The following is a 72,089-nucleotide window of genomic DNA, read 5'->3' on the forward strand; positions in this document are numbered from 1 at the left end:
CTATGCTTCCCATTGCTCATAAGCATCTTTTCTTATATGTATAGAAAGTCGTAATATAGAAGCTATTAACCTGTGTGTATCCTTCTTTACTTATTTTTTATTTGTTTATTTGTTTAGTAACCCTTTGATTGCTATTTAGATGGAGATATCAGAAACATCACTACACATTTACAATCACAGCTACAGTGTAAATTGCGATTTGAGAGCATATATTATTATTTTACAATAGACTTATACAGGTATGTGAAATAAATAATTATTGATTGTTGAAGAGTCAGATATATTTACAATTCCACCTACAGGGTACATTACAATTTGAGCACATATATTATAATTTTATAATAGATAGGTAAGCATCATTTAGCAGAACTATCCCCTATGCTACTGCAACAGTTTAATACATTTTGTTAGACTGTGCTATCAACATAGTCTAGCAAATACAGTCGTAATGGTCACTGGTGTGAAAATTGTTACTGACTGACAGTCAGAACGCTAGCGCCCCTAGCAGTGAGAAAGCATCTGTAAGATTAACGTTTGTTTTTAATTATTTTTCTACTTACTTAACAAAATAATTATTATATTTTTCCATTTCAAGCATTAGTAAATTATCGATAGACATGAATGATCGTGAAATAAATGTAAAAACAGACGATTCTCTCTGATTCAGTGCCATGAATTACAATTTATTTGTGAAGAAATACATTCGAATATGTTTGGATTTGCGTCACTGAAATCAGGAGAATGTAAACGCATATTTCATGAATGAGAAGCTTATATTTCTTTTGTTGGGTGTTCTTATAATAATAGACACTTTTCTTGGCACATGACAATTTGGTATGGAGTCTAATGACTCGCACATGCTTACACTTCATTCGACGTTTCAATTCACGAATATTTTTGTAAATGTAACTACTTTTGCTTCAAAAGCGAACGTGTTACAGATATTTGTCGTTTGTGACTTACATGTAGCAACAGTAATTGAATTGGTTTCTCTTGTGCTGGTAAACAGTTTTATTGCATCTGACGTTTTATTATTTTGTCTATTGTTTTCCCTTCGTCTACAGAAGTGGTGTCTTATTTTGTACATGAAATAATGTAAGTATTCAATTCCATAGGTACAAGTTTTCTGCGTTCCACATTCACTGATTTGGGTGGGAGTGTAGAAAGCAGGATTCACGTCCCTGAGTAGGCATTCAACATTTTTCTTCAAAGGTCAGGTCTTCTGCTGTTTACTAGCCATTTATTTTATCTTAAAAGAAAACGAAATCCTTCAATAAACGTCTGTAGGTTACAATAGAATCGTAAATAAGCTGTTCTGTAGTGTACCATTTTATACCTCCCTGGATCCTTAGGACACTAAATAAGACAAATGTGGTGTCATTTTTAGTTATCGTCGATTTTTATGGCACTACATACACTCTCTATTCAAAAAACTATGTTACAGGTCAATATAGACGATAAATTTCGCATTCGTCTGATATCGTATTCAGAAGTATGGCTTGTTGATCGCCTGAACCGCTGTTGCCGCTGAGTCTAACAAAAATGACTGGGAGTGTTGTGACTGTGTATACGTCAGACCGTGGTACAAATTTTTATGCAGAATAACTGCGCGCTGTGAATGGAGAAGTAAGCTCTCTGTGTGCTCAAACTCTTTGACATGCATCGTTTGTGAGATGTAGAACTCACTGTGTAGAGTATATTATTTGATGATAGTCTTTGGTTTGTGTACGACAAGCATGCATCCAATCTGTGTGTGCAATGGCAACAGAAACTCCATATGATGACTCGAGTGACGCCGAATCAGGTGCGCAGTGTTGTTGAACTCTTTTTGAATAATTTTTGTCGTTCTTATTTTTACTATTCTAATGGGAGGCAAGAGTAGATAGTGTATATATTTCTGTAGAAATATAGTTCAGTAAGAATTTATAAATTGAAGACTTTGCATTGACTTAATTTTCTGCTGTTGACAGCTCGAGATTCTGGTTCGGATTCCGAAAGTGATGGAGGATCGAACCGAAGCAGTAGCAGAAGTGGTAGTCCTGCTAGTCAGCACGGAACAGCACCGACACCCGGCAGAAGTTCAGGTGCAGAAGATAGAAGTGATAGTGAAAGTGAGAAGGGCACTGATGCTGCTTCACCATCCAGGACTGGTACCGCAGGACAGTATTCACCGCGATCTGTGGCTTCTGGAGGTGATGCTTCTCCCCGGTCTGATGAAGGTTCCCAGAGCCCACAATCAAATGCAAGCAGTCGAAGATCTGTAGGTTCTGTAAGCCAACATTCAACACATTCGCAGCGTACACAGCGCTCAGCAGTTAGTAATCAGTCTCCACGCCAGTCCCATGCCAGTAATCAATCTCCACATTCCAATGCTAGTCAACATTCCCCCTATGCAAGCGACCACAGCCGTTCACAAAGTCCACAGTCTGCTGTGTCTCAAAGTCCACGTTCTCAGAGATCACAGAGTGCTCATTCGCAACGATCACAAAGCCCAGAGTCAAGAAGGTCACTGAGTCCACAGTCCAGAAAGTCACGAAGTCCTCAGTCCCACCGTTCTCCAAGCCCACAGTCTCACCGTTCTCCAAGCCCTCAGTCTCACCGATCTCCAAGCCCACAGTCACAACGATCTCAGAGCCCACAATCTCAGCACTCACAAAGCCCTCAATCCCAGCGATCACAAAGTCCAGCTTCCCAGAGATCTCACAGCCCTCAATCACAGGGATCACCTGCTGCAAGACGCTCACGAAGTCCACAGTCGCAGAGATCCCATAGCCCACAGTCACAAGGTTCTCGGACTCCTCAGTCACGTAGATCACAAAGTGCTCAATCTAATCGTTCTGAAAGTCCACAGTCAAGACCACAAAGTGCACAGTCACAACATACCCAAAGTTCAAGGAGTCGAAGTGGATCACCTGCTGCATCTCCTCGTTCAAATGCAAGTGGTCATTCACGAAAGTCACAAGCAGAATCTGTTCAAAGTAACAGATCCAGATCTAGAAGCCGTCCAAAGAGTGTGGTGGAAAATGGTGAGAAAAGTGATGATGAGAAAAGCAATTCAGCATCCAACCATTCAGGTGCTGTAGACCACAATGACAAGGAATCAGTGAGAAGCGGAGCTCCTGCCTCAGATGAAGAAAAGTCTGGTAATTTTTTTGCGCTACTTTATAGTTAGTGCATGCTGCATATATCGTTCCTGTTTCCCTTCTTGTGTAAGAATTGTATGTTGTTGCTGTTTTATTTATTCTTTTACCTAACATAGGCTTGTAGACTATGATCCCATCCTTCAGTATTTACTGGAATATCAGAAATTGATGTTTTTTTGTCATTTGTGTGCATCTGCTTGAAGTAGGTGCTGGAGGTTTGTCAGTTTTAATCTTCATTTGTTATTTTTTATTTAAAAATGCAGATTCAGTTAGCGTAGACCTGCGTTGAAAACTTGTCAGAGAATATTCTTCTGCTGAAATCTTTTACTAAAATTTTTATGCATGCGATATGTAATTGCTTCTCTTTTGACTTTCTTAGAGCTTTCGGCCTGTGCAGACAGGTTATTTTTATATATTCTGCATAGCAGTACACACTGACATGAGTGTATAAACCTTGAAGCAATCTCATCTCAGAGAGGTCAACATTATGATTCAGTGTTCCACATTATATTGATAGTGCGAAGTTTATGATATTTTGAGTATCCTGTGGCGACAGCGTAAGTGTTATTATAAACATTATTAAATGCAAAAGTTGTGGCTCTTTGCTACCATTTATTTGTTTTGTTCATGTAAGTATTGTCTCACGATATAATATAATTGTATTCAAAGCACAATGAAAACATCTGGTTCAGATGTACTTAAACATAGAATATAGGCCTATGTGGGTGTTTTTATGAGAATGGGACAGAAGATCAGTTGCAGCCTTGCTAAAGGAACCATCGCAGCATTTATGTGAAATTATGTAGAAAAATCACGCAGAAATCATACATCAGAATGTGCAGACAAAGCAAACTCCAGTCTTTCAAATATGAAGTCAGTGTCTTAACAACTGCACTGCTTCATTTACTTGGTCCCTATTTACAACATTCTTTTGATCGCATCCAGTCAGTAGAAGGTAGCTTATAGCATAAAAAATGCTTTTACATTCGTTCTTTGCATCTCTGTATGCTAATACTACGCACGCTATGAACACCTGCTGGTGACCCCAGGACCATTAAAATATTGCTGTGCCGCTTGCACTGTTTTCGGCCTGTTTGGAGAACTAACTCCAGAGCCATAAACATGTTACTATGCCCTATGCACATCTCCACAGGCACCCTTCAGTGTATCCGGAAAACTGAACCAGCATCCCCCCACGAAGAATGAGATGTTTAGAGATCAGAAGAATGACATGGCATTAATATCATGCAGTATTAATCATGGCACATGATTTTGTTGTAAAAGCATTTCTGTGTGATCATTGTAATGTGACAGGGTGTTGTGGTTGTTCCTTCTTGTTATTGATCCCAAGCTCTATTAGTTCTTAGGCAGTTTATTATAAAATCCCAAGTAGAAAATGCTGTTTTAGAGTTGTTGCTTGTTTTTTCGTGGTAAATGTAAGTCCGAACTTGCTCTTTTTTCACAACTAGGCCTAAGTGTAGTGCTGTTAGTGAAATACTTAGTACAAATGTTTTCCTTGATGTACACAACAGATTGGTAGTTGTACCCATTTGTTGCAGTGATGATACCTAGTTAAATAATTCTATACAATGAGCCTGATTACTTCTTTTAGTTATTATTCTTAACGACGTTTTCTGCAGTTTGCGGGAGAGGCTAGTAGTACTGGTATTTCTGTTGCAGGTTTTACTATATAGCCTATGCATTTACATAACCTTTAAAATGGAGAAATTTGTTGGCTGTGAGAAGTTATGTAGAGTCGTAACTGTTTTGTTTGTTTAGTATGTTTAAAATGTTTCTTAACCAACATCAAATACAAATAATCATGATATTCTAGCTAGCTCAAAGCTGAAATATAACGAAACATCTTGACTATTATCTCTGTCTTCATCTTTAAGAGTCAGAAGGCAGCAAGGTGCTTCTGATCAGATAGTGTGTGAAGCAAAGCTTACTTGCTTAGCAGTCATTTTGTTGCGCCTGTCTGCAACACATCTGCACTGTGTGGTGGCTAGCAATCTACCATTTACATAATATCATTATTCCTACCTGGATTTTCCATTTTTGTTTATCAGAAGAGGAGCTTCAGAACTGATACAACCTGACAGTTTTTACCATTAAGACATGTCTATATCATACGAGGGTCAGTCAAAAAGTAATGCCTCCTATTTTTTTTTCTACGTTTAATTGTCAGGAAATTTAAATGCAATTACATAGGTTGAAAACCACAACATTGAGGATCATTTTGTCATTTTTCAATGTAATCTCCGCCCATCTCTACAGTTTTGGTCCATCTTTGAACAAGGGCATGTATCCCAGCACGGTAAAAATCACAGCTCTGCTTCCTAAGCCATTGACGCACGGATGTTTTGACGGCCTCCTCATCTTCAAAATGAATCCCACGATGAGCTTCTTTTAGTGGCCCGAACAGATGGAAGTCTGATGGTGCCAGGTCAGGGCTGTATGGGGGATGAGGCAAAACTTCCCATCCAATTTTGACAATCTCGTCAGAGGTGTGACGACTGGTGTGTGGTCTTGCATTGTCATGCAAAAGAAGAACATCTGCCATTGATTTTGTTGGGCGAACTCGCTGAAGACGTGCTTTAAGTTTGTTGAGGGTTGTGACGTATTGAACAGAATTTATTGTGCATCCCTGCTCCAAAAAATCAACCAGAATCACACCCTCTGTGTCCCAGAAAACTGTTGCCATAACTTTCCCTGCCGATCGCACAGTTTTGAATTTTTTCTTCCTCGGCGAGCTTGTGTGACGCCACTCCATTGACTGCCTCTTTGATTCGGGTTCAAAAAAATGCACCCATGTTTCGTCCCCGGTCACAATTTTTTTCAGAAACTCATCTCCCTCCAAACGGAAGCGCTGCAAGTGTTGGGAGGCTATTGTTTTCCTTGCCTCTTTATTCTGATCGGTTAACATTCTTGGAACCCACCGTGCACAAACTTTTGAGTACCCCAATTGTTTAATAATCGTGATCACACTGCCTTTACTAAGAGAAATAATGCAACACACTTCATCTGCAGTCACCCGACGGTCACCACGAATGATGTCATCAACTTGCTGAATGTTGTGTGGAGTCACTGCACTCACCGGCCTGCCGCTCCGCTTTTCGTCAGTCAACGGTGTTTGCCCTTCAGCTTCCTTACAACGACGAACCCATCGTCTAACAGTGCTGACATCCACTGTCACAACACCATACACCTTCTTCAGTCTTTCATGAATGCGTATGGGCGTTTCACCTTCTGCATTCAAGAATTCAATCACACAACGCTGTCTCAAACGAACATCGATGTCGGCCATCTTACAAACTTCTGCTGTGCTGCCACCTGTTGACACAGAAAGTTACTACTGCAGTGGATTGCAGAAGAAGGTTTGAGGAATGGCGCCAAATTCAAATTTTTCACTTAACTTAATTTCTTTAAGTAGAAAAAAAATGGGAGGCATTACTTTTTGACCGACCCTCGTATAAATACATTTAGAGCTCTCATACCTCCCTGAAAAAGATATTCTGGAAGTAATGAATGTGAGAAGAGCAGTTGTGAACACCTTTCAAGAATACTGTGTAAAGTGTACTTCATTTCAGGAATGATTCAAGAACAAACAAGCACAGCACTGTCAGAGCCCCACATCGTACAAATATGTGTTGAAATCATGTTGTAGCATACCCTCATCGGGTGCTACCAGTTTTTTGTGTGAATATATTCCATATATTAAATGCTGTTGTCCACATCACATATTTGGTGTTATGCTGAATGAGCTGAAATGTCATGTACATATGTATCCACACAAATAGTGTAATTGAAAACTTCTTGTGCCTGATGATGGTTAATAACAGTTGAAACTGGTACCAATAATAATACATTGCAGCTAATAGTGGGTCAAGAGGAATGTTAGATAAGAGTCAGCAGCTTTAGCCAGTGACATAATGTTAATGGCTGATGCCACATCACCTTTTGGTGCATATAATCATAGTTTTGTTGTTTGTTGGCAAAGCCAACGAATGTGAAAGCAAAAAGAAAAGAAACTGTTTGTGGTGACACATTGATGTGGAGCTCTGTCCAAGGTATAGGTTAGGTTGGAAGGTGACAGTTCGATTGTGAGTTGGTGAGGCCAACAAACATAGTATTTTTAAAAACATAAAAATTTTAAAAAAACCGCGCGGTCTCTGGTGACAGAGCTTAGCCCATAGGCTACACAAAAATTGCTAGTAACATCTCCCGTTACAGTCACCATATTATTTACAGAATTTGTCGCTTGCTTCCAAAGCTAACTACTCTTATTGAACATTTCTCAATATCCCTGATGGTGTTACAAAATGATTTTTGAGACTGACTATGTAGATCATAAAATTCTAATGGTGATACTGAAATTCTATAGTGCTAAAGGCATTTCCTTTGGATGAATGGAGTGATATCTCAACAATAGAAAACAAAGGCACTGAGTGACAATTGACACCACAGTAGTAAAAATGTGGTATCAGTTGTTACTGAGAGCCTTTGTGTAATATGTGAGCATAATTGAAAAAGCCATTGGAATAAAAAATCACCGATAGCACCCCAAGTAGAGATCATGGCCTGAAACTCAGCACGACTTGGCATCCAGCAATTGCGCAGTTGAAGCAGGCACATCAAATGCCAAGTCAACGTACACCAATGTATGGCACTGCCACGAGCACCAGTGATGTCGCAGCCAGCAGCTAGTGTGTATTAGGGTCATACCAGCAGCCCACTGGCAGTCATATCATTTGACAGTGGCCAAGGAATGCTTGGTCAAAAGTTTGTGTGATTTTATCCCCTTGACATAGCTGGAAACCTGAGAAATTTGTTTTTAGTTTTCACTGATTTTACAAAAGGTGTATTAAAATGTCACAAATATAAAAATTGGGATATGCAACAGATCAATCTCCCACTACAACCTATATTTCACATTCATATTTGTAGCCTTTGCCAACTCTCACCCAAACTAGTCTTGTTATATTTGCAACAGTCAGAATATTGTTTCTTCTTTCAAAGTTATCTTCAGGAGTTAAGACTTCCTTTTGCAGGCCTTTGTAAGATTTTTTATAACAAAGATGTCAAAAAGCAGTGGTGTGGAAATAGAGCACACATTTCCAGAACAAGAATTCTTTAACAAAAGTCAGACAGTCTACTCACTTTATCTAGCTGAAAACAGTTTGCATATGAAACAACATATTCATTTCACTCACTAGTACACATGCTTTTCTAAACATTACCATGCATTGTGAAATATCTTACGTAAGTTACAGATTTTCAGTGCATAGTGCTGGATGAGTTTAAAAAGGAACAGAGGTCAAAATTCTGTCCAGCCATCCAGATTTTGGTTACCCTAAACCACTTAATATGGTCCCCATGACAAAGTAATGCTTCACTTCAAACCATGATTTAGTCCATCGTAGCTTGTGCTCCATACCTAATGGCTTTGGTGTAGAGTAAATGTTAAACTATATTTTGATAATTGAAAATGGGAAAATTTAGTGACAGTGAATATTTATGAAGGCATCAAGGTGTGCTCAGATATGTAGCATAATGGTTAAGGCAACTGTTTGCAAAAAGCAGGAAATCTGGGTTTAATTCACTGTTCAGCATAAATTTTCTAATCATCCCAACATGCACATTACATTTCAGGTGTAGAATTTTGACTGGTTTGCACTTACATGATTTCATGTTATTGCATCGTCACTTATTTCATCCCCACCAATTCATTAATTTCATTTCAGTAGGCTACATTTAATTCAATTCACAACTGTCAAAAAGTATCAGTTTTATGGGAAGGAGTTGCAACACATCCAATTGTGAGATGTGCTGCTGTATTTTGCGACATACCTATCTTTTTCGGTATCATCATGAATTCGTAATTTGCTGTCTAGGAAGCATGTTGATGGTCATCTCTCTTGCCCAACGTGATGAATTTCCAGCTAGTCCTCATACTGTGTGTGTACGTTGCAGTCTAGCAAGAAAATTTTGAGATTTATTTATTGAAAACTGTGTATGTGGCTTTTATAAACTTGAGACTTTCATTCTGCAGTACACTATGGTCTAACCTAGGGCTGAGATCCAATCCAGCTAACACATACTGCTGTGTGTGTATGCATTTTCAATTAGCAGTGACTTTCCATTTGTGAGATTGATGAAGCTCTAATATTCTGAGATTTTACAATACACCATATAAGGGTTCACAGAAGTTCCAAGTAGTTCTGTATTTTTGTGTGTTCCCTGTACTCAGAAAAATAAAATTAACAAAAAATGGGAGAGAAACATCTTGAGATGTAACACCATTATGTGCAGGCATAACACTTGTTCATAATTTCATAGTGGAAACATGTAAGAAGAGACTGACGAATCAAAAAGCCTATGTTTATTTCAAAGCTAGTGAAAAAGTTTATTAAACCTTGGGTAGTTGTCGTGCGCAAAGTCAGTTTTCCATTGCCGAACTGATCGAAAAGTTGATGGTTTGCCTGATGTCTGCTACAATATCAGTAACACCTATGTGAACAAGTTTTGTGCATCTCTCTTAGGGAAATAGCATCACAAGAGGGAAAAGAATCAAATGCATACACAGATGTATTTCCACAATTGTGAATTGCCACACTAGGAGCAGTCAAAATCATGGTTAGTAGACAGTTTCAGATTGTCACTTAATTCAGCAGTAAGAGTATATGTTGACTAGGGTCTGACATTATTTTCAGTTTTTGCTGTAGATTATAGAAAGTGGGGAGGACATTTAGCTTCACTCACATGTCTCTACATGTCTGTCTGTCAATTTGGAATACCTTTTCTGAAGACTGATTAAAGTCTTCTTATTAACTGGAATGTAGCATCTAAACCTTAGGATTTCTTGGCTGTGAGTAGTTCAGATGCAGATTTCTCAGGCTGCTATATACCATAGGGTGTTATTACAGGATGGGGGCTTGCAATGTTGCCAGAGCACTCAACTGTCTGAATACTTGTGAAATACACGAGTTCCCCCCCCCCCCCCCCCCCCCTCCTCACAGTTCAAGCAAAACTGTGACACATCCAGATGAAAAGCCACCTCAAAAACTATTTATTATGTACTAAAACAGACATGAGATCAACTAAGGAGAGTGAGAGTTCTAGGCAAAGCATTCACACCAGAGACTCAACTTAACTTGCTTTACAAAATCAGTCTCCTTCATCTAAAATGGAAAAAAAAGAAAAAGAAAACTAACCATTGGTATAAACGCAAATTAGATAGTACATAAATTTTCGACCACACATGAAACATGTAATCGAAAGACAAGCAGCCTATGAGATGTAGTATTTATAGCAACAAGCAAGTAAAATGAATCTGACTGCAAACTTATGTCAACAAGATTAAACCACTTAGGTAACTTCAAATAAGTATGGGATGAATTGGAACATTTTATTTAAATCTGACAAAGATAGACTACATTTGTCAAAGTTAAATACATCAGTCAAACTTGTGATAAACAAGCACATACAGTAATAAAAGATTGTTTTTAAATGTAACATTCAGAGAATGCTACAGTTACAGAGATTATTAGTCTCTCTCTGCAAAAGTGTGTATGGGCACGTAGTCATAAATCCTCAGTAAGCACTGTGTGTGGTGCTTACAACAAATTTCACAGTAACATCTTGGCAAAAGATTCAAAACATTCAGAAAATCCTATGAAGTTCTGCTCCTATGTAAAGTCAATGGTCAGATTGAAACCTTCATCCAGTAGATCTGTTTAACAAACCTGAGTAAAGCAGACAGTAAGCCAAAACATTAAATTCTCCATTCACACATGAGGATCCTCCCACAATATCGCTGTACAACCTTTACACAAACTCTCTGTATTGAAAAGAAATTGCAGCTACTCAAACCAAGAGCAGATGACTATTGTCATTCAGCAGTTCCCCATCCATGCTCAGCAATTGTCCATCAGTAGGGTTGTAGGCTTGAAGCAGCATCCATGCTCAGCCTTTGTCCATCAGTAGGGTTGTAGGCCTGAAACAGTTGACTAGCGCCATTCAGGGATTCCTCCTCCATGCACAGCCATTGTCCATCAGTATGGCTGAAGTTCTGAAGGTGACAGGGGAAGGTATAGTTCCAGGGACTGTCAGACCAGTACCACCTTTCCACTTCTTTTGCAGGATCCTAGGGAATATTGTAAGCTCAAATGCTATGACATTCCTGCTTCTATCAGTGGGTCAAAATGGATTTGGTGAAAACAATTTGCATCAAACACAGCTCCTTTTTTTCCCCATTATCATATAAATATTACATGTAGACAAACAGATAAAAACCATCTACCTGGGTTTCCAAAAGATGTTCTGCACTGGACTACATTAGCAACTGACAAACGAATGTACAGTGACACAGTGTGTCCTTGCAAATATACAATTTGATCAGAGATTTTTAATTGGTGGGACCTAATATGTTAAAGTAGATGGCAAATGTTGGTTAGAATAGGATGATTGGGGTCAGTTTTGAGTAGCAGAAGGGGTGAAATGAAAGAATAATTTGAGAGTACCTAGCAATCAAACTTACTGCATAGGAAAATGTACTTTGGGAGTGAGACACTCTTGGTGCTACCAGCAATGTGGGTAGAAAGCAACTGTCATGTAAAACTAATGAAAGTAACGTGTTCTTTGGCTGTTTGGTGAAAGCTCTCCAGAAAGCTGAAAGGAAATGACTATCTCATGGCAGGAGCTATGGTACTCCTCAGTAGGGTCATAGTCTACCCATAACCCCAAAGTGGATTGGATTCATACATGTGTTAAACATTCATTTTCACAGACACATTTATGAGAAATAACTAAAGCAAATCATAAGAGTTAATTGTTGTCATAGTGGCCAAGTGTCTGTACCATGACTACTATGAAGACAATAATTTGTTTTTTACTGCTGTCAGTTAAATTATTGAGTTCCTTTTTTTAATTTAGTACACTTCAATGGTGTTAACTAAAAGACATAATGTGATTGACAGCAGTACAGAGCAAATAATTTAAAATTTACATCTTATGGAGAAAAAAAAAATTACTTCCCGGTTTTTGTTATCTAGTGACATCCATTATGCCTTAATATATACATTTTAGCCAAAACATCACAATTAGAACTTATTGTAGGGGAGGGCCATTCTTGCATTTAAAAATAAACATGTCCATGATATAAATAATCATATATTTACCATGTTATTTGGTGGAATTGCTGAATATAAGTGCATCGAAAACGTATTAGATCCCAATGAAGGCATCAGTTACCTGGCAGAATTCCTAACTGACTTGATCCAGCTGAAATTCCACCGCATAACTTTAAGTAATTTACAATAGAAGCAGGACCCACTTCACAGTTGTACAAGATTGTGTGTAAAGATGTTGAGCAATCTAACTTCAGTGTCAATCTCCACTAATATATCCTACTCAGATGTAGGTGGAAACAAAGTTCAAGGTCATTGACATAGTGACATAAAGATCAGTGGAACACACCAGGCAGTTCCATTTTTTTTAGTAACAGCAGAGTTTTGTAGTGAATGGCTAACCAGAAGGAAATGCCAGAAGACAGTACAGGTTGCCTAAAGTGTGATAAATCCATCCAGGGATTTTCCAGATCAATAAATGTAAACAGGCAAGGTCAGTCTCAGAATAATTATATGATGCATAGGCAAAGGTTACATAGACTGACAAGCAGCTGGCTGCTGTATTTGTCAGCGGTACTCCATCAGTGGCCACGTCTAGCTCACTGCACCCTCACAGAACTGTGCAGCCCCTCTACGGCTACAAAGCCTAAGGATCTTTGACTGGATGTCTTTATCTACTCGGGCTGGGTGGGGAAACGAATCACTATTAGATACAAAAAGTGTACACAGTCTGATGTACCTCCTTTTAGCTGTAACAGTTTGCAGTTTCCAGTGTAACTTACGTTCTCGATTACATTCAGTAAATTAGAGGAGCAGTATGTTGAGTACCATGGAGTGAATTTAATGCTGTTTTTCCAACAGGCAACTGTATGTATCCTGCTCAAAATTGCATTTATTTGAGAATTTACTATTCTTACAGTGAAGGAGAAACTAAAAATATTGTATAGAATCAAGCTTTGTTAAATTAATATTACTGTGATTTTATAAAATGTTTTACAGTATTATTCTCTAAAAAAAAGGATGTAAGTAAACTGTGTTTGTTCATTCATTCATCATGTTCAGTAGAAACCATCAAGGAGGGGATCTTTCACTGATGTGGAACAATTCAAGGTGCACTTTAACTAAAGGCGGGTGTCCTAGAAACCTAATCTTTATACTGTACTAACAAAAAATTATCTCTGTACCGTGTAATGCTGTTCTTGCTTATGCTATCTAAATTTATTTGAGGAAATTGGCAAGATTAGAACATTCATTGTCACATGACAAGTTATAACAATCATTTCATTGGAACATTGATGACACATCAATGAATGTAGTTCGCTGCCTGCATAGTCATATATCATTATATATTATACATTAAAAGAAGGTGTATGCAAGCACACAAGAGCACATTACAACAAAAAGAAGGCTGTTGCTTTGAATAAAGTTTCTGTCTCTTCTGTTGTAGTATAGAGTTACTATTCATGTGCTATTATTAGCTTGATGTTTACGTGATTACAGTGATATTTTTCAAAGAAATGATGCAACTACATCTGCAAATACCAAGTCTCATGTACACTAAATGACTACTTGTAAAGCTACTTTACAATGAATGCTGCTATTTGTCTTGTAGCCAACAGAACTTTTAAATCCCTGAGTCTAGCCATTCAGCTAATTTGTAGCCAACAGAACTTTTAAATCCCTGAGTCTAGCCATTCAGCTAATTTGTAGAAATAGTGGCTAATGTAGTATGTTTTTAATTTTCCTTGAAATTAGTAGGGATTCCCTATTTCTTGTTTTATGTTAGGTGGGAGTGTGTTGAATATTTTTCCACCCAAATAAATTACTTCTTTCTGAACTCAAGGCAAGGAGGGGAGTCGACATGAAATTTATTTTTGTGTCTTGTATTGCAGACTATGCAAATCATACTTCAACTGAAGCTGTTTTTTATCATCAGCAACAAAAACCAGTAAGGAGAAAAGTGTTGAAAAATGAGTGTAGGAATCCCAAGATCCATGAAAAGTATTTTACGAGAGATACAGTTATTTGTTTTTACACTACAAGCAGATTTCATACATCTTCCTATTTGATATAAGATAGATATACAAACAAGTAACTGAGCAATGCTGGGTAATCAACTAGTATTGGTATGAAGTATGCAGTGACATCCTATATGATGTGGAGATGTAGATGTACACTTAAAAAAAAGTCCAGAAGTATGTGCTGGCAAGTAAAGTCATTTGTCACAGCTAGTTCTTAAAACATCAAATCCGAAATGTGTGTCGGGATGTGTGGATAGTGTAAAGATAGAATAGAGGTATATCAATTTAGTATCAGTATTTTCTAATAATAGGTACATTTTTACTAGAAAGAAAAAGAAATTACATTTCTTTTATAATTTTCAGTTAAAGACAAAAGTGAAGATGAAGATGCTGCAAGGGCATCAAGAAAAGATGACAGCAGTGATGATGAAAGGAAATCACACAGTGAGAATGAAAGTACTATGGAAAAAGACAGGTAACAACCATCACTGTAATCATTAGCAGCAAAACTTTAAGGAGCCCACAGATAGTCCTTTCAGTTATAAGTAAATGTAGTTCAGAATGTTGATATTTTCCCCTGTGTTAATATTTTGTATAAAATGTCCATCTAGTTTGCTTAAAATACCAAGTTATATTTACAGTTATTTTTTGTATTGAATTGTTACTCCATGTCTTAGTAAAATAAATTTTGATTGATAAAGTGATCAGAGAGATTCCGTATGTGGATATTACATAACTTACGTTGAAAATAAGTGTGTGATTCCAATTTTAAAGAATACTTAAATGAACAGCTTAAATATTGGGACAGATAAAGTGGACCATTTTCAAGATTACCAGAGTTTAAACAAAAGAGGTGGAACAGTTGATGTGTTGTGTGTGTTCAAAGGTCCGGTTTTAAATGATAGCTCTAGGAATATGCTGCAACCACATACATACTTCTCCCATAGGGATTGCGAGGATAAGGGTAGATTAATTACAGCATTCACAGAGGCATTTAAACAGTTATTTTTTCCTATGCTCCAAACTTGAATGGAACAAGAAAAAGCCATAATAACTAATACAGTGGGACACATCTGCTACTATGCTTTCACAGTGGTTTGCGGAGCATGGACGTCGATAAATTAACATTCCATAGTTTTATATATGTGTCACATAGGTTTTCAAAAATATCTTCAGGTGATGTATTTGACATTATTGTGAGGTCTCCAGCACGCAGATCTGAATGAGTTCAGATCAATAATTGGCTAAGGCAACATTATAGATTTGCAAGATATCTTTAGATTGTTTTGCATATCTAGTACACATTATACTGCATATGTACAGGGTCTCTCATTTAGCATGACATCCAAAATAACTTCTCATCCAGAAGCAAAATAAAAAGTGTATCACACAAATGTTTAACTACGAGTGGGATATTAACCAGCAGAATTTCTTTTTTTTAAAAATAGCACCTTATATTTTTTTATTCGATAGTGTTGTTTGTTCATTCCTCTCTAGTAGCTACCGAACTTTTGCTGGCTATGTCTTTTATATTGCTTGTGGACAAAAATTATTTGGCAATATCAAGAGAAATGTTAAACCCTGTATATTTTACTAACCAACAGTGTTATTGGCTTAATTAAATCTTTTATTTGCTGTGAAGAAGCAACATGAAAAGAAACACCTCCCACAGATGAGAGTATTAAAATCCTAATGGTTAACTGTCGAAGCATTCGCGACAAAGTGCCAGAATTTGAAGCTCTCCTGAAAAGCAGTGAAGCTCGCATAATGCTAGGAACAGAAAGCTGGTAGAAACCTGAAATTGATAGCAGTGAGATTTTTGGGGAAAATTTAAGTATATATCAAAAGGATAGGCAAATGGGAAATGGAGGTGGTGTATTTGTCACAGTAGACAAGAATCTCAAATCCACCAAGACAGAAATTGAAGCTGTTTGTGAAATTGTTTGGACTAGACAAAGTATCAGGGATGGGCATAAAATGGTAATTGGATCCTTTCATCACCCACCAGATTCATCTCCTGATGTAACTGGAAACTTTAGAGAAAGCCTCAGTTCACTTGTACATAAGTTCCCCAATCATACTGTAATCATCAGTGGAGACTTTAATCATCAAGAAAATTACAGTCTTGGTTGTGGTGGTTGTGATAAGACACCTTGTCAAACACTAGTAAATGCCTTTTCTGAAAACTACCGAGAACAGATCATTCAGAACCCAGTCATGTTGGAAATATATTGGATCTAATTGCAACAAATAAACCTGACCTCACCGAGCGAGGTGGCGCAGTGGTTAGCACACTGGACTCGCATTCAGGAGGACGACGGTTCAATCCCGCGTCCGGCCATCCTGATTTAGGTTTTCCGTGATTTCCCTAAATCGCTCCAGGCAAATGCCGGGATGGTTCCTCTGAAAGGGCACGGCCGACTTCCTTCCCTAATCCGATGAGACCGATGACCTCGCTGTTTGGTCTCTTTCCCCACAACCAACCAACCAAACCTGACCTCTTTGAGGATGTCCACATCGAAAATGGTATGCTGTTGCATACCATGTTGCAGTTGTGGTAATATTGATTACCAAAGTACAAAAGATAACTAAAACAAGTAGAAAGATATATATAAGTTCAGCAAACTAGATAAAGGATTGGTAGTGTCATATCTCACAGAGGAATTTGAAACTTTTAGCAGAGGCCAAGAGCATGTAGAGGAACTATGACTGAAATTTAAGATTAATTACCATCCACTAAATATGCAGTAGAACAGTCACTGTCACTGTCAACAAACTTCTAAAGAAACAGAGTACTGCATAATAGGTGTGAAACAAAGTATAGGGCTATAGACAGAGAGGTGCTGAAGGAAATGCGTTTGACTTTCAAGAGAGTTAAAGTGCAGCCTTCAGTGACTATGATAGCAGAGCATTGTTGCATTGTATTTCATAAAACCCACAGAATAAAGGCTGCTTATTTAGTAAATACAGTCGTAGTCAGATTTAAGTTTTAGTTATGCAGTAATTTCCACTCCAGTATGGACGGGCCTGCTCCACACCAGCAATTCCTTCTGTCATCAAGGAATGTAGATTTGATGTGATCTCTTTAGAAGATCAAAACAGGTCATCTAGAAATAAAAATTAACAACTTAAATGAGACTTTGTCTGTGTTTACTAAATAAGATATATTAATAGATAGCTGTTTGCCTGGAACAATGTTCCAAAAATTTTTTTTGTATGTTATGGCTGTTAGTGGCACCAACATTAGTATTCAGCCCCAAGCGAATGAGACAGGAAATAAAATTGAGGGTAGCAAAGCAAAAGCAGAAATGCTTAACTTCATTTTCAGATATTCGTTTACAGAGAAAACCCAGGAGAACTGCCTCAATTTAATACCCGTACCAATGAAAAGATGAGCAAAATAAGTATTAGTGTCAGTGTTGTCGAGAAACAGCTGAAATCATTAGAAATGAACAAAGCTCTAGGGCCTGATTAGAGTCTATACTGAATTTGTGGCTGAGTTAGCCCCTCTTCTAACTATAATCTGTTGTAGATCTCTCTAACAAAAAACTGTGCTCAGTTCTTGGAAAGAAGCACAGATCGCACCTGTCCACAGGGAGGGTAGGAGAAGTGACCCACAAAACTACCCTCTAGTACCCTTGACATTGATTTGTTGTAAAATCTTAAAACATCTTCTGAGCTAAATCATCATGAGGCAAGACCCAGCTCACACTTTTCTCGTATAGATGATGGTGTAAGGTGTATACATTATAACTGGCCATGCTTTCCAACCCGCGTTTTGTGATAATTAAGCCAGTCGGAACTTGAACTCACTTAGTGAGCCGCCGCCTCTGCTACCTGACATGGGACCCTACCAATCATTCCTTACTCCATATGTACTGCAGTGCTGATACATTCACTTCACGTTTGTGAAATGGTGAAACTAGAAATAAAGCAAAATGTACTCTTACCTGCAAATAAGTGGTACCATACACATCCCGTTCGGTAACTACTTTTCAAAATAGTGATCCTTTTTTTTTTTTTTTCAGATAAAATAAGAATTTTGGAAACATTAGAAACATGGTATCTCAGTTCTTAGGAGCAGCCTTTATACCATAGTTCATTTTATTTTATGCCAGTTACTTAAATATTCTTGACCTCTTCAAGTATGATTTAAGTAGTTTGCCAGAACTCTTTACAATGCAAAATCTACTGGTTTATGAAATCTTACTACATTTGCACCTACTAAAACAGCTTTCCTAGCTTCTGGTTATTAGCATTTGCATAATCTTTGAGTTTTGACTACCTTGCTCTCCTAAATTTTAACTACAAAAATCTTTCAAAATATCACATTAATGTATATCAACAAAACATATTATACAAAATACTTCAAGTATGATCACAAAGGCAAATTAACATTAGCTTGACACACTTATTTAGTGAGAAGCGCTATTAGTCACGAGCCAAAATTGTTTCTCCTGGACGACGCGTTTACATTGCTTGATGATTCCAGCCATAATTTGCGAACAGCATCTCTGGTTGCTGACTTGTCGTCAGGCTTGGTTATCAGTGCACTTCATCTAGGGAGGTGTGCTCAGAATTCCCTATGTTCTCATCATCAAGACATCAAGTATGAATACATGAAACAAAGACACAGATTTTAGAGCCAAAGTAATAATAATAAATTACATTTCCCAGACATTAGATTATTTGTTCTAACTAACTCTACTGGTTCTGCCCATGTGGCCTAAATTCAAAAATTTAATTTACTACCACCTTCATGAGTTAGTGACTTCTTTTCAAATAATTATTATGTAATAAACAATTTGAAAGTTACATGACAGCCTATTAATTTGATTAATTCTTGAAAAATTATCATCTTTTTAATTACTTTATTGTTTGCGTAATTGAATCTTTAATAATAACTGTTAACTGTTGGTATTAAATTATTTAGGTTTATATTGTTCGTTTGTCTATACTTCATAAAGGGTCACTATGTTTACCAATGTTGCAGTTGTGACGTATCTCTGTTTACATCATGTGAGCCACATCACATAATCATCTGGCTTGGCTATTTCATAATCTGTCTGTGCTCTGCACACATCGTAGCCTCTCTCCACCTATGCGATCCCTTTAATGTCCTTGCTGATGTCACAATACGCCAGCACACCACGTCCTCTCGAGGTTCAGTCAATCCCTGCCTTTTTTATACAGACACATAAACTGAACATATGTGATTTCAAAATACTTAGAACTACTTTCTCTCTCAACAATTTAATAGAACTATTATTTACAATGCATTTCATGGTCATGTCTGTGTATTTCACAGTGTATATTCATTGTTATCTTACTAGAGAGATATTCTGTCTTATAATAGATATTCAGACACTTCAGAGTGTGGAGGCTTCCCTTCAGTTATCACAGAATCTCTTAACGTCAACTATATTGTATATGCCTCTTACCACACTGTGGGACTCTGGGTGTGCAACTTCCACTACATTAGGATGTGGCATCCTACAATGGTCCTTCAAACATTTCATAAAATTTCTTTATTTCATCTACTATCCCTGAACCAACCTCACTCTGATTCTGATTCACTTTTCTCAGAGAAATACCTTCCTCTTTATCTACTTCCCACTGAAAATACTTGTGCGTTCTTTTTATGTGGTGCTTATCATACACTTTTCCTTTGGGACTACTTCATTTTGTCAAATTTAATTTCTCTCTGAGAACCGTTTACCATTAGGGTCATACTGCCATTTCCTAAACCGATAATTACTTCATGGTCCACCAAACAAATCTGTCCCTATTATTGACTCAGTACAAAGATTTGAGACCACCATAGCACTAACCTCCGATAAAATTCCTTGAACGTTTATCTCTAATAACACTTGATTCTTTATTTTCTGAAATTCTCCTCCTCCTGCACCTATAACTGTAACTCATTGTAACGGCAATACTGGTACCTCACTTCTACCTCTTATTTGGTCATAAAGCACCTCTGCTACAGCACATAATTCGCTTCCTGTATCAGTAACAGCAATTGCATTAATTCCATTAATTTCCAGATTACAACTGGTTGGTATTCCTCTTTCCTATGTATTTCATCTTCTTCAAAAAGAACTTCTCCATTACCCCCAAGACTTTCCCGTATGAACCTCTTCATAGTTAGTGCCATATTACTTATATGAGCTTGTGTTCGGACCACTCGCAAACTGCTCTCTAGTTTTCCCTTTGCTGGAGTCGCCTTTCTTAGTTTCTGTCTGCCCTGTCATCATTGTGTCTTGTTTTTCCCTTGATATTGCCTGTTACTGTGATTGGTTCCACCCTCCTCTACCATGTCTGTTAAAGCCATTGCCATGCTTCTCTTTTCCTCTCATTATATTTTCTGTTACGTTCCCTATGCCCATTATAGTTTCTGTTTTGTTCCTCCAATTACCACTTTCTCTCAATCTCCAATTTACTCCTCCTTAGCCATTACTGGATCTTTTCTCCCATGAAATTGCATCTAGGTGGTCTAAAGTTTGTAAAATATCTTGTTATCTTTTTTGATATCCCTATTAATTTTTCCTGAACACTGACTGGTAATTTGACCAAAACTACAGCAATAAAGTCTTCTCACTAAGTGGGTTATTTAAACACAAGGTCTTCTCGCAGAAGCTTTGAAAATAATCTTTATACCTATTGTACCCAATGCCTAAGAAATTTCTCCCCTGGAAGATGCAGTTTCTAACATTGCGTAGAGTTCTGTTAGCTTAGTATGTGTCTAAGAATTTTTTTAATAAATTCATTATACATTTGACATGATTCACCAGCTCTCGTTCCCCATAAAAATTCGTCTCCTTCCATTCCACTTTTAATACATCCTATTTTCCTCCTCTCATCCCAGTCTTCTGGTTTCTCGAAAGCTTTAGGATGAAGTTTCCCTTTTGGCGAAAAATTATGTAAAGTTTGAACTTTTAAATAGTGGTCTTCATTTGTATTGTTTACACTATTATTTACAGCAATAATGTCTTTTAATTGTGAACCTAATTTCTTTTCAATCCTTCCCTCAAAGATATCAGTGCCTCTGTTAGTAAAATCACTGACCTCTTTCTGAATACTAGCTACATTTGTGAATATATCTTTAATATTTGTTTCTACTGAAGATATTGTATTAGATAAAGCTGTTTCTGTTTCATCTACTTTTTTATTTACATTGGAGATTGACACATATAATTTTTCAATGTCCTTACCAAAATTGTGATGTTGTTGTTGTTGTTGTTGTGGTCTTCAGTCCTGAGACTGGTTTGATGCAGCTCTCCATGCTACTCTATCCTGTGCAAGCTTCTTCATCTCCCAGTACCTACTGCAGCCTACATCCTTCTGAATCTGCTTAGTGTATTCATCTCTTGGTCTCCCTCTACGATTTTTACCCTCCACGCTGCCCTCCAATACTAAATTGGTGATCCCTTGATGCCTCAGAACATGTCCTAACAACCGATCCCTTCTTCTAGTCAAGTTGTGCCACAAACTCTTCTTCTTCCCAATTCTATTCAATACCTTCTCATTAGTTATGTGATCTACCCATCTAATCTTCAGCATTCTTCTGTAGCACCACATTTCGAAAGCTTCTATTCTCTTCTTGTCTAAACTATTTATTGTCCATGTTTCACTTCCATACGTGGCTACACTCCATACAAATACTTTCAGAAATGACTTCCTCACGCTTAAATCAATACTCGATGTTAACAAATTTCTCTTCTTCAGAAACGCTTTCCTTGCCATTGCCAGTCTACATTTTATATCCTATCTTCTTTGACCATCATCAGTTATATTGCTCCCCAAATAGCAAAACTCCTTTACTACTTTAAGTGTCTCTTTTTCCTTATCTAATTCCCTCAGCATCATCTGACTTAATTCGACTACATTCCATTATCCTCGTTTTGCTTTTGTTGATGTTCATCTTATACCCTCCTTTCAAGACACTGTCCATTCCGTTCAACTGCTCTTCCAAGTCCTTTGCTGTCTCTGACAGAATTACAATGTCATCAGTGAACCTCAAAGTTTTAATTTCTTCTCCATGGATTTTAATACCTAGTCCGAACTTTTCTTTTGTTTCCTTTACTGCTTGCTCAATATACAGAGTGAATAGCATCGGGGAGAGGCTACAACCCTGTCTCACTCCCTTCCTAACCACTGCTTCCCTTTCATGTCCCTCGACTCTCATAACTGCCATCTGCTTTCTGTACAAATTGTAAATAGCCTTTCGCTCCTTGTATTTTACCCCTGCCACCTTTCGAATTTGAAAGAGAGTATTCCAGTCAACATTGTCAAAAGCTTTCTCTAAGTCTACAAATGCTAGAAACGTAGGTTTGCATTTCCTTAATCTTTCTTCTAAGATAAGTCGTAGGGTCAGTATTGCCTCACATGTTCCAACATTTCTACGGAATCCAAACTGATCTTCCCTGAGGTCGGCTTCTACCAGTTTTTCCATTTGTCTGTAAAGAATTCACATTAGTATTTTGCAGCTGTGACTTATTAAACTGATAGTTCGGTAATTTTCATATCTGTCAACACCTGCTTTCTTTGGGATTTGAATTATTATATTCTTCTTGAAGTCTGAGGGAATTTCGCCAGTCTCATACATCTTGCTCACCAGATAGTAGAGTTTTGCCAGGGCTAGCTCTCCCAAGGCTGTCACTAGTTCTAATGGAATGTTGTCTACTCCCGGGGCCTTGTTTTGACTTAGGTCTTTCAGTGCTCTGTCAAACTCTTCACGCAGTATCGTATCTCCCATTTCATCTGCATCTTCGTCCATTTCCATAATATTGTCCTCAAGAACATCGCCCCTGTATAGACCCTCTATATACTCCTTCCATCTTTCTGCTTTCCTTTCTTTGCTTAAAACTGGGTTTCCATATGAGCTCTTGATATTCATGCAAGTGGTTCTCTTTTCTCCAAAGGTCTCTTTAATTTTCCTGTAGGCAGTATCTATCTTACCCCTTGTGAGATAATCCTCTACATCCTTATATTTGTCCTCTAACCATCCCTGCTTAGCCATTTTGCACTTCCCGTCAATCTCATTTTTGAGATGTTTGTATTCCTTTTTGCCTGCTTCACTTGCTGCATTTTTGTATTTTCTCCTTTCATCAATTAAATTCAGTATCTCTTCTGTTACCCAAGGATTTCTACTAGCCCTCGTCTTTTTACCTACTTGATCCTCTGCTGTCTTCACTATTTCATTCCTCAAAGCTACCCATTCTTCTTCTACTGTATTTCTTTCCCCCATTCCTGTCAATTGTTCCCTTATGCTCTCCCTGAAACTCTGTACAACCTCTGGTTTAGTCAGTTTATCCAGGTCCCATCTCCTAAAATTCCCACCTTTTTACAGTTTCTTCAGTTTTAATCTACAGTTCATAACCAATAGATTGTGGTCAGAGTTCACATCTGCCCCTGGAAATGTCTTAAAATTTAAAACCTGGTTCCTAAATCTCTGTCTTACCATTATATAATCTGTCTGAAACCTTCTAGTATCTCCAGGGTTCTTCCATGTATACAACCTTCTTTCATGATTCTTGAACCAAGTGTTAGCTATGATTAAGTTATGCTCTGTGCAAAATTCTACCAGGCGGCTTCCTCTTTCATTCCTTATTCCCATTCCATATTCACCTACTACGTTTCCTTCTCTTTCTTTTCCTACTGTCGAATTCCAGTCACCCATGACTATTAAATTTTTGTCTCCCTTCACTATCTGAATAATTTCTTTTATCTCATCATACATTTCATCAATTTCTTCATCATCCGCAGAGCTAGTTGGCATATAAACTTGTACTACTGTAGTAGGCGTGGGCTTCGTGTCTATCTTGGCCACAATAATGCGTTAACTATGCTGTTTGTAGTAGCTTACCCGCACTCCTATTTTGTTATTCATTATTAAACCTACTCCTGCATTACCCCTATTTGATTTTGTATTTATAACCCTGTATTCACCTGACCAAAAGTCTTGTTCCTCCTGCCACCAAACTTCACTAATTCCCACTATATCTAACTTTAACCTATCCATTTCCCTTTTTAAATTTTCTAACCTACCTGCCTGATTAAGGGATCTGAAATTCCACGCTCCGATCCGTAGAACGCCAGTTTTCTTTCTCCTGATAACGACGTCCTCCTGAGTAGTCTCCGCCCGGAGATCCGAATGGGGGACTATTTTACCTCCGGAACATTTTACCCAAGAGGACGCTATCATCATTTAATCATAAAATTTTAACATTATGTCATAATTCTTTAATAAATTTACTGTGATTTATTACGGTTACTTCCCCAGTGGTGACTCTCTTTCTCTAAATTTTGAGCAACTGCCCACTGTTCCTTCATAACATTCTCCGTTTTTTTCATCTGTCACTTTGAAATGTTGGTTAGTATTCCTATTATCCAACCTATCAGCTGAGTTCTTGCTAATTTCTTTCATAATTTTTATCAACTGTTCTGTAGTAGCTCTAGCACTTTCCTGCATATTCTGTTATTAGTAGCTTCGAGTTTTTGGTTATTTTCTTCTAATTTCTTGTTAGTTACTCTAGAAGTTTCTTCTGTTTTGTTGTTAGTCATTTTCAGTTCTGTTATTTAGTTTCCCTTGCACTTTCCTCTAGTTGTAAAACATAGCTGAAAACATGGTTTCACTTTCAGTCATCATTCTTTCCTTAGCCACTGTGTGAGTGTCTGAGTCTGCAGCATTTTCTGTGGTATCTAAAGTCTTTAATGGGACTTCCTGCCCCTTGTTACTTACAATATCATTCATCGTGACAACAGGGCCTTCTTTTGATTTTACAAGTGGAAATACATCATGCTTCTCTGACAAGTAAGAGGTCTCCTGTGCCATATTCTTGATAATATTTGGTTTGCTCATTTTACTTTTAGTTGTCATGCCACTTCTAAGTAACATTAATTACATACAGCACTGTTCTGTCAGTTTAACTTACTTTGAAAATTGTATATTTTAGTGGGTGCAGTAATATTCTGCTTCCTCATTGTGCATCAAACTCCATGCCTCAGCTAGAGTGCTTCCAGTGCACCACTTCTCTACTGGCTGTGCTGAGTTGCTATCCATGCAGTGCCATTGCATCCCATTGTTTCCTCTGATTACGCAGCTTGTTTTGCCACGTAGGACATCACTGTCTTCTTTCTTCTGCTATGATCTCTTCTTGACCATCGTCCACTATTCTTCACTAGCAGGATATTTTTATTCCAGTGATGCGAAATGTATTTATCACTATGCAAAACTTATCACTTTATGTGACACACTTCGTGCAGTGCCAACTCGCACAGTTGTAATGTTACACATTCCAATCAGTTCTAATGATTATTGTTCACTTAAGGAAAGGCAAACCTACGTTTCCAGCATTTGTAGACTTAGAAAAAGCTTTTGACCATGTTGACTGGAATACTCTCTTTCAAATTCTGAAGTTGGCAGGTGTAAAATACAGGGAGCAAAACGCTATTTACAATTTGTACAGAATCCAGAAGGCAGTTACAAGAGTCGAGGGGCATGAAAGGGAAGCAGTGGTTGAGGAGGGAGTGAGACAGGTTTGTAGCCTATCCTGATGTTATTCAGTCTGTGTATTGAGCAATCAGTAAAGGAAAAAAAAAGAAAAATTGAAATTAAAATCCATGGGGAAGAAATAAAAACTTCGAGGTTTGCCGATAACATTGTAATTTTGTCAGAGACAGCAAAGCAGCTGGACGGAATGGACAGTGTCTTGAAAGGAGGGAAGTAGTAGATGAGTTTTGCTATTTGGGGAGCAAAATAATAATGATGGTTGAAGTAGAGAGGATATAAAAAGTAGACTGGCTATGTCAAGGAAAATATTTCTGAAGAAGAGAAATTTGTAAACATAGAGTATAGATTTAAGTGTCAGGAAGTCTCTTCTGGGAGTATTTGTATGAAGTGTAGCCATTTATGGAAGTGAAACATGAACGATAAACAGTGTAAACAAGAAGAGAATAGAAGCTTTCAAAATGTGGTGCTACAGAAGAATGCTGAAGATTAGGTGGGTAGATCATGTAATTAATGAGTAAGTACTGAATAGAATTGGGGAGAGGAGGAATTTCTGGCACAATATGACTAGAAGAAGAGAGCTGTTGGTAGGACTTGTGCTGAGGCGTCAAAGGATCACCAACTTAGTATTGGAGGGAAGCGTGGAGGATAAAAATCGTAGAGGCAGACCAAGAGATGAATACAGTAAGCAGATTCAGAAGATGTACATTGCAATAATTATTTGGAGATGAAGAGGCTTGCACAGGATAGAGTAGCATGGAGAGCTGCATCAAACCAGTCTATGGACTGGAAACCACAACAACAGATGTAGATGTAGATTGACGTGGGGTTGGCTGGCTACTACTCCTCAAAGAAATGAAACTTTCCATGTGAATATAGGTATGTCATTGTTTTAATTGGTATGTCCACCAGAATGCAAAATAATAAGTTCTCAAAAGCCAAAATTGTACTAACAGCTATTATGAGTAGTCATTTTTTAAGAGCTCCATTATGAAATGGGATCTTAAAGGGGGGGGGGGGGGGGGGGGTGAGATTGATTGTCCTTGGAAAACAATGAATTACTGTCTTAATTTGCTACTTCATAGTCACATTTGTTTTCCAGTGGAAACATATCCTCAATGATGGCACATAGAAAAAGGATAAATTAGAAGCCCTTGAAAGTGAAGAGGTTAAGCTGAAAGACACTCTCCTTCCAAATTGTTTCAAAAATTGTAAAAGAGAGGCAGGGTCAAGATGGTACACAAGATACAGTTTGTTTCCGCATATTGCATCTACACAGACAAATCATACCAAATATTTGGGAATAGGTCAAATCTGCGCAGGCAGATTATAGCATGTGGACCAGAAATCACCACAAATCTGGCCTAAAAAAGTGTATGTTAGTTCAGTCTAATGTTTACCATCTTTCTATCTACATTTAATTCTTAAAAGGCTGATACATGTCTTTGATCAAGGGAGTTGATCGAATTTATAGAAATACAAGGCATATTCAAAAAGTAAGTGTACTAGAGTTTTACATTTTTTTAGAAAAAGTATATTTGAAAACAAAATACAGGATATTGTTGATACACGTGTTGACTATTTTTCCACATAATCACCGTCCTGTTCAACACATATAGTGAGCCATGGCACAAGCTTCTTTATGCCCTCCTTCAAGAGCTCCTTCCCCAATTCGGAACCTCTTTCTGCATCTGCTTGTCAGTTGAAAATTGAATTAGTCATATGTACTTCCAGGGAGGTGGAAAGATAATGTGAAGCCACCAAGTCAGGAGAATACAGGAGGTGTTTCAAAACATCTCAACCAAATGAGTCCAACAGCATTATGGTAGCTAAAGGCTGTATGAAGATGAGTGTTGTCTTATAACAGGCACACCCCTCTCATCAGCATTCTCTTCCTTTTGCTTTGGATGCTCCTTAGGAATATTTTTAGAGTCTCACAATATAGTTAAGCATTGATAGTTCATCCGAGGCAGAAATTCAACCAAATTATGATTTTTGTAACGAAAATTGTGGTTTTGAATTTTTTGGCCGACAGGAAAATGCTGTACATCACTGTGATGATTCTTTTCTTGTCAGGCATGTAATAAGCCACCAACATTTCATCTCCAGCCACAGTAGAGCTCAGAAAGTCCTCATCTTCCAATTGAAGTCGCTCAAGGACGTGCAGGTGCTATTGACCATATTTTTCCCGTGCTGCTCTGTTAGCTGTTTTGGGACGCATCTTGCACTAGCATCCCAGTGTTGCTGTGAGTGTCTCCTATAAGAGAGTTCTGGAGAGTTGTGGAAACATGTTAGAAATTTTCATCCACTGTCAGTCAGCAGTCTTCACTAGCAGTTTCCCCAGTTTTTTGCACCAACTCATCAGCAGCCTTCACAGCAGCTTCCTCAATGTTTTGCACCAACTCATCAGTCAACATGGAAGTTCTTCCACTTCCCTGTTCATCATTAATATTTGTCCTGCTGCCTCTAAACTCCCTACACTACTTAAACACACTTGTTCTGTTCATAACACCTGTGCTGCAACTCATTATGTTTCATGAAAATATTTCTGTAGGTGTTATTCCTTCTGCAAGTAGGAAGTTGATCACAGCACATAACTCGCACTTTGCAGGATTTCTTACTAACATCTTTCATGCATCTGGACACTACAACATGAGTTTACACACCATTGTGTTCTTGCAATGCTAGCTCTGGTCAGGGGATTGCCCCTCGCCCCCCTTTCCTCTACCAGTCAGTATTGCCAACTCTCAAAAACAAAAAAAACGTATCCTGTTATGGTCACAGTACACTTATTTTCTAAACATGCTTCATATGAAGGAATCGCACATGTTCATGTATGTAAAGAGCAAGGAATATAGCTGTCAGGATAAGAAGGCAGTTCTTCAATAGACAAAATGAGAGCAGTTGACTCTTTAGCAAACAGGCATCAGTAATAAAAAAAACATTTTGTACTGTTTGTCACAAAGAGTTAAGCAAAGTAGCTAAATCTGTAACTTTGCAAGTGATTAGTATTTAATTCAGCAGTGGCTTTGGAGAGGCTAGATTGGACTGTGTAAAAAATTGAGACCCTGTACGGACGCTGATGACCACACAGTTGAGCGCCCCACAAACCAATCATCATCATCATCATCATCATCATCACTGGCTTTGGACAGTGCAATGGAAAATTCCAAATCCTTACAACTTTTTCCAGTTGCCATGAATTATAACATCATTGTCAACGTCTCATGAGTTGAGATTGCTTTTCTCATTTTAGTATTACACCATATTATGTGAGGAGTTACAAGCTTTAATAAATAATTGTATATTTCCATGTCTGTTCACAAGTAATTTCACCAGTCTTTGAGTTCACTGGGTAAATCACAAAGTAAATTAATGCAGGAAAACTTGCTTTTTATAAAAAGCCTTTGTATTGACCATTTGGACCATTCTTCACATGTCTGACTTCCCGCACCCTACCATCTCCCACTCCCACAACGACAGTCAAGGTACGAGTGCTGACCGTAGAAAAAAACTGTCCTTTACAAGTTGTTGTCTGTCCCGAGTTGAGTATAAAATACACTTTGCAAGAGAATAGTCATATGCTGCTTAAAGTTCTTTCCCATACCAACAGCTGGCTGGCCAGCAGTAGATTGAAGCTGTATCATTTGCACATACAAGATATGAGATAGTTTATTATATGCCCAATATCTGTGCAACAAAATCATAGCATGTAGTTGTGGACCATCGTTTAGCCTTTATAAATTAATACTTGGAAGAAACTGAACGGATGTATCTGCGACTGCTAGTGTTTAGTATATTGAGCTTAACACTGCCCATGTTGATGATTCATTACACAAACTCATTGGTTGAGAATTGTAGCAAGTGAAAATCACTCTTCAGTAACTAGGGTAACCACTCACTGAAAAAGTATTTTAAAAAATTAATTAAAGTTAATGTAACACAATTACCATCAGTCTTGAATTAGCCGTTTATGTAGTGAAGAATCAGAATGATCTGCAAGAAATGAATACCCAGTATCATAGTTTGCACAAACTACAGATACTGTCCAGAATTGATTTAGATATATGAAGTGACTAAGTGCATCTTGAAGTGTAGTTGGTAGCTTCGAGAATACACCATGTAGCAAGATAGAAGGATACCACTTCAGATTGCTAGATTTGTTCAGGTGTGGTTTGAAAATCAGAGATGAACATTCACAGGTGCCTTATTTCAGCCAATTAACTGCCTTGAATATCATGTGGTCTGTGTGCTTGTAAGTGCAGCAATACATAACAAATGTTTTGGTATTCTTCGAAGCCATTCGTAGATTGTATCCACTTATGGGGAAAGATACTGTTATAGGAAATATTGAAAGTAATTTCAAGGAACTGAACCTAAAAAGGTGCTAACCTAGGATTGTGGTCTCCCCAGAATAAGAAGGAAAGAGAAAGGTGGGAAGCAGAATACTTCAGAATCTTTATGATGAAGAGGAGCTACCCACAGTGTAAAAGAGGAGGAGGATTTTGACACAGGGGACACAGATAATCCAGTGATATAGCCAGAATTTTACATTATGTACTAACTGAGAAAGATATGTTTTGTGCTTGGAAATGTAGCAGAAGCTACAGAAACCAAAAGACAATTTTATTTAATGTCCAGTATGTGTAAAACAGACACCTAGAAAATTATTTTTATGCATGATAGAAAACTGCACCAGTCTATAAATATAAATTCATAATTAAAATAATATATTGTAATCTCTCTCTCTCTCTCTCTCTCTCTCTCTCTCTCTCTCTCTCTCTCTCTCTCTCTCTCTCTCTGCACCAAAAACCTCTACACTCTGATAAGTTCTCATCCTCGTTGGCTTACCATCTTGGAGCTGATCATTGATTCAGTTTGCATGTATTGTGTGTGCGTATGTGCATGTGCGCGTGCCTGCGCGCATACGCGCGAGAGAAAGAGAGAGAGGGGGGGGGAGGGAAGTTGCATTTTTGTTAATGCCATAGATTTTGTGTTAGAGTTTTTCATTGATGCTTTACAGAAGAGTTTAATATTTATTAATGAAAACACATGCTCCGGGAGTTCTATTATATAAATAAAAACGTCAGAAAATTCACGTGATATTTTTTCCACAAAAGAGAGATTTAAACATCTTTAAATGATATAATTGAGAATGCATTTTGAGAAATTACTTACACTTCCATCTGTTTGGTTGAAAACTTAGTTCCTGTATCGTAAAAGAGTAAGCTGTAGACACTTATGTATGTTGGTATTTAGTGCTGTGTTACAACCTGGAAGAATTATATTTAGGAATACATCTAGACCACCAAATTCATTTGTTGAGTACTCTCGTGGTCTAAAAGACAATTATCACACCCAGATGTTAGCGAAACAGATATTATTTGAACAGTGTGTCTTTTGTTGATCTTCTTTTGTAGGAAACGAAAACGGGCAGTCATTAGTGATGAAAGCGGCTCTGATGCAGAAATAAAGAAAAAACCAAAAAAGAAAATAGCAACAGTAGCCTCTGGGAGTGATGCAAGTGATGCAGAAGGTGAAAGAAGAAAAGCAGCAAGTGAAGGAGATGATAGTGATGCAGAACCAGGAGGTATAACTGAAGATGACAGAAATAATATATTTGCCATGTTTGTACTTGACTTCTTTTCTTCTTCTTCTTCTTCTTCTTGTTAATGGTGTCAATCAGTATGGTAGTTTGAATGCTACAAAACCATACTTACAAGACCCAGATGACATTGCATTCAATAGTGTCACAGAAACCTTCCTATATTTTGATGGAGGGGAAGGGGTCCGGTGTTAACTGTTGTGGTGAAACACGGGGTACCAAGTTACTAGTTGCCAAGCAATAATCTTAAGCACTGCAGCTTGACAACAGATTGGGAGCATTGATTAATATGCCTAGCGTAAAATATTGTTCTTCTAAGTTTCTTCTTGCTCAGGTGACCTAAAGATCATTTTCAAAAGTTTGAGGTGGAGTGTAGGAGAGTGCTTGAATGGCTGCATGATTAGTTCTGTAGTGAGAGAGAGAGAGCGAGAGAGAGAGAGAGAGAAAGAGAGAGAGAAAGAATACTGAGGAATGTTGCCAATTTAGTACCTATCCATATTACTCTTTTAAGCCCACAGGACAAGGTTCATCTTTTCTCCCAGCACAATAGACATATTGGGAATACCCTCCATGTAGCTAAACCTATGTTTCTGATCCCACCCTCAAAAATTTATGTATATGAAACACTGCTTCTCATATGTTTTTGTAGTACTTAGCATATTTCCTTTCTGTTACCCAAATAGCTTTCACCAAACATGCACTAATATAAAAATCTTAAGTAAATATTTCAGGTACACTTCAAACTTCTCTTTGCAGATAACCAAGGCTAAATGTTGTGTTGACTAACTTGACACATGGTACTCATCCTCTTAATACTCCATGTCTCACCTCCTCTTCATATGTGTGCTCCACCATTGTATCTCAGTTCCTGTATAGATAATACTTTGTAAAATTTTTGAAATCAGCACCTCCTAAAGCCATCATTCATTTTTATGAAATATATCAGTCAATATTTAGCAATAAAAATCTAATAAGAGCACCCGAAGTTGGCTGTACCAGTTATATGACTAGATCACATAGCAGTGAGGAAACCATCTGTATGGTTAGGAATTGATTTGAGGAAGAGATGCTATATTTACCATGCTGACTAATTCTCCGGTGTTGCTTGATGTAATTCTCCGTAAGTTCATAATCTTTCAACTGATTCGTGAGTTTGTTCAAAGTTCGTTAGTAAATATCTGTAGTGACTTTCTCCAGACTTTTGCCCATCCAAATAATTGCCAGTGTTGTGGCAGTTGACATACAATACAAGTGAATTATGCCTCATCTGTGAACCATGTCATTTCCAGTGTCATATACCTTTTAATGCACAGGATAAGTTAGGCTAGGGAGCTGTAACTAGACTGTAAGCAGAAAAAACTTTCACCATGGTTCTGTGCAAAAGGGCCATTGAAATAATTTTCACTTGTTACTGCAGGGGAACTAGCGTATTGAACAGGTCTCATTCCTGGAGGTGATTGTAGCCCTTGTAGAGATGATCAGTAAGGCCAAGTACTATTTGTTTGATAGCAGGCTGGAAACTAGAAGTTCATGATCTTCCATTATTTGTGTCATCCTAGAAGTTAATTAATCTGCTATTGTTAGATAAGTATAGCCACCCCCATTATAAGATCTGCAAATGAAAGACAGCAACAGTAGGAAAGTTTAAGTGTACAACCATGTAGAAAACATTACGGGTGAAATTAGGAAAATGTGCCCATATTCTTTGGGCATGTCCAACAAATTAGTCCTGGCAGATTGACAAGAAAAATTGTATGGCATTTTGAAAAATTAAAAGGCAGACCCAACTGTTGAAGTAAAGCTATATGAAATGCAGCAAATGCTTAATTATGGTTTTGGAAACTCGAACAATCGACTTAAGTTTATTGAGAGAATTTTAGGAAAGTGTAGATCACGTAGAAGAAAGAGTGCTATAAAACACTTGTTTGATCCATTTTTGAGTTCTGCTCAAGTGTTTGGGTCCCCACCAGGTTGGATTAAAGGAAGACATTAAATCAGCTGCTAGATTTGTTGGCAGTAGGTTCGGTCAATACGAGACTAGTATGCAGATGCTTCATGAACTCAAATGGGAATACTGGCAAAGAGGATGATTTTTTTTTCCCCCCATGGAACACTGTTGTGAAAGTCTAGAGAACTTGCTTTTGCAGCTGATTGCAGAGCGATTCTATTGCTGCCAACATACATTTCATGCAAGGAGCACAAAGACTAGATAAGTGGGGCTCATGTAGAGACATATGGACAGTTGTTTTTCCCTCACTCCATTTGGAAGTGGAATAGGGAAGCAAATGACTGATAGTGAACTTGGTGCCATACACCATACAGTGCCTTGCAGAGTATGTATGTATGTAAGTACGTGTCAATTACACACACTATATGATACATCACGGGAGACGTTGCCTGGCCATTTCTTATCTATAGGAAAGTTACTTTCAAGTTACTTAAATGTAAATCCAGTATTTCAAATGTGTTTCATTATGTTTGTGAGCAACTATGTATCCTAGCCCCTAGACAATGAAACCAGCCAAAACTTTTAACATTTCATCTCTGAGTCTGTGGGTACGTAGTTGAGGGCCATCACCACATCATATTTTTCTATTTGAAAGCCCGTAAGAGTTTGCTAAAGGCAACATGGCCATAACTGTATTTGACTTTTGGAAGCAGTTACAGAAGAGAGAGACTATGGTGCAATACACATTTTCTTTCAAATCTCACATGGAAATGAGTTTCAGTAATACTGTGTCAACCTACATATTTAGCATAGGAAAATAAAGTTAATAAAGAAATTGTGAAGAAACTGTTCTAAGGCATTTTTACTTAGCTCAAAGGTTCCATCTTTTTCTTGTCAAAAAATCGGTCAAACGCATAAAAAAAGAAATAGTGTTTGTAACAGGTCTGTTCAATGTAGTGAATAGGGAGAGTCCCTTAGTGCAAGATGTGTGGATAGTGAAGCACTTTAAACTACATCTGTGTTAATCAATGTATAAGGGGCATTCAGAAAGAAATGAGCCGAAGGCATAATTAGAGAAAACAGTAGCTGTATGTTAGAAGTATTGACCCTGGCTGCTGAGACACAAAGACAACCAAGACAAGACACCACCTTGTGTCCCACTGTAACATAAGGCTGTCTCATAAAATTCCCGGGGCTGTGATGTTAACCAGTTCTGCACACACAGCTGGATGACAACGTCCATACAAGTACACGAAAGGTTATGCTGACGTTCTTCTTTGAGCAAAGTGACCCCCTTCTGATTCACTTCCTGCAGCATGGGACAACATTACTCATAAACCTTGACCACCCTTTGCCAAGTGATCAAAACAAAACGACTACGCAATCTTACCTGTGGGGTCGTTCCGCTCCACAACAATGCAAAGCCTCATACGGCCAACACAGTCACGGCACTCCTGCAGAAACTCAAATGGGAGGTTCTTGGTCACCCTCCACACAGTTTGGACGTCTCTCCCTGTGATTACGACATTTTTGGTCTCTGCAAAAAGGCTCTGATGGGCAAACGATTCACCTCGGGTGATGACATCCAGCTGTAAGTGCGGAACTGGTTAACATCACATCCATGGGTATTTTATGAGACAGCCATTCACCGCCTTGTGTCACAATGGGACAAGTGTATCAACAGCCAGGGTCAATACTTCTAACACACAGGTACTGGTTTCTGTATCGTCGGCTCGTTTCTTTTTGAACGGCCCTTATAGGTTTTCTGAACCATTATTTCTGATGTAGCAAAATGAGAATCCACAAGAGAAAAGTGTCAAATTACATAGTGACAGAAAACAAAATTCCAGTTCGGCTAATACATGCATCTGAAGTCTAATAATCATAATAATAATAACAATAATAACAACCCCTTTCCACTTTATTCTAATTAACATTATTTTATTTTTCACTGACAGTACTTCAATATTTACTCTAGTTTTTTTTATCTCCCATCTTCGTCCATCTTTGGTTTTATCCTTCCGTCTATTGCTTTACTTTCCCCTTAGTTCTTAACTGAACCATTCATTCCTTATTTCTCATTCTGTCCTATCATTTCTAGACTGACTTTCCTATGTTCCTATGGCTGAACCATAAACATGCTCTAACACACATTATTAAATACATAAACAAATCAAATAAACGTATATCAGAGGAACAGAAACAAAAGGTGGGCCAGTAGCCTAATGCCTCTGTGCTTTCTAAAACACAGTAAATATTTAACCAATTTCTTCATGAATAGGATATGTTGGATATAAACAAAGACATAGACAAATCAATATATTTATAAGCATGCTGCCACTGTTTTTTCGTGTAACTGTGGAGTACTTATGGCCTGACACGATCGATAGTAATCGGCCACTTTGAACTCTTGCACTATTCAAGTTACATGCCTGTAATTTATACCAATAGCTTTCTAAAGACACTGTTTACATTTTGGAAATTAATTGCTGGGTGTTACTTGTATAATTTATTGTCACATACTAAACTTAAAACTAATAAAGATACTGAAAATCTGATTACACCATCAGAATGGTTGTGCAAATAATGGTAAGGTACATGTTCTTTTTTTGAGGTTTCATGATTCATCTGGCTACTATTAATTTCTATACGAACTGTGAAATGGCTGCCATTAAGGTTTCACAAAGTCCGCCATCTTTGGTATTCCTGGCATGTCTCCTTCATCGACACGGCGTCACCACGGAATTCCCAGCCACGTGGTCCCTGGACACCGGATAACGTTCAGCACCATGTGGCCGCTGATGAGCCGCGGCCCACCGAGAGGCCCCAGCGCAACCACGCCAACTCCGAACTAAGAATATTTTCAGGCCACCACAACTTGCCTGTTACCTCACACTCTATATATTGCTCATATGAAGTGCTTACTTCACCCAAACCAAATAAGACAGATTTCTCTATCATTGCAGTTACTTAATATTAAGTATAGTTCATATCTGAGTTTATGTTATGAACAAAATGTAGCTTGTAACGTAAGTCTCAGACATGCCTAACAACTTTTTCAGTGTTGTCTTTGTATCTGTTGGCTGCTCGGTGCCTCAACTACATGGTGAGTTTTCTCCTTATCTCTCTCTCTCTCTCTCTCTCTCTCTCTCTCTCTCTCTCTCTCTCTCCCCCCCCCCCCCCTCCTCCTCTGCCCCCTCCTTCTCCGCTGTACACCCCTTCCTCCCTCTACTTCTCCCCCCCCCCCCCCCCATATACGATGCAAAAAACTTTTAAAATCTAAATTCAAGTCCTATTGTATTTCAGCCACTGCTGAGGCACTATTTGGAGATGCCGATGATATTAGCACAGATGAAGAAGCTGCAGCTGAAAAAGCAAAGAAGTCTGATGAGGACGAAGAGGAGCAGGAAGAAAGACGAAGTCGTGATGCAGGAAGTGACCAGGAACGAAGAGTAGATGATGATGATGAAGCGGCTGCTGAAGAAGGAGGTTTACCTGTCATAGAAGATGTAATTATTTCACATTTTTGTCTAATAACTCAGCAGCTACAGATTAACACATTGGGGCTGACAAGCATACTATATGTTTGAAGAAATTTTAGGCTTGCTGGCAGTCGTCGTCACCTATACTGCATGATATTTCAACTGGACACTACTAGTCATCCTTATGTGAGCTATCAAAGATTGACGAAGGTGTCCTCCATTCCGCAATATGTAGTACACTGTCAGTAATCCACACATTCTTCAAGATCATGGTTGCAGACTGACCACACTCCTTGGTTGCAGTGCCCTCGCTGGCAGAACTGCGGACTCGATTATCCTCAGTGTCCATGGCCATGAGCATAGCGTGTTGCCTTCAATTACAGCAAGTCATGAAAATAACAGGATATTCAATGTCACAATGCATCTGATTTTTTGTGATGTGTATTTCCATGGATTCTTTAATAATTGAGTCCCAAAAAGATGTTACTGTGTCCAAAATTATTGTTTCATCAAATTTCACTGAATATTTGGTGGAGATACAATGTTTGGAAACTGTAGACTAACTTGGTTCCAAAATACAATTGTAGCATTGATGCTCGGTGCAGTGTTCTTCCACAGTGTGAGAGGTCTGGCCTGTATAAGCCATACAATACTGACAAGGTATTCTGTAAATTTCTGTCTTCTGCAATAACAAATTGTCCTTCATTGATTCTGGTAGATTGGCAGTCTTCAGTGGAGATGGAAAACCATTTTCACCTGAAAAATTATAGAGAATTCTTGCTATTCTAAAGGAAATGTTGCCAACAAGTGGAAGAAAAGCTAGAGATTTTGCTAGGTGCTCTACTTTTGATCCACTTCCTGGTTCTTGGTTTTAACTGGTAGAATGTGCAGTTTCTCAGAACCCTGTATTTAGGTGGGTAAGCTCTGTAGGCAAACTATCTACATCTGAGACTGTATGAGCTCTGTATACCTGTCCTCCTGGTGTGCTCATAGTTGCAACTAAATGTTCCAGAGAGCTATTATTCTTCTGTCTAACCAAAACACCCAGGAAAGGTGAACTACCATCTTCCTCTAATTCCATAGTGAAGTGGACATTCTTATGAATGGATGTGAAAACCCCATTAATGTATCTTCTTTTTGTGACCACACCCACATATCTCCAAAATAGAGTTGCTTTGAAGGGTCACTGATGCTAGTGCTCTCTCAGCAAAGTCCTCCGTAAAAAGGTTGGCCACCAGGGGAGATAAGAGGGCAACCCATGACAACATCGTCACTCTGCTGAAAAGATTCATGGTGAACAAAACCTACGTTGAGGGGAGATTTTGTCAAAACAAAATAATGATGTCCACCTGAAACAGATTACCAATTAATGCCAAAGAATCTGTGAGAGGACCTGTGTAAAAAGAGACATGTCATCGAAGCTAACTAAATGGTCCAAACTACTAAACAGAATGCCCCCAGAATGTTGACAAAATCAGCCAAGGTTCATAAAAGATGTGAACATTTGCCCACCTATGGTGTCAAAGCAAGATGTTTGGCTAAGTCATATGTGGAGTTGCTGTTGGTCATAATGGTAGACCTTCTTTATATATTTTAGGAAGCCCAAAAACTCTTGATGATATGCAGACATGTGTTCTTAACCCCTTTATAATCTCTTGAGGCAATGAGAATTAATTCAGGAGTGAGGAGTCTCCTGCAGCACACATCCTGTAGGATTGAAACTTCCTGGCAGATTAAAACTGTGTGAAGGTAGGAGACGAGGTACTGGCGGAATTAAAGCTGTGAGGATGGGGCGTGAGTCGTGCTTGGGTAGCTCAGTTGGTAGAGCACTTGCCCGCGAAAGGCAAAGGTCCCGAGTTCGAGTCAGTCCGGCACAGTTTTGATCTCCCAGGAAGTTTCATATCAGCGCACACTCCGCTGTAGAGTGAAAATTTCATTCTATCCTGTAGGATTGTAATCATCTTCCCGTAGTCAGAATCAGTTAGTAGACCATACATCTTATGACCATAAGAACTATGACACAACAGTGCTGTTGCATTACCTTTATTGACTTCCAGTACCAAAATTTCGGAATCCTCTCAGTGATTAATAGCGCAGCCTTTTACACATAGATTAAGTTATTGCTTTGAGATGTAGCTTTCAAGAGAGCACAGCAAGTTGTCCTTTGGGTGTTGCACAAAACGTAAGAAGAAAAATGTGCTCTTTCCAAAGTTCTTCCTCAGTGCAGTGTTGCACTACAAAATCGGTGAGAGGATCACAACATGGTGGTACTGAGTGTGAATAAAGGTAGTGCAAAAGTACTGTTGTCTCGTAGTTTGTATGTTGGTAATTGTACGGTCTACTAAGTGACTCTGCTTATGATTGTACAGGACATACACAACAGGAGACTTCTGAATTCCTGAATTCTTCCTCATTACCTCAAGAGATTAAGACCACGTAGTTGCATACCACCAAGACTCTTTGGCTTTCCCAAAACTCATAAAAGAGGTCTACCTTCATTGCCAATACTAAGCAAGATTAGGAGCCTCACACATGACGTAGGGAAACATCATACTTCTTTGCTGGAGGTGACATCACTGGTTTGTTTTGGTACTCTCCCCTCAAACTATTTTATGTTCAGCCATGAATATTTTGAGCAGGCTGATGGCAATGCTGTGGGTCCTCCTTCTCTGGTTACCAACCTTTTGAGGAGAGAACACAAGGATCAGCAGCCCTTCAGCTAACTGTATTTTGGAGGTATGTGGATGGTACTTTCATAGTGTGGCCTCATGTAAAAGATAAATTAACAGAGTTTTTACCATCACCTCAACTCTACTCATAAGAACATCCGGTTCACTATGGAAGTAGAGAAAGATGGTTGTCTGCTTTTCCTGGATGCCTGGATAGTTTGGTTGGATGGAAAAATGACGGCTCTCTGTTGCACTCAGCTTATCATAAACCCACTCATACCAGTTTTTATTCACAATTGTAATATTGTTACCCAATGTCACAAACAATGAGTGAGCTTGAAACACTTGTACATAGAACTCTTTCAACTTCAGATGCAGAAACTTTGCCTAAAGAGCTTGCTTTTCCTGTCAGATTAACAGGGCACTATCGGTTAAAACCAAGAAACAAGGATTGGATAAAGAGCTGAGTATGCCAGCAAAATCTCTAGCATTTTTTCCCTTTGTTCACAATATTTAGTTTAAAATAGCAAGAATCCTCCATAATTTTCAGTCCGACACCATGATCTTGACATGTGCGCAGAATACTCACAATATACAGGGTGAGTCACTGGCCAACGAGCTGGCCAGGACACATCTCCTTCGCGTCCAGTCCAACGATTTGGGAATTTCCTCTGCAACTCATTTCTAGCCCTTAGCGAAAAATGTGCTGGACGCACATCATGTTGATACCACATTCTGTTTCTTTCTCCTAAAGGTATTTCTTCCAATAACAGACTTAATGTTTCTTGCAGGAATGTGGTGTCCTTCACACCATTAAGATTTCCTTCGATGAAATAGGGGCCTATAATTCTGTCCTCCAGAATCCCACACCATACATTCACCAACCATGGTTTTTGGTGTACAACTTGCTGCAGCCAACATGGATTTTCAGTTGCCCAATAATGCATGTTATGCAAATTAACATTGCCATGGTTTGTGAATGTAGCCTCGTTAGTAAATGAAATCAATTTAATAAACTTGTTATCCATCTGAATCTGAAGTTGATCCCATCAGTAGAATTCAATGCTATGCATACAATCCAAACCAGTTAATTCTTGGTGGAAACTTGTATGGTAAGGATGATATTTATGGCAATGCAGAATGCGAACAACACTACTCTGGCTCATGCCAGATTCCCTTGCGATTTGGCGCGATCTAGCACAAGGATCTCGAACCACAGTGGGAAAAGTACCAGTTTCCGTTTCCTCATTACTAACTGTCTTTTGCCCGGTATGTTTCCAACACGTTAAAGATCCAGTTGTTCTCAATTTATCATACACATATTTAAACGTATGACATGTAGGGTGAGTATGTTGAGGATATCTTTCAGCATATAAGTCTCTAGCTCTCACTGAATTTCGTTGGCATTTTCAGTAAATGAGAAGCATATCAACTTATTCTTGGAAGGAATACATCATTCACATTCGCTTGATTCGACAATACTAGTGTTGTAGTGCAAAACCGTCGAATCTTCTTTGCATATCAGTGGCACATTAGATGGCTAAATCTTATTCAGCGAATATTTACTATTTGCATGATATACGAGAGAGAATTGTCAGAGAATGTGCTTCGATAAGTGCCGAAGTGATAAAGAATACCACTCAATCCATGATAAGAAGATTACCAATGGTAATCACTTCGAACATTAACACAATTGCCTGAACCTTTAGCCCAGACACATACAGATTCAAATTCACTGATTTTACGATGATTTCTAGTTCTTGAAGTAAGAGGCATTGTAGACAAAAAATATGAAGCTTCAATGTCTCTGTTATACACTTCAGCTATATGATATGTACGATAGGCAATAATGTCTCTAGCATAAAATGTCTCAAGTCAACCTCTGTGACCTTCATTGACTTTCAAAGACCTTACTGTTACACACCATTGGATTCCTCTTGATAGCCGCTATCAAAAAATAAGTACCAAACTATAGCATCCCATTTAAAAAGCAAAGTTGACCTTCATATCTCTGAAGTAACCCCACCTAGCAACAAAAAACCAACATCATATTATGGCCCCTGTTGTTCCATGCAACATTTGTCCCACAAACTTTTCAGTTACTATCATACTTTTGGAGTTATTCTAGGTGGCAGTAGTCCGTAACTCACCCTATATATTTCTAAACAGAGGATGTCTTCATAAGTTTTCGATGGGTCACCTTAGGGTGAATGGCAAGTGGCCAGTTGAAATATCGTGGAGTGTAGTTGACGACAAGCCACTGCAAGCCTAGCATTCCTTCAAAAATTCAATTTACCAGGGAAACTTTAAAATTTGCATATTTTTTCTGCGATTTAACCTTTATTCTTAATGATATGTGTTCTTCACTTTCAACTTTTTTTAGATATCTAAATGTACGTTTTATGTTATATGTTATGAGAGTACTTTCTTGGCTTTTTCTAATTGCACCGATGATTGCTAGGAGAAAGTACAAGTTCTTTATTCCCTCTCGTGCCTTCAAATGAAAATCATATTGGATTTAAACTACCTCTGTTGGAATGTTGTTAGGTACCGATTCAATGTTTACTGGAAAAAATTGAAGAAAACAAAGAAATTCATCTTCCAAAACTGCAAACAGTGTTCAGATTCACTTCTCGGGCTTACTATTTATGCACGTATTGGATACAATATAGTTTCAGTTAAACTCAAACTGCTCTTCTTAAAGAATATACTTGAATGCATTAATTTGGTTGCGCATGTTCATAATTATCTGATCTTTCCTTACAGTTTTAGGTTTAAATTTTGTAAGTGTTCTGTTAACATCACCCATGCAAGAATATAACTTGCAACCAAGTCACATCAAAAAATTGTTCATGTATCATGGGCTATAGTTATTAAGAAATTAAAATATTTATTGTGTTGTCCTCCAGGGCTATTTAAGAATCATTGTAGCCAATATCTCTCAGTATAATTGAACGAACTGGAATATTCACTTAAGCAAGCAGAGAGCTGTTGCTGATGTAAGCCTCAAGATTAATGAAATTAATTGTTTTTGCGAAATTTTCCATGTTCATTAGTTTGGCGCATAATACCTCTTGGTGTATAATGCAGTGTGTATGAATCCTTGACCCATCGTAAATTTCTCTTTGCTTCTTTTACTGTAATGATACAAAGGAGTGCCTTCTGTAAGTATAGAATTTGTGACAGTGGTTGACTTTTTTAAGTTCAAAAAGCATAGTTAATTATATCTTGTCCTATAGTAATGTTATACAGTGATAGTAGTTCCAATAATTCCTCAAAAGTATTTAAATCTGTGCTACAAGCAGAAAGAAACACAGCTAATTTACATATCCCCAAAATGTTCTTACTCTTGTCACAGTCACCAGAATAGCTTTGAGATTAAATGAGTTTGCTTTGATTTAAATAGGAAAATTTCTGCCAGATTACCCATTCTTTTTGCAAGTGTATTTTGAAACAGAGATGGTCACTTGACACCTGTTGTATATATAAAGCAGTGTGTACATGTGTATGTCTGGATCTCCTCTTAAACCCCTCAACTGATATCAGCCAAATTTGACACAGAAACACCAGCCCTGCCAAGTATCAGCACTGTGGAGTTTATAACCTCCTAGCTCCAGTAGGAGCTGAGATACAGGCCAAAACATGTTTTTCCAGACCGTGGTACTGCCCTGCATGATAGACATGTTGTGTCATTACAGTATCGGTCTGCCAAATCGACCTGCTCTGCCGGACAGTCTACATGTCAGAGGCAAGAAATGATTTTTCTGAGCCCTGACGTGTAGGCTGCGCTGGATGACAGGTGTGTTGCGTTTTTTAGTAGTATCGACCTGCTTTACATTGCAACCTGTATATCAGGGTCGATTAATAATTTTCAAGCCCCCAGTATTTAGCCTGTCCTGCATGACGTGTGTTGTGGTACTAGTATCAATGTGCTTTATTGATCTGTATTGTAGGGGCTGCACATGCTCGTAAGCATGGCTGGGGAAGATTGAGATGGATAGAGGGGGGAGGAGGGGGGGGGGGGGGGATACATGAGCCAAGTGGAAGGTGTAGAGGGGTAGTGGGCTGGTGGAAAAGGAAGAAGTGGAGGTGGAGGTGGGAAGAGAGATTGGGAGGAGGAGATGTGTTCAGTATACGTGGCAAACTTGTACGCAGGCAAAGCTGCAGGATGCAGGGAATAGGCTAATAAAGCAATGGAATCTTTAAATGAAAGAAACTATTCCAGTAACTTACCACACACTAACTAACTTAACAAACTAATATGTGTAACAAATTCATTCAGTTTCTCATTAAAAGTGAAATATTTCATGTTAATGCACATCAGACATATCACTTCAAATAAAGTGCTGTTGTTTCTTGGCAGCTCGTTACATTATTGCTAGGGTTGCTAGATAGTGAACCTTTTTTTGTTTGTACAAAGCAAAATGTTTTCTATCAAAGTGCATCAAATAAATCAATTTATACAACATACTGTTTTCTGGCAGCTGTTTGTACGTTCATTAGCTGTGCTAGACAATAAACTTGGAAGTGAAAGCTTCAGTATGCCTTTTTCTGCTTTTTGTGCTGAAGCAGTGATGGAAGATGCTGAAAGTAAGTGTTCGTTAAACCCACTCGTTAATCAACAAATACTGATGGACCAATTCTTCATAGTACATTGAGATCATTGGATGTATACCAAAACAAAATTGTTTAGCAATTCAGTGGCTGGAGCATAAAAACATGTATTGTGGGCCGTGGGTCTGATACCCATGTTGTAAATGATACTGACATAGTTACACATGCTACTGTGAATATATACTGGGGGAAGGAATTGCTGATTCTGACAATGTTGTATCTGGATGATCTTCTTTATTGACATGCTCTTCAGGTTAGCTAAATCAATAGTTTAGACAGTGCTGAGCATCTCACACACATTGATTTCTCCATACCAGTCAGCAAAGATTCCCTAAACATCAGTCGTGTGAAACCCAACTCATTCTTTTTTCACATGACATCTTGAAATTAATAAATCGAGGCAGTCAGAGGGATGCATTTAGAAAATCGTTTGACTCAGTGCCACATTAACATTTACTACCAAAAGTATAATCGTATGCATCGTAAGCAGAAGAAAAAGAAGAGCTCTAAAACCAGAACAAGAACACATCTAGAGCAGCATCTATGAAATATGCCAGTGATGATGCCTTTTGGATAATAAAGGCAAAATGTATATGACATGACAAATTAATTTTATTCAGTTATAATTAGACAAATCCAAAGTGATAATTTTCAGTACACTATCCAGTCAGATCTTGATAGGATTTCAAAGGCTTGCAACTTTCTTTAAATGTGCATAAACATAAAATCATGCACTTCCAAGACGCACAAATGTAGTATCCTTGACTTCTTTACAAATAATTCACAATTGCAGTCAGTCAACTCATACAAAAATCTGTGTGTAAAAATTTTTAGGGATATGAGATCAGTGCATTGGTAGGATACTGGAGAAGTGCAGTATAAAGAAATTTCTTTACAAAACATTCTTTGCCTGTCATAGAAAATTGTTCAACTTTGTGCAACCCATACCAAGTTGAAAAAGAACAAAGAAGGGCAGCACAAATGCTCACAGGTTTGTTTAACTTGCAGGATAACAAAACAGAAATATTCAAAAACCTGAAATGGCAAATTTCAAGGACCATTATATTAAGCGAGCTGTGCACATAAGTCTTGTGACTGTATACATAGACTGGAAAACCCTGTGCCTTTTTCCAATCCCAAGGCATGCTGCGTTGATCCAGCAGTCTTTTGTGGGCAGTATGTTGCCAATTGCTCTTTAGATGTGTGATTCATGTACCAGCTGAAAATTTTGACTTGTCATACCTTTTCCCTCCATACCTTCCAACTGTTTGGCTTAATTACTAAGTGGCTAATTGCCAGACTACAGATCCAAAGGTTCGACATTCAATCCTCCATTGATCCTAGAACTTTTCCTGTTTTATCGCTACGTTCACTGCTGGCAATAATTGCATGAATCTTTGGGTCAGTTTGTAAGGAGTGCATGGAAAGTGCAGTAAATAGTGCATTGTCCACCAAACAAAACAAAAAAAAAACAGAGACTAATGTTGGAGTGCCGTTCTAGAATGCAATTCTAACTTGTTACATGTCACATGAAAGGAAAAGAAGAAGAAGAAATCATAACAAGATCATCGGATTTTTAATGGTCCCTACTTCTCTTAAAGAATGGTATAGCAGTAGGTGGAAAGAAAGCTAGCACTTTATTTGTGTGTATGGTGTCCAAAACTTTAGGTCGAAAGTAATTTTCACATGATGTGTCATTGCCACATAACATAGCTGGATGAAATGTGGTCCATTCATAGAAAAAACTGCTGCAGTCTGAAAGAGATACGTGATGAGATGAACAGAAATGACACTTATTCAAAGACAGTGAATAAAAGGAAGTGACCATGGTGTGTGATGGTCCTCTGGATATTACAAAAGGGAGGACATGGTTCTTACAAGGATCGCCATGTATGGAATTCATGCTCTGCAACATACCGTATTTTTTCGAATGTAAGCCGCACTTTTTTTCTCGTTTTTGTAATCCAAAAGACCACCTGCTGCTTAGAATCGAGTGCAAAGCAAGCGGAAGTTCTGAAAAATGTTGGTAGGTGCCACCACAACTAACTTCTGCCGTCGAATATATGTAGTGCTACACAGGCATGCTTTTCATGCACAAAGATAAATACTGGCGCCAAAACCTCTGTGTCAGTAAATAAATTTAAAAAGAAAAGTGGAAGACAAGCTTTTTTCTCCGCCCTGAGTTTCGACCACTGCATTTTCATACATTATCCAAAGAAGTAACTACAAATTCTGTATTGTTCATCTTCGAATGTAGCAGCATTTCAGTGTACTACGAAAATCCGACTGGCAAGACTGTTTGGGATGTTTGTTAATATGGCCAACTCTACATTCTGAATTTTTTCCTACCTCTGAGAAGAGATGGTTGCTAATAGGAACTTTTATGAATCGTGAATCACATGCAGTATTATCTTCACCATAAGAATAATACGAATATAAACAGTTTGCCATATATTGTTTGATGTTTGCTGCTATCTCATTTGAATCCTGTCTGCCTAATAAACTACGAAACTATAGTGAGACAACAGCAAACGTGGAAGAATATACATATCATGTCATGTTTATATTCATATTATTCTTATGCCTAATAGTGATACAGTCAGAAATGAATCACGGCAATTGACTAGATTTTTAAATCTAAGATGACTCTTAATTTCTGTGCAGAATGTAATGTACTAAAGAGGCACCTGCAAAGATTTTCAAACTGAGAAAAATTTTCACTAAACTCTCGTTCAGAACATCTTCTATTATATGCAGTCTATTATTTAGTTCTTGTTGATCGTTATCAAAGAAAGCAGCGGTGTAAGTAACAACAAATAGGACTCTCTTGCCATTGTTTTGCTAATGAGTCGATTCCTCTCTCTCTCTCTCTCTCTCTCTCTCTCTCTCTCTCTCTCTCTCTCTCTCTCCCCCTCCCTCTCCCTCTCCCTCTCCCTCTCTCTGTTGTTTTTTTTTTTTTAGTTGTAAGTGGCAGTAGCGTGCACAAAAGCAAAAAGCATGCCATGCCGCGAGTGGCGACAGGTCCTAAACACTCATTATCCGAATGTGACAAACAATGCATGACACAGTACAGTAATGCATTTTCAGCTTAGAGTGACATAAACACCTATAACAGAGAGAACGGCACTTATCAGATCAATGAAAAATAAGCAATCAATTCAAACCAGACGAAGCACGTGAAAAAGGAAGGGTACCCATATAAATACGTGCGGAGCGCCTGATGCATAGCAATGGCTACCTGGTAAAGTTTAACTGGTAAGCTTACGACTCAAACCAAACTACTGTGGCTGTCTCGTCATTCATTCAACCTAAATTGTCTCTCATATTACAATGGATCAACTTTGTTTCGATTTGGAGGTGCGGCCTAAAACTTTTCTCTCCCCTTGACTTTCGAGTCTCAAATTTCAGGTGCGGCTTAGATTCGGGAAATTTTTTTTTCCTTGATTTTGAGTCTCATTTTTCAGGTGCAGCTTAGATTCGAGTGTGGCTTAGATTTGTGTAAATGCGGTATCAATGTGGTTCACAAATGCTGGAAAGTCATTGGTGCATGTGGACATAGTGCAGAATGTCTCCCAACACGTTCCACAAGCTGCTCAATATGATTTAATTCTGTGGAACAGGCAGGACTGTCCATCCACCAAATATCTTTTCTTTCCAGTAGTTTCTCCATCTGCACAATTCGATGCGGTCACACATTGTCATCCATAAGAATGAAATTAGGGCCAAATGCACTCCTGGAAAGCTGTACTTGGGGAAAGAGTACAGTGTTACAATAATACTGATTGGTGAGTGTACAGTGTTCAGATATTTGGTGGTAGGTATGCCCATGCAACATTTTGGCTCCCCACACCATAACACCTGGACTCCCGAAATGATAGTGTTCCAATTATGGAACATGATCCTAGCTGTATTATGTGGTATGGTGACAGGAGGTGCAACATTGCATGGGCATACCAATCTCCAAATCTCTGAACACAGTACATTAGTCAAGTATGTTATTGTGACACTTCACTCTTTCCACATGTGATTGTGTTCAGGTGTGGATACCAGTTACACATAAGCAACAGTGTTCATATCATTTCCAGTTCTAAAATCCACTGACCACAGTTCACATGTCAAGGTAGCAAATCAATTATTGCTGTTTAAGTAGGACTTCCTTGAGTAAATTATCACAAGTGATGTAACAACATTTCATTTTAATATAAGGGTTAACAGCCATATTTAGATTTCAAGAAATCTTGGTGACATTATGCAGTGAGTTTGATACTCCTTCCCTTTTTTCCTAACATCCCAAAGGCATGTTTATTCTTTACAGAAATAAGTGTGGCTGGAATTGCTTATCTTGACATGCTACCACTGTTATTCATTTGTCACATGAAAGATGGACCAGGGAACTTCATTAGGCAACTAGTTAGTGCAACTCTTCTCTGGCATAATTTTGTGCATGAGAATCTAAATAATGTTGTTTCTAGTTACCAGATTGGTCTCAAGAGCCCTGATGACAGGACATTTTTACCTTGCCCTCCACATTTATTCAGTCTGATATGCCACATCATTTTCACCCTTGAGAATATGTAGAGATTTACATGAATGCGCCTAACTATGACCACCTACCTTATTTAAAAAAGAGGATGCAAGTATTTACTGGTCAATCATTGCAGAAAAACTGAAGTTTTTCCCCATTGTGTATGTCATTTTCAGCGTTAAGTCAAAATTAGTAACTGAATTACCTCAGAAACTTCAATATTGTTTCTGGAACAAAACTGATACCATACTTTTTTTTCTCTGCTGAATTCTGCAGTTTTATTTCTGGTTTTTGTAAATTTAATCTGTGTTTTTTATAACAGTAGTTGATATGTTCACAGGATGAAGGTGAAAAAGAAGAAGAACCACCACCAGAAACAAGAATAGATGTTGAAATACCAAAAATTTCGTGTGACTTGGGCCGAGAAATTCATTTTGTGAAATTACCCAACTTCTTGTCTGTAGAGACAAGGCCATTTGACAGGGAAACATATGAAGATGAAATTGATGAAGAAGAGACTTTGGATGAAGAAGGGCGAGCAAGGTCAGATATTGATATTGTCATGTCATATAATAGCTGAAGGCTGTAAAATGACAATATTGTTAGAACATGAGCAATTTTAAACTTTAATACTGATTCTACATGTGTAATTACTGTCACCAGATTAAAACTTAAGGTGGAGAACACCATCCGCTGGAGGCAAACTTTCGATAAAGAAGGTAATCTTACTAAGGAAAGTAATGCAAGATTCATTCGATGGTCTGATGGCAGTATGTCACTACATCTGGGATCTGAAATATTTGATGTATACAAGCAACCATTGCAGGTAATAATATTTTACAAATGCTTATATACCCTTTTAAAAGGCCCTCTTTTAATGAACCACTGTGTTTTGCAAGGAAAAAGTACTTGTTTTTATTTACTCAAACATACATTACCTGGTCAAATAATGTGTCTTTAGGTGGGTTCTACAAAGAACAGAAATGGATTGTAATATTAGAAACATACTTGTACATATATTCCATTGCTGAGTTGTTAATGTGCAAGTATTTGTTTGATCTTCTTCCATGTGTTCCACTGGTGTTGTAAATTTGTTTGTTGTCATTTTTAGGGTGATCACAATCATCTCTTTATCCGCCAAGGGACAGGTCTTCAGGGCCAGGCGGTATTTAGAACAAAACTGACATTTAGACCTCACTCAACAGAGTCATTCACTCATCGTAAGATGACATTGTCTCTAGCTGATCGCTCACAGAAGACATCAGGAATTAAAGTGTTGTCTCAAGTAGGCTGGGATCCAGAGCAGAACAAAGGACAGCTCATAAAGGTAAAGATACTAGCAAACTTTAGTAAGTTATCACTAAGTGTAAAAGTATATTTTCTTGTTTATAACAATTTTTTTGGTAGCCAGCTGTAAGTCTACTTTCTTATCAATAAATTATACATCCAAACCAAATACAGCTACTCTGTTTTAGGTATGCCATGCAGATTACCAATTCAAATCTCTTATGAAATATAATCTGTCCGATGTAACAAATTTTTTCAGGCTACTGTCAACAACATTGATATATTTGGAGAAATGCGTGGTAAAAACTGTGCTGCCTTACAATATATTTGTTCACAACTGGGTTTGGTCATTGATCATCTTCACAGTGGAAAAATAATGTTATAATTTCACAAGTCATGCATGCTATTTAACCAGAAAATATGCCTTAGCTGACTTGAAAAAATCAGAAAGAGAGACTTCATGCCATAATACTGGCTTAATCAAACAGAAAACATTGAAAAATGAAACCATGTGACAGCAGTAACTGCATAGCACCATTGCTCATTGCAATGGTGCTGCGACTCAGCATCTCTGCTGTATGGCGAGTAGCAACTATCCTTTTTCATAAATCTGATTTCTCTTGTTTTATTAAAACGGTCATTTCTCGGTGTGTAGGTGGGAATAAACAAAATATTTTTTCATTCAGAGGGTAACACTGGCGATTGAAATTTCATGAAAAGATCTCTTCGCAACATTTTATTGATTGATTTTTATTGATTATCAACCCACTTTGCTAATCGTTCCTGTGACACACACTCCCCTATTTCACAATAACATAAAACACGCTGCCCTTTCTTGAGCTTTTTGATGTCCTCTGTCAATCATATCTGGTAAGATCCCGTATCATTCAGCAGTAATCTAGTCAAGGACAGACAAGCTTAGTGCATTCAAGCTTTGTTAGTAGAGTTGTTGCACCTTCTAAGTGTTCTTTTGATGAAACACAGTCTTTGATTTGCCTATCCCACAAGATTTTCCAAGTGATTGCAGCAATGGAAATGAGCGTTTGGCGTCATTGGCTGGGAGGCCCCTTACGGGTCAGGTCTGGCCGCCTTGGTGCAGGTCTTATTACATTCGACGCCACATTGGGTGACCTGCGCACCAGATGGGGATGAAATGACGATGAAGACAACACAGCACCCAGTCCCGGAGCGGAGAAAATACCCAACCCAACCGGGAATCAAACCCGGACCCCTTAGGACAGCACACCATTCAGCTGTCGGGGTGGACACTGCTGCAATTTAAGTTTGTTTTTGTAATCCCTGTGTGTTTAATTGCGCTGACAACCTTGAAATTTTGTGAGGTTACAGGAAATTATTCACAGTTGCAAATATCGGCAAGTGTAGAATGGAATGACAACATTAAAAATTTATGCCAGATTGAGACTCCAAAAACTGTATTTTCCGTCTCCATTACTGTCGCACAGTGAGGTATTGATTGTGTGTTGCCACCAGCATGCTTTGCATATGACTCATTTTCATTTTCTGCCATGTTTTGAGACAGAGTTTGTGTGTGGAAACTATTAAAAGCATCTAGTATTGAGGTCTGTGCTAAATTTTGAGCTTCTGTAAAACATTGCCGTTCTTGGAGGTTTTGTGTTCTTTTAAATCTGGTGTGCTTTCTTTATTGCTTTTGCAATAGTGTCCTGTGTACTCGTAGATTTTTGTTGTTATGTATTAGCCCACTGATCTGACATGTTCACTATAACACACAGTGTGTGGGGGTACTTCTTTAATTTTTATATAAAGGAATTAGGAATTGTGGAACAGCAAGAGAAATGACTTACAGAAATCAAGGAAAACATGAGTGAACAATGAATTATAATATAAGCTTTCGAAAACAAGAGAGACAAAATCAAGAAAGTCAAAGACAAAATAAACCAACATCAGCAGACAATCAATGGGAAGGGTGAGTCAGACAAAGAAAGTTGAGAACTGAGAGACTGGAGAATAGCTAGCCCATTGAGAGACAGAAAAGACCTTTTTTATGAAGAACATAAAATTTAAATAAATAGTGAGTAAGATAGGGGATAAGTTAACAGCGGTATTCTGCGTTTGTGTTGGTTCTCTGGGATGTTCATTATTTGTTAAAGGAGCGGAAGGGAAAAAGACATTGTGAAAGTGAGCAAATTTCTCCTTTTGTGTTAATTATGCCCTATAGGCAATTTTAAATACTGTTGCACCCTGTATCCTACAGTAGTTCTACATTTGTATTAATTATGAATTTTATTATTGTTTTCTCTAACAGAAAGAAGAGGAACGTCTTCGCGCTTCAATGCGTAGAGAGAGTAAGCAGAAGAGGATACGAGAAAGAGGAGCCACTCGAGGTCTAAGCACAAGTTACCTGGAGCCAGATAATCGTGAAGAAGAAGGTTCTGAAGATGAAGGAGCCATTTCTCTTGCTGCCATTAAAAGCAAGTACAAGAAAGGTGGTGCATCAGCAAAAGGTATCTATCCTCAACAATAGTCTTGACTGAATTCTTTGAATGCCTTTGTTTTATACAGAAATTTGTGGAGTACCTAGTGTTTTAAAATTCATTCAGAAGTGCCACAAAGATATTTTTGTGATATACAGGGTGACAACTGAGTACATGTGTGCAACAAGAGCATTAGTGGAAAAACGCCATATTAAGATAAATGGCCTCAAAGTTTTGAAAGTATAGGAATCATTTAATACAACACCAACACACTGAGAGACAGATTTATTGTCAAGAATATGCAAATGTGTAGTGTTTTGGCAAAACATCCGGTCATATTTAATGATACAGATATAAATATTGACATTTATAGCAACTCAATTAATGCTGTTATTGCATAGAATATATATCATTCAGCCTCTTTGTTTTACAAATGTTCTCGCTCTAATGTTTTTAGGGTTACTGCACAATCTTTAGTCCTCAAATTCTGATACATCATCTGCTTTGTTATTTGGGACATCATTAATCACACATTCCGTGTTTAGGACACAAGAAAGCCACTCACCATTTTGTGGTTTCAAAAATTTACATAATGATAATACATCTCTTTTTTTTTTTTTTTTTTTTTTTTTTTTTAGCAATATTTGCTACTGGTTTAGGCTCATTTCTCAAATTAAGGTCAGTGAAACTTAGAAAAGGGGAACTACGATTGAAAATAGTAAATTATATATAAAAACAAAGATGAGGTGACTTACCGAACAAAAGCGCTGGCAGGTCGATAGACACACAAACAAACACAAACATACACACAAAATTCAAGCTTTCGCAACAAACTGTTGCCTCATCAGGAAAGAGGAAAGGAGAGGGGAAGACGAAAGGAAGTGGGTTTTAAGGGAGAGGGTAAGGAGTCATTCCAATCCCGGGAGCGGAAAGACTTACCTTAGGGGGAAAAAAGGACAGGTATACACTCGCACACACGTACATATCCATCCACACATACAGACACAAGCAGACATATTTAAAGACAAAGAGTTTGGGCAGAGATGTCAGTCGAGGCAGAAGTGTAGAGGCAAAGAAGTTGTTGAAAGACAGGTGAGGTATGAGTGGCGGCAACTTGAAATTAGCGGAGATTGAGGCCTGGCGGATGACGAGAAGAGAGGATATACTGAAGGGCAAGTTCCCATCTCCGGAGTTCGGATAGGTTGGTGTTGGTGGGAAGTATCCAGATAACCCGGACGGTGTAACACTGTGCCAAGATGTGCTGGCTGTGCACCAAGGCATGTTTAGCCACAGGGTGATCCTCATTACCAACAAACACTGTCTGCCTGTGTCCATGAATGGAAGCTTGAATTTTGTGTGTATGTTTGTGTTTGTTTGTGTGTCTATCGACCTGCCAGCGCTTTTGTTCGGTAAGTCACCTCATCTTTGTTTTTATATATAATTTTTCCCACGTGGAATGTTTCCTTCCATTATATTGAAAATAGTAAATGGTTGATATACTAGAGTATATGTGATCCTGATACCACACCCGTTGGAGAGTAGTGTGGACAACATTATTTCTGAATGCTAAATCTGTAACCGTTGGCACGTGGTCTCTTAAAAAACATTGGAGCAAGAGCCTTTGACCGGTTTTTTATCAGGGAAGCAGCATTAATTACATTGAATGGTTTGGGGTACACTCTACATTATTCCATCATTTTCACATATTCAGTAGGAACTTCTATATTTTCAACCCTCTTTACCAGCGTACCATATTACGCTCTACATTATTCCATCATTGTCACATATTCAGTAGGAACTTCTATATTTTCAACCCTCTTTAGCAGCGTACCATATTTTCCAAAATTTCGGTCGCATTGCTTGTAGGAGTAACTCCTAACGGGGAAGATATGTTCAATTTCAATCTTAAGATGTTTGGCCAACCATGATGAAAACATAACGACAGTAATATTCTTGTTTTGTCCACCACATCAATCGGAAAAACACAGTTTTCTTCACATTCACATATATGGCCAACATTTTCTGAATAAAATCATACAAACACGAACTCACAGACTGGGTTTTTTCTTTCTTCTATTTCCTAGAAATTGTAGTAACATCATTAAGGCAATGAATATTAAAATTATGCAGCCAAAGAAGTCATACGTGAAACTGTGATTTACATTTAATTTAGGTATAGGCAAGTTCGGGGCATAATCAAATTCTAGAAAAAAATCCTATCGTCGGAGACAGATTTAATTTCTTCCATTAAATCTGCCTTCAAAGATTGATATGCTTTGGCACATGACTTACATTGGTCATCAGGAGTTTTTGCCAAACTCACATCACACTCAGCACAAAAATCGCACCATCTGATCTCGGTTGCCTAAAAGAATATTGACTGTGTCCCCTCCAATACCTGTGATAAGTGCTGTACTTCATTTTGAGTGGTTTCCCCTCTAACTCAAAAACATGTTGCCTAAAGCACGTATAAAGTTTATGAACAGTTAATTCAGGATTATCAAAATACATCCTTTTGGTTCTGGCACTGCTGTAGTGGGACTCCTTATGAGGGAACTGGGACCAATGTTCTTCAACAAGATGCCAAACTTTTTTTCTATCTTATTGGGCCAGTTGTGGTATTTACCCCTTTTGTCTTCAGGAATAGCACCTGGAACATAATAGAACCAACCCAAACAATTTTTATTGGATCATATTATTGAAGAAAATATTACAGACCTTAAAACAATATTTGTGACATGGATACGTCAGTCTTAACATAACATGCCTATCTGATCTCGGCCTCGTTTCAGAAATCTGCAGCACAGGTAGTAAAAATTTCTGGCAAACTATTTTACAAATCCATTATGTTTTGTGGTATACATCCAATAATAGTTCCTTTTTGTGCTTCAGGATTGAGAGATGTAGTATGTTTTTCTTGTTTTGATATGTATCCGATCAAGATCACATCCTGAAGTACTGTGTCACTACTATCCCAAAATGCAACAAACAGTTGTTTCTGTTGATCGATTTGTAAACTTTGACTGCACCTAGAATAGGTTGTAACAAACATAGACTATGATATAAAAATAAGCAGAACTGTATAATACTAAACTTTGTTCACTTGAAGATATGGCAAAGAAAAATGAACAAACATGATTCAACTGGCTTGAGCTACTTGGCTGATATTTTTATTCTTGTGCGTACAGATATGTACATTTTGCCATAATTTTGAAGCTTCTTAGCAACATTCTGTTTCCACCTTTCCGAATTACGTTGTCATTTTAACCCTACACAGTTATTGTCATCAACTATAATGTCTTCTTCCGAAGTAACATATTCATCACTTGTTGTCCATCTTCACCATGTGGCCATGCCACATGTGTGAACAATGAACTAAAGTCTTAGCTGCAACAAAAGCATTTCACATGATCTTCTTTCCAAAGAGCGTGAAGGTTTTGGAATATGATTTCATCTACATTGTCCAAAGTGATCTGATTTCGACAAAATGTGGTTCATGCAAGACAGAGTGCAACCCTATCGAAGCAGGAGAGAGTTTCATGTCCTCGAGGAGCACTTTGGGGACCGCATTCTGGCTATTGGGTACCCAGAGGCCACTCGCACGGGCCTCGATTGGCTGCTGTATTCTCCGGATGTGAACACATGTAACTCTTTTTTGTGGGGTTATTTTAAAGACATGGTTTACAGCAATAACCCCCATTGCTAAGCTGGAAACAGCTATTCAGGAGGTCATCCACAGCATCGATGTTCTGATACTTTAGCAGGTCATACAGAATTTCACTATTCGGCTGCACCATATCATCACCAATGATGGCAGGCATATCGAACATGTGATAACCATAATCCAAATATCTGTAGTGATGTTTACATGTTGAATAAAGTGTGTGCATACCATAGATTGTAACTAACTTACATTTTAGTTCAATAGTTGTCACCCTGTATGTACTTGAGTGATATTCTAAAAAAGACCTAATAACTTAAACTTTTTTCTCAGCCGATAAACCGCCAATATATTCATCTGATGAAGAAGGATCAGATTTTGAAGCCAGGCGAGCAAAGAAGTTGGATAAGGCTAAAGCACTTAAAGATTCAGATGAGGAATCAGAACAGTCGGCATCAGGATCTGAACAAGCCTCTGGATCTAGTTCTGGGTCTGGAGGTGAAGAGCAGCAAAACAATAAGGATGAAGACCAGTCTGGTGGAAGTGCCGCTGATGATGATTAACTTTGTAACAGTGAAGCAAGTGCAAATTCTTGTTTGTATATAATTTTAAGTGAGGGTGAACTTGAGATGGGCAGCAGATTAGTGCCAAAGGACCATGTGAAATACATTGACTTTAAAAGACACAAAATGAGAATTATTGATTGGTACCTTTGTGTGAGGTATAGGCTAATAACTGTTTTGACCTTAGTGCTTGTGTTGTTTCACACTGTATTACTGTGATCAGTGTTTAAGTTATATTTGATAAACTTTTGTCTGTGGTATTTTAATTTCCAAGTTATCTGACTATCTTGCTGAAAGTCCACAAATGACATTATGGTAAAATCTGAATTGCTAGGAATGTGATAACTATTGTTTTTATTTATTTACTATATTTGTATAAGCATGTCGTGAAGCATATTAATGTGCCCCGTTAATGATTTGCATTGGTTTCTGAATGTCATACCATACTTGATTGTTTTCATTCAGAATATTTTATCCCACAGTAGAGCTTGTGAAAAGATGGTAGTTGTACCAATTGCAGTGCAGTGTTGGATAAGTATCGCAAAATTTACAGAATGTTGGAAGCATACTCCTAGTTTGTCATACTACTGAATATTTTTCGTTCGGTCAATTTTACTTCATACAGGCGACTGTGGGTTCTACAGATTCAGAGCACCATCTGTTCACAATGACACATTCTTGTAGATCGAAACATGTAGGGAACGTCAGATAGAATGTAAATAATAGAGGGTTAAAGGACACCACCCACCGAATAGGAGAAGGGTTGTCTTGTTGACAGGCTCACACAAGAGAGAAAGGAATCTTGCTAGCTTTTGGAACAAATCCTTTATTAAGCTAGAGCAGGCTCATCCAAACTGTGCCCCTGGGGCGCTAGCACCTGCAATCGCCCGAGGCCAGCACCCTGGTCGAATTCGTATGTTGTTGCAGTGGCCAAGTCATGTCGCTTAGCTGACAGTGCGGTCTGCTCGCCGCGCCTCGCCATGCTGCTGTAAGTGCACTTCGTACGGAAGACAGACTGCCTCGCCAGCAGAGGTCAAAAGCATTGATACGACACAAAGCCATCAGTCAACAGTCATAAGGTTACAGTGGATCGATATGGATGGTCAACAGCAGCAAACAAAAAAGAGGAGCAGCATGTTTGCACTATTTAAACCCGAGTGAGAAATTAATTTCTTTTGTACTGCTGTCCAAAATCATGCCAAATGTTTATTATGTCATCAAAACCTCATGTATTTAAAAAAAGTACTCTATTAAATGGCAATTTAATACCTGTCACAAAGATCAGTTAGAAAATTTGTACAAAAGGAACACCTGTCAAGGCTTGAAGAACTAAAAGAAAGTTTCAAGCAGCATTACAGAGAAGGAAGTTCCTATTGTATATCAGATTGTCAGCAACAAGGAAAACTTCTTTTCAGTTAATTTTTATATTTGGGCTGCATTAAATTGCATTGCGAATTATCAGAAGAGTTTGAAAACAGATTTTTAGAGATAAATGAGCTTCAAGCGGCCTTAGGTATATTTGTTTGCCTGTTTTCCCTTCAGGCAGAGGACGTCTCACAATTGTTTCAACTAGAGCTGATTGACCTGTAGTAAAATACCCACCTGAAGGACCGCTTTCTTACGTATACAATTTTGGATGATGTTTACAGCTGTTTTCCATGAGAGAAGTATCCTCTTTTTTTCACATGCACGCGGCCAAAGTTCTCTCAATGTTTGGTTCCATGTGTATTTGGAAGCACTTTTTCTCCCTTTTAAAGCTTGCTAAAACTAAGAATTGTTCACTACTTAATGATCAAAATTGGACAAATTCTTGGAGATTAGCAGTCTCCCGGAATATTATACCAAATCTGGACAAAATCATTTCCTCGCAAAAGAAAAATGTGTAAAATGTTAATTGTCTTCTTTAACGATGTTGACTGTGAGGATTAAAGGTCTTTATAACCTTAATTCTATTTTTTAATAAGTTTACAAATTTGGTCAGTTGAAATTATTGCGCACAAAACAGCAAACAAACAATGCGATATATAAACTCTGAAAAGGGATACAAAAATCTGCAGCACGAAGTAACCCTGCAACAAAAAATATTTACTTGTAACTACTAACAGTAAGAATGAGACTCTATATCCCTTACGCAAAATTATCTCTAAAATAGAATATTTATGGCACTAGTTCATTTAAGAAATCGATATATCTTTCAGGAGATGTCTACTTTACATATGACGAGTGTGCATGTGCAGTTCAAGTAGAATCAACCTAAGGGTCAGAAAACTACTAACTTGTTCTTCGATTCTTATTTTGGATATTGTTTTCTGAAGCTTTGTGTTGTAACACACACACAAAAAGCGTGCACTCACCATGCCAGCTGGATACAATGCTGGGATTGCATTGTTGTCAGGTGGAGTGGAAGGAGAGAGAAGCGGTAGGCAAGAAGAGGGGTTGGGGTTGGGTGGCTAGTGACTTTGAGGGAGGCAGCAAGTTTGCAGAGTAGAAATGTGGAAGGGAGGGGTAGCAGGCATGCAGCCTAGGCATGTGATGAATGCGTAGAGTCCACACAGGTTATGATGCCCAATGCTCAGTGATCAGTTTTTATCCAAAGCACTGGACGAGTTTATTTGAAAGGGGAGGCCAATAGTGTTTGCTCCCTTTCGGCCGGTCGTCAATGTTAGAATCAAGACACACAAGATGCGATCTTTCTTAAAGGATGTAACAGAATGTGTTCAGTAAAAAAAAAAAAAAAAAAAAAAAATTGCTTTACTTGTAGCTTTATATGTCAGGTCCATGATGATGTGCCCATCATTTCATTAATGTTCATAAATATTATGATATTTACATGGGAGTAACGTACTGCATGAAACTCAAAAAAGTTTGCAATGAAAAATAGGGGTTGCTATGATTTTGCATGTGGTGCACATTAAATGGTTGCTGCATATGAACTTTAGCTAACATACCAAATTTTTCTTTAGAGTTGGGTGGAGGTCTTGGTCTGTCTCAAGAAAATTGATCTGATATAGCACACTCATTTGCAATCGCACCACACCAGTGATAAAATCAGAGTGAAATATCCACAACATTCCTCATATTTCATAAATAATTTGAAATTGAAAAGATATGTTGGCGAATGGTAGCATGCAAAGAGAAAACTATTTTGCCATATGTTTATTATGCAAAACTTCATTATCTACCATGTTATTTCACTAACAACAGACTTTTTTAATGGAAGGATTTAGTTGGTGAAATGAGAAATGCTGTGGGTTCGGCAACAATATAATTGAAGACATTACACATTTATTTTGTACTGAGGATGTGCTTTTTCATAAGCTACTGACTTTACTTTGCCTCAGTTCCTCACGTAAAAAGTTTAATAAACCATTGTTTCAGAATTCTGTCGCAGTTGTGTCTGCACAGGTCGTTAGTGATGTGAGTTTTGCAAACTCCACTGTGTTTTGGCAAAAGAAGCAAATTTTAATATGGCAACTAGAGAAATGCGTAGGTTTTACTCAAAATTTGTGACTCATGACACAACTCTGAAAGTTACAAATGGTTAACAAGCCAAGGGAAAAGAAATCCCTGTATTTTCAGCGGAATTCTTTTTAGATACTACACGAAGCAGAAGTGACACATCATTTTGAATAGTAACCGTGTAAATGTGGATGTGGAGGGGCTCCACTTAATATTTACAAAAAATGTGAGCATAGGGGTCAGTTCGGAATGATACCCCCCCCCCCCCAGCTCTCAGCGTTTCCCCTACTGTGTCTGCCCGTAACCCCCACCACTACCGCTCTCCCCATGTGCGCTCTACCAGCTGCGCATCTACTGGTCAGGGTATTCTGCACGGACTCTACCAGAGCAGGTGGGGTGTAATGAATTATGAAGGTGGTGTGGAGACAGAGATTGGGAGGGGTAGACAGTACAGAGGAAGACGGAACTGTTGGTGGAGCGTGTGGGAACAGTGCGTTAACAGAGATTGATGCCAAGAGGGTTACATGAGTGAAGAATATGTTGAAATGGTAACTCCTATCTGCGTAGCTCAGCAAAGCTTATGGTGGAGGTAAGGGTTCAGGTAGCCCAGGTTGGGAAGCAGCCACTAAATTTGAGCTTATTGTGCTCTGTTGCATGCTGTGCCACTGAGCGATCAACTTTGTTATTGGCTGGCATTCTTTCTAGTTGACAGTTAGTTGGTTGCTGTATTGATATAAAAAGTTGTGCAGTGATTACAGCGAAGTTGGTATATGACATGACGGCTTTCACAGATGGCCCACATCTAATGGAATAATACAAGCCTGTGACAGGACTGGAAAGTGCTGGATGGGTGTATTGGACAGGTCTTGATCGTAGGTCTTCCTCAGGGATATGATGCCTGTGTCAGTCTTACTCCCAACACCGGACCACGGGGTTTATATCCCTCTGGAAGACCCAAATGTAAAACCTGATCAATCCACCAACCCAGTATTTCCTACCCCAGTCCTGTCATAGGTTTATCCTACGCCATCGGAGGCAGGACCTCTGTGAAACAGTCATGTCATATGAGAACTCTGCTGCAATCACTGTGCAGATTTTTATGTCAGTGTAACAATCTACCAGCTGGCCACCACGAAACTGCGAGCAAAAATAAAGTTGACCACTCAGTGGCACAACATGCAGCAGAGTACAACACACTTGATTCCAGTGGCTGCTTCACAAACAGGACCATCTGGATCCTACCCTCTACCGCCAGCTTTTCTGAGCTCTGCAGTTAAGAGTTGCCGTTCCAACACATCCTTCACTCCCTTGACCATCATGGCCTCAGTGTTAATTAGCCCACTGTCTTCACACCCTCCATCCAACAATTTCCCCCTCATCTTTCTGTCACCCCCTCTTGATCCACATGTCACCTTCACTGTGCACCACACCCCACCAGCTCCAGTAACTGTTCGTCATATGTGTAGCCCATGCACTTGCCACCCCTCATTCCCACATTCCTAATCAGCAAACCTGTTGCTGCTAGCTACCCAACTCTACCCCTCTACTCATCAGTAGGCAGGTGATGGTTGAACTGATCACCATAGCAAGTAGATATCTGCTAATTCCATTATTGCTGGGCCCTGTTTTGAACATACGAGATAGATTTTTCCTACACATTGGTCAGGGGCCTGAAGATAGTAAAACGCTGAAAGTGGTTGCCAAATAAAATAAGATTGAAAATTGATGGCTGAAAGGTATTTAATTTGACATCCTCAAACACAGAACTCATCTGATTATGGGACCTCACTAGGCCTGACCAAGAAAGAGATTGTATTCCACGGAAAACCATTGAGTTGAGAGACATGAATTTCTTGTCTCATACATCTGAATGAATAAGTGAAGCTTGTCATCACAAAGTGTTTCAGGCATTAGAGCACGGGAGATTTTTTTAAATGGATATGAGAGCCATGTGTGTGTTTTCTGAAGTTGTGTTTACATTAAAATGTTCATCTAACATGCCAAGTTGACTTTGTGTCTTGGTGCTTTGCACTATTTTGAAACAGTACATACAGTCTATAAAGCAAATGTACCAATATTGCACCTCTTGCTACTAAGTTGTTATTAGATCCCATATTTTTATTATTTTTTAGCATTTTTGTGCATGTAAAAAAGTTTGCTTCATATGGTACTTGCCGTCCTGCATAAGGTAGTTGGTATCTTTTGGTTACTAATACTGTAGTCTAGTGCTCTGGTTATTTTTTTATTATTTTTTTATTTTTTATTTTTTGCATAGTGTGCATTCCTAGCCATGCTGTACTCTGAAGACTTAGTGAAACACAGTACAAATTGTAGATAATTAGTCATTTTGCAGTTAATATATATGGAGCAATTTATATCATGTTTAAAATTAATTACCATTCTTTGCAAAATGTTTAACTTGATTCTCCTTATTTAAATATTCTATTGTGACTAATAGGCTGTTTATTAGTTGATTATAGTCCATTTCCATATTTAAGCAAAATCAACTGCCATTTGCAGTTGTTGTTTGGGAAAGTCTGCCTCTGCACAAACAAATGGTTCACATGGTCCTATGTTGTATCCCATGCCACTTTTCTTGATGTTGATCTCATCCTCACCGAAGGCCAGCTACACACTTCCATCCACATTAAACCTACTAACATACAACAGTACTTACATTGGGGTAGTTGCCAACCATTGCCTCCCATGCAGCCTTGGCATTTGAGGCAAACTTATATGTTCGGATGCAGATTCTTTACAGCAATACACCGCCACTCTCACTTCAGCCTCCACTGGATGTAATTATTCCAACAACCTAGTTCAAAAGCAGATTTCCCGGGCCATCACATCCAGTCCTGGTACTGCTGATCCCTCCAAAAAACAACTTCAGAGCTCACCACTTGTCACCCAGTATTATCCTGGTCTTCAATGCATCAATCAGCTAGTTCAACAAGGCCATGACTTACTAAAATCATGCCCTGAAATGAGATTCATTCTGTCTGAGATTTTGCCCACCACATCTTGAATTTCTTTTCACCACCGTCCCAATCTCCACATTATCCTTGTCAGACCCTGTGCTCCTTCTGCACCCATCTCCTTACCCTATGGCTCCTACCCCTGTGACTGTACTGCTGGAAGACATACCCTATGCTCCCTCCTTCCACCACCTATTCAAGCCCTGTAACTGGCAAAACATATACTATCGAAGGGAGAGCCACCTGTGAAACAACATATGCCATATACCAGCCGTTACGTAAACACTGTTCAAATTAATAAAATATTCTGGGCTATTGTGTCATGGTCTGAGGGATGACACTTCAAAACCGGACGTTTCATCCCCATTTGCAAACATTTTCAAGGGGGATTGTAGCTTTGTTGAACATCCGATTCACTCCCTGGCTCGCTACTGACTACAGCAAAAGTCCGCTTCCACGAGATTCCGCGCAGTGGCATAGTGGCATGACATCTCACGTTTTGAATACGTGAGCGCAACTGAACATTGTCGACTGCCTCCATCCGCTGTTACTATCATCCCATGGTACACATCATCCTTCAGCACCGGAATCCAAATTTCATTCAGTTTCATGCTCTCCTCCTCCCTATTAAAATTCTTGGCCTTTTTCACCATCTCTATGGCCTCTCTGTATAGCCATTCATGGTATCCATTTGTGGCTGCCAGTACTTGAGTCCAGTCAAAATTAATGTGATGGTCTCCTGGCTGTAAAGTATGTTTCGCAACAGCTGAATTGTCAATCTCCCCTCCTCTGCAATTGCCCTTGTGCTCTTTAAGTCTTTTTTGCCAGTTCTTTTGTAATATTGTAATACCCACGTATGCCTCCCCACAACTACATGGAATCCTATAAATTCCAGCGGTTGGCGATCGTTCTTCTCCAATTTTAGATGATCTTGTATCTTCCATGTGGATGTATAAATTACCACAATGTTCCGCTTTCTCAAGATTTTTCCTATGTGGTCAGTCGCATCCTTAATGACTGGCAGGAAAACTTTCGATTTCACCAGCTCTTGAGCATCACTGTGATTTCTACACGTTGGTCTTAATGCTCTTTTCACCTCAGCGAACAAATAACCTTTCTTTAGCAATGCAGTGGTGAGATGTCAAGCAGCTCTGGTTCACAGATTTACCTGGCTCTATCTGCCAACGTTTTTATGATGCCTCACTTTTGTTGTGGGTGATGGTTCGCATGCCAGTGTAGATAATGGTCTGTGTGTGTGTGTGTGTGTGTGTGTGTGTGTGTGTGTGTGTGTGTGTGTGTGCAGATTTTCGGTAAACTGTGTGGCCCAAGCTACCATCTTCTTTCTTGAAAACTAGTACATCAAGAAAATCTAATCTTCCACTTGCCTCCTCCTCCTCCTCCTCCTCCTCCTCCTCAGTAAACTGAAACTTCAGATTGGTCCCATTCAGGTGTGTGTGAAAATGATCCAGTTAGTCCCTGCCATGCTGCCACAAAACAAACGTATCATCCACATAACGGAACCAAATATTTGTTTGCTTGTTCACAGTTTTCAATGCTTGCTCCTCGAATTTTTTCATAAACAAGTTTGCTATAACCGGGCTTAAGGTGCTCTCCATAGCGACACCATCCATCTGTTCATAGAACTCTTCATTCCATTTGAAATACGTGGTTGTGAGGCAATATTTAAACAGTTCCACAATATCGGGAGGAAAAATCCAATTCAGCTGTTTGCAAAACTTCTTTGAGTGCAACCGTAGTGAATAGCAAGACCACATCAAAACTACCTAATATGTCCTCCGGCTGTACCACTATGCCATTTAATTTACTAATAAAATGTGCGAAATTCTTGATGTACGAATCCAATCTTCCCACATGTAGTTGTAATAATGCTGTCATGTGCTATAAATATAAGGTTTCATGTGATGTTAGTAGAAGTGGGGGACAGTTTCGTGATGTGCTGTGGCAATTTGCAATTAATGTGTTTAATTGGCTGATTAATTTTGATATTTAAGCTATAACTTTTGTTTTAAAGTGAGGATGGCAGCTGCTGTTTCACACTTAATTTTATAAACAAAGTGCTACAGGGACAGCCAAGCAACACCCCCACGCAACATGATCAGTTTTCCAGGAGACATCTGATCAACTTTATTGAAGGAATAAAGAGTAGAGTTTAATGTCCCATTGACAACACAGTCAGAGATAGCACTCTCGGTGTTCTGGCAATTTGTGTTGTTGTGCTATCTTGTTGCAATCACACATAAGTTACTCTACTCAGTCCAAAGTTTTGGAATCCATAAGTATTACGTTGGTGCATAAGTTTGTAGTGTTTTTGGTCTGCATGTCAGTATTCTGGTTGCTGTGGGTTTATTCACAGATATTTTTTTTTATTTGTAATTCACTGTTGCTATTTGAATTTACATATGGTCATTTTGTAATTTGGAGATAGTGAGAGGAGCTTTGGACGGTAGAAAATAGAGTGACAAATGGAGAAATCTGAACATTTCTGATGTATCCTTCTGTTTGATTTCAGTAGAGGGATGACAGCAGTGGAGGGAGCCAAAAACATTTGTGCACTGGGTAGATCAAGGGAAGAAAATGGTTTTATCGATAGTTCTGACATTAATGACTCTACATGTTCAGGAAGAGCTTCAGCATTTGATGGAGCCTGTTTCAACGCATTAATCCACAATGATCCATGTCAGTGTACTCAAGAACTGGTGAACATGATGAACTGTTATCATTTCACCATCATGTGACACGTGTATCAGTACCTCATGCTAAAAGCCAAAATCAGCAAGTGTGCATCTCTGCTTGCTCGTCATCAATTGGTTCGTGAACAATATCCACCATTTCTACCTCACAGCATTACTGATGATGAGAAATGGTGTCTTTATACTAACATAATGGAAAGAAAGGAATGGTTGAGCCCAGACAAAGTGGCAAACTCTCTATACAAAGACCTGTGCACGTGCACGGAAGATGATGATATACATCTGGTGGAACAATGATGGTGTGGTGTGTTATTAATTGCTTCCCTTAGGTGTAACCATCAGTGCTGACACTGAGACGTCTTGCAGAGACAGTCCAAGAACAACAGTCAGGAATACTAGTTGAAGTGATGCTACTCCAAGCATAATGCCCGACTGCTTTCTGTTAGACTAACCAAAAACGGTATTCAGGAGTTGGGTTGAGAAGTCATTCTTCATCCACCTTATTCATCTGATCTTGCACCCTCAGATTTTCACATTTTCCCCTCTTTATCGAACAACCTTCAAGGAACTTACTTTCAGGGAGAAAATGCGCTCCAAACATTGTTTGGCGAGTTCTTCACACCAAAACCACATCTACAGTCGCAGAATCAAGAAGTTACCATAGTATTGGCAGACTGTCATATATAGTGAAGGAGCATATATTACTGATGACTAAACACCCTGTTATGTGTATTTGTTGCATTTATCACAGTTATGGAAAAACCCTATGAACTTATGCACCAACATAATAGTTTTCAAGCGTGGCAACGTAGCAATGTGATTGATTATAACTATTAAACCTTCCTCTTAAAATGCCATCTGTGTAAACTGCATAAAAACAGTCAGTGTATCAGAATGCAATGGTCTTTTGTGCATGATTTGAGTGTTACAATCACACCAACAGCAGAATGTTTGTTTGTGTGTTTGCACAACCACATAAGTGGAAATACGCTTCACAACTGCACAAAATGGACAGCGCTTGGCAGAAGTTACTGACACTACAGGGTTATTACAAATAATTGAAGCGATTTCACAACTCTACAATAACTTTATTATTTGAGATATTTTCACAATGCTTTGCACACACATACAAAAACTCAAAAAGTTTTTTTAGGCATTCACAAATGTTCGGCATGTGCCCCTTTAGTGATTCGGCAGACATCAAGCCGATAATCAAGTTCCTCCCACACTTGGCACAGCATGTCCCCATCAATGAGTTCGAAAGCATCGTTGATGCGAGCTCGCAGTTCTGGCACGTTTCTTGGTAGAGGAGGTTTAAACACCGAATCTTTCACATAACCCCACAGAAAGAAATCGCATGGGGTTAAGTCGGGAGAGCGTGGAGGCCATGACATGAATTGCTGATCATGATCTCCACCACGACCGATCCATCTCCTGTTTAAGAAATGCCGAACATCATGATGGAAGTGCGGTGGAGCACCATCCTGTTGACTGATGAAGTCGGCGCTGTCGGTCTCCAGTTGTGGCATGAGCCAATTTTCCAGCATGTCCAGATACACGTGTCCTGTAACGTTTTTTTCGCAGAAGAAAAAGGGGCCGTAAACTTTAAACCGTGAGATTGCACAAAACACGTTAACTTTTGGTGAATTGCGAATTTGCTGCACGAATGCATGAGGATTCTCTACCGCCCAGATTCGCGCATTGTGTCTGTTCACTTCACCGTTAAGAAAAAATGTTGCTTCATCACTGAAAACAAGTTTCGCACTGAACGCATCCTCTTCCATGAGCTGTTGCAACCGCGCCGAAAATTCAAAGCGTTTGACTTTGTCATCGGGTGTTAGGGCTTGTAGCAGTTGTAAACGGTAAGGCTTCTGCTTTAGCCTTTTCTGTAAGATTTTCCAAACCGTCGGCTGTGGTACGTTTAGCTCCCTGCTTGCTTTATTTGTCGACTTCTGCGGGCTACGCGTGAAACTTGCCCGCACGCGTTCAACCATTTCTTTGCTCACTGCAGGCCGACCCGTTGATTTCCCCTTACAGAGGCATCCAGAAGCTTTAAACTGCGCATACCATCGCCGAATGGAGTTAGCAGTTGGTGGATCGTTGTTGAACTTCGTCCTGAAGTGTCGTTGCACTGTTATGACTTACTGATGTGAGTGCATTTCAAGCACGACATACGCTTTCTCGGCTCCTGTCGCCATTTTGTCTCTGGCGGCAGAAACCTGAAGTGCGGCTTCAGCCGAACAAAACTTTATGAGTTTTTCTACGTATCTGTAGTGTGTCGTCACCATATGTCAATGAATGGAGCTACAGTGAATTTATGAAATCGCTTCAATCATTTGTAATAGCCCTGTACCTCGCCAAACAACACAGCCATTTGTGCAGCAAGCATAACCACATACAAAGCACACCGATGCCATTAGACCACAAAGTTGCAGTGTGCACAGGCTCGATGATCTTCTGTAGATCTTGTGCTGTGTTGTAATTTAGCAAACTGCCATGTTTCCTTCAACGTGTGGAATGAGGCTTGCACCTGTTTGGTTGTAGTCTGCGAGTGCTCACATGCTGAAACTGAGTTAGGGGAAACAAGTGCTGCTCATTCTGCTTCATCATGCAGATGCAGTGCTCTACACTGGACACCACTGTTCTTGTCCATCCTCTCTCTTCCTTCACCTACTGACACTTCTACAGCCTATTAAAATTTGAGAGGTTTCAGTGGGTGGCATTGGGTTTTAATGACAGCTGTGTTGGCAGTTGGGTCATTGCCACACATTAGCACTGAATTATTCCATTCATAACACTGTACTTAGTTATGAGATTTGACTGCAATAAATTTTACTGTTGAACATACTGTGCTCATTGCTGATGTCTGACAATGAGACAATCATAAAAAGTTTAACCACAAGGCAAAGGTCCCGAGTTCGAGTCTTGGTCCAGCAAACAGTTTTAATCTGCCAGGATGTTTCATAACAGCGCACACTCCGCTGCAGAGTGAAAATCTCATTCATAAAAAGTTTAACTTTAAACTCTGATTCGGTTAAGGAAACCATCAGCAGTGTAAATCATCATAATGCTTCAGAAGCATTACGAAAAGGAAGCTTCAAAAGACATTCACTTTAAAAGTGGTAAGAGTATATGTAGAAAATTAGTTTTAAGTACAGGTGTATCGAAAGAACAAATCTAAATCCTGCTGAAAGATGACACTCCAGCAGTACGGTAGGAAAGGATATACACTCCTGGAAATGGAAAAAAGAACACATTGACACCGGTGTGTCAGACCCACCATACTTGCTCCGGACACTGCGAGAGGGCTGTACAAGCAATGATCACGTGCACGGCACAGCGGACACACCAGGAACCGCGGTGTTGGCCGTCGAATGGCGCTAGCTGCGCAGCATTTGTGCACCGCCCCTGTCAGTGTCAGCCAGTTTGCCGTGGCATACGGAGCTCCATCGCAGTCTTTAACACTGGTAGCATGCCGCGACAGCATGGACGTGAACCGTATGTGCAGTTGACGGACTTTGAGCGAGGGCATATAGTGGGCATGCGGGAGGCCGGGTGGACGTACCGCCGAATTGCTCAACACGTGGGGCGTCAGGTCTCCACAGTACATCGATGTTGTCGCCAGTGGTCGGCGGAAGGTGCACGTGCCCGTCGACCTGGGACCGGACCGCAGCGACGCACGGATGCACGCCAAGACCGTAGGATTGTACGCAGTGCCGTAGGGGACCGCACCGCCACTTCCCAGCAAATTAGGGACACTGTTGCTCCTGGGGTATCGGCGAGGACCATTCGCAACCGTCTCCATGAAGCTGGGCTACGGTCCCGCACACCGTTAGGCCGTCTTCCGCTCACGCCCCAACACCGTGCAGCCCGCCTCCAGTGGTGTCGCGACAGGCGTGAATGGAGGGACGAATGGAGACGTGTCGTCTTCAGCGATGAGAGTCGCTTCTGCCTTGGTGCCAATGATGGTCGTATGCGTGTTTGGCGCCGTGCAGGTGAGCGCCACAATCAGGACTGCATACGACCGAGGCACACAGGGCCAACACCCGGCATCATGGTGTGGGGAGCGATCTCCTACACTGGCCGTACACCACTGGTGATCGTCGAGGGGACACTGAATAGTGCACGGTACATCCAAACCGTTATCGAACCCATCGTTCTACCATTCCTAGACCGGCAAGGGAACTTGCTGTTCCAACAGGACAATGCACGTCCGCATGTATCGTGCCACCCAACGTGCTCTAGAAGGTGTAAGTCAACTGCCCTGGCCAGAAGATCTCCAGATCTGTCCCCCATTGAGCATGTTTGGGACTGGATGAAGCGTCGTCTCACGCGGTCTGCACGTCCAGCACGAACGCTGGTCCAACTGAGGCGCCAGGTGGAAATGGCATGGCAAGCCGTTCCACAGGACTACATCCAGCATCTCTACGATCGTCTCCATGGGAGAATAGCAGCCTGGATTGCTGCGAAAGGTGGATATACACTGTACTAGTGCCTACATTGTGCATGCTCTGTTGCCTGTGTCTATGTGCCTGTGGTTCTGTCAATGTGATCATGTGATGTATCTGACCCCAGGAATGTGTCAATAAAGTTTCCCCTTCCTGGGACAATGAATTCACGGTGTTCTTATTTCAATTTCCAGGAGTGTATAATTGATTAAGTGCTATGCACTGAAGTGACGAAAGTCAGGGGATAGCGGTATGCACACATGCAGATGGCGGTAGTACTGCATACCCAAGGCATAAAAGGGTAGTATATTTGTGGGGCTGTCATTTGTACTCAGGTAACTCATGCGAAAAGATTTCCAATGTGATTACAGACGCATGACGGGAGTTAACAGACCTTGAATGCAGAATGGTAGTTGAAGCTAGACACAAGAGACGTTCCATTTTGAAAATCATTAGGAAATTCAATATTCCAAGATCCGCAATCTCAAGAGTGTGCCAAGAATACCAAATTTCAGGTATTACCTCTCGCCACAGACAACGCAGTGGCCGACTGCCTTCACTTAATGATCAAGAGCAGCAATGAAATGATAATTAAATCAAGATCCTAAGCTGCCAACACGCGTTGATATACACTAACGGGGACAGTTGAAAATGTGTGCTCCAACCAGGACTTGAAACCAGGATCTCCTGCTTACATGGCATACGCTCCATCCATCTGAGCCACCGAGGGCCCAGAGGATAGTGTGATTGCAGGGATTTATCCCTTACACGCTCCTTGTGAGACCCACTTTCCCAACTTAATGTCCACACACTACATTCGTAGTGCCCCTGCCCATTACACTCATTACTCGCTGCAGACAATCTTACCAAGTCCTGTAAGACATGTCTGGAAGAACAGATACTATGTTCATATATTCATATAAGAGCAGCAGTGTTTGCATAGAATTGTCAGTGCTAACAGACAAGTAACACTGCATGAAATAACTGGAGAGATCAATGCGGGACATATGACAAATGTATCCATTAGGAGAGTGCGGTGAAATTTGATATTGATGGGCTATGGCAGCAGACAATTGACACGAGTGACTTTGTTAATGCCTCTCCTGGGCTCGTAACAATATCACTTGGACACTAGATGACTGGAAAACCATGGCCTGGTCAGACGAGTCCCGATTTCAGGTGGTAAGGGCCAATGGTAGGGTTTTACTGTAGTGCAGACCCCATGAAGCCATGGATCCAAGTTGTCAGCAAGGTACTATGCAAGCTGGTGGTGACTCCATAATGGTGTAAGCTGTGTTTATATGGAATGCACTTGGTCCTCTGGTCCAACTGAACGATCATTGATTGGAAATGGTTACGGTCAGCTACTTGAAGACCATTTGCAGGCACTTTTTACTTCATGTTCGTAAAACAGTGATGGAATTTCTATGGATGACAATGTGCCATGTCATTCAAGCGAATGATTTGGCCACACAGATTGCCCAGTGTTAAATCCATTGAACATATATGGGACATAATTGAGAGGTCAGTTTATGCACAAAATCCTGCAGCAGCAGCAACACCTTCACAATTATGGGTGGTTATAGAGGAAGCATGGCTCAGTATTTCTGTAAGGAACTCCTAATAACTTATTGAGTCTGTGCCACATCGAGCGCACTACACCTGGTATCCTATGACTTGTCACCTAAGTGTATTTTGTACCTGACATTGTGTTTGAAGAACTGAGCTCAAACAAGTCAGTAAGATACCTGGAAAGTTCCGATATCACCTTAGCGTGGATAAAATAGGTTAGTCAACCTTGTATCCACAAGTCTATTAACAGATTAAACTACTAGAAAATCATCACACTTCCAATGATAATGAGCATATGATTGTCAGAACCATT

At 39.1% G+C, this 72,089-nt stretch overlaps 1 protein-coding gene across 1 annotated transcript; it reads left to right on the forward strand.

Moving 5' to 3' along the window:
- The first annotated feature begins 1,718 nt into the window (after positions 1–1,718).
- On the forward strand, positions 1,719–59,357 carry LOC124596764 (another transcription unit protein). Its single transcript, XM_047135894.1, has 10 exons — positions 1,719–1,804; positions 1,971–3,143; positions 14,656–14,767; positions 31,225–31,394; positions 36,664–36,866; positions 48,988–49,190; positions 49,311–49,473; positions 49,759–49,974; positions 52,219–52,417; positions 56,382–59,357. The coding sequence occupies exons 1-10, from the start codon at positions 1,759–1,761 to the stop codon at positions 56,609–56,611; spliced, it is 2,715 nt and encodes a 904-aa protein (XP_046991850.1). The 5' UTR covers positions 1,719–1,758; the 3' UTR covers positions 56,612–59,357.
- The last annotated feature ends 12,732 nt before the right edge of the window (positions 59,358–72,089 follow it).

Source organism: Schistocerca americana, chromosome 1 (assembly GCF_021461395.2).
Source record: "Schistocerca americana isolate TAMUIC-IGC-003095 chromosome 1, iqSchAmer2.1, whole genome shotgun sequence".
NCBI lineage: Eukaryota > Metazoa > Arthropoda > Insecta > Orthoptera > Acrididae > Schistocerca > Schistocerca americana.

Coding starts and splice junctions, on each gene's coding strand:
- LOC124596764 (XM_047135894.1), top strand. CDS start 1,759: ATGGCAACAGAAACTCCATATGATGACTCGAGTGACGCCGAATCAG. Junction 14,768..31,224: donor AGTACTATGGAAAAAGACAG/GTAACAACCATC, acceptor CTTCTTTTGTAG/GAAACGAAAACGGGCAGTCA. Junction 36,867..48,987: donor GTTTACCTGTCATAGAAGAT/GTAATTATTTCA, acceptor ATATGTTCACAG/GATGAAGGTGAAAAAGAAGA.